This window comes from Tauraco erythrolophus, chromosome 13 (genome assembly GCF_009769465.1).
Source record: "Tauraco erythrolophus isolate bTauEry1 chromosome 13, bTauEry1.pri, whole genome shotgun sequence".
Classification (NCBI taxonomy): Eukaryota; Metazoa; Chordata; class Aves; order Musophagiformes; family Musophagidae; genus Tauraco; species Tauraco erythrolophus.
The window spans coordinates 649,438-717,856 of record NC_141477.1 but is presented as its reverse complement, the minus strand read 5'-3'; the positions used below and the strand labels follow the sequence as shown (position 1 = coordinate 717,856).

The 68,419-nt window shown below is 59.4% G+C and overlaps 2 protein-coding genes across 3 annotated transcripts; one reads left to right on the top strand and one right to left on the bottom strand.

Annotated features, from left to right (window-relative positions):
* Positions 1–30,235: 30,235 nt before the first annotated feature.
* Positions 30,236–46,521, top strand: LOC147527897 (relaxin receptor 1-like). Its single transcript, XM_086619897.1, has 18 exons — positions 30,236–30,284; positions 35,097–35,243; positions 35,694–35,783; positions 35,868–35,973; positions 36,566–36,637; positions 37,147–37,218; positions 37,585–37,656; positions 38,800–38,871; positions 40,550–40,624; positions 40,815–40,886; positions 42,259–42,330; positions 42,508–42,579; positions 42,713–42,784; positions 42,894–42,965; positions 44,373–44,602; positions 44,947–45,357; positions 45,805–46,020; positions 46,334–46,521. The coding sequence occupies exons 1-18, from the start codon at positions 30,236–30,238 to the stop codon at positions 46,519–46,521; spliced, it is 2,160 nt and encodes a 719-aa protein (XP_086476023.1).
* Positions 46,522–48,108: 1,587 nt separating this feature from the next.
* STARD8 (StAR related lipid transfer domain containing 8) lies at positions 48,109–60,636 on the bottom strand. 2 transcript variants are annotated; one of them, XM_086619947.1, is made up of 13 exons: positions 60,595–60,636; positions 58,214–58,295; positions 55,865–55,928; positions 53,622–54,997; positions 52,216–52,389; positions 51,532–51,691; positions 51,025–51,223; positions 50,654–50,864; positions 50,351–50,528; positions 49,799–50,014; positions 49,127–49,344; positions 48,754–48,930; positions 48,109–48,226 (listed from the first exon to the last, which is right to left on the bottom strand). In XM_086619947.1, the coding sequence occupies exons 3-13, from the start codon at positions 55,919–55,921 to the stop codon at positions 48,109–48,111; spliced, it is 3,084 nt and encodes a 1,027-aa protein (XP_086476073.1). In that variant the 5' UTR covers positions 55,922–55,928; positions 58,214–58,295; positions 60,595–60,636. The 2 variants fall into 2 exon arrangements, with proteins under 2 accessions (XP_086476073.1, XP_086476074.1); XM_086619948.1 differs by having other exon boundaries at positions 50,351–50,465.
* Between the last annotated feature and the right edge of the window lie 7,783 nt (positions 60,637–68,419).

Below are 68,419 nucleotides of genomic sequence, written 5' to 3'. Positions count from 1 at the left end.
CGGGAGGAGGAAACACGGAGCGACCCTCGGGCTGGGCAGGGGCAGGAGGTGGCTGGGCCCACCAGCGGGTGGAAGAGGCTGCGAACAAAACCGGCTGTGTGCTCCGACCGCAGGTCGTTACAGACCAGTGGGATCCTTTATAAATAATGAACCGATATCGATCGCCTTTGCCGGTAAACACAGAGTGACCTTTATTAAAAATACAAGAAAAGCTCACTTAGGGAAACTCGCTAGCTTCTCGCTGCAGACAGATTTATGCAAAAAGCTGATTTGTCCCACAATAGTCAGAGATGTGGCAGATGAGGTAGGCAAGGGGAGCAAACCACCAGCGCAGTGGGTGCTGCATCCCCCTGCCTGCTGCCCCCTGCCCGCTGTCCGCTGCCCGCTCCTGTCCTGCAGCTGCAGCCCAGGACCCACTGCAGCATCACCCAGCAGAGTTGCCAGCCTGGGGACCCACTGCCCCGCACCGGGCACCCCAGAGGAGAGGATGCCAGTCCCTGTTGCAGGGGATGCTGCAGGGCACGAGATAGTGGGGCCCTGATGCAGTTATTGGGGATGGGAGAGAGCTCAGCAGAGGAGGGGGAAAGATGAGACGTTAAACTCCACTTCAGGGCATATTTCCCAATAACCACCCCAGCACTTTCAGTGCATGGCTTGGAGCTGGCCCTTGGACTCTGCAATTTGCTTTAAATCGCCCACCCAGCACCCAGCACTCAGCACCCAGCACCGCGCTCGCTGAACGCCAGGGGCTGGACACGGCTCCCTCAGCCAGGGGCGGTGGAAGCGGCTCAGGGCACTGTGTAAATCTGGGAATTTGCCTGGGAGCTGCTCTCCACTTCTCTGATCTCTCCGGGGATTTGCAACAATTAATTATCTGCTATAGAATAGCAAGATCATTCCTCCTGGCCAAGGTTAAACATCCCAGTGCTGCAAAACAGCATTCGTGTCAGCTCGAAATGACTCTCCCCTATTCCCCAGGCGATGCTGCTGCTGCTGGTTCTGCGTCCATAGATCAGAGAAACGGGAAACAGTGCCGGCTCCGGACCCTGCGAGGGAGATGAGGAGCTACTCACCCCTCGGCCGCTGCTCAAGCTCGTGACCCCACGGCCGTTTTTGCCCGCGGTGACTCGGTCCGCAGTTGTTCCGAAATGCCGGGTGCTGGGCGTTGGGGCAACGCGGCCGGGGATGCGGGTGCTGCCGTGGGGGGGTGCGGAGAAGCTGCCAACGCAGAGGGGCAGCAGCTCATGGAGCCCTGAATGGCTCAGCTGACCCTCAACAGCAGGGAGCGATCCTGGCTCCCAGGTGGAATAAGCCTCTGAGGTCTGGAGGAGGCACAAAGCAAAACGAGCAGAAATGGTTCCGGGCATTCAGCTCCCCGGGCTTGGAAGCGTCTGGTTCTCTTCCCGAAGGAGAGGGGCCATCAGAGCCTTTGCTCCCTTCCGGACGTCCATCCCGTTTGCCCTCACGCCTGCGTTCGCAGGGTGGCTGGCAGACGTTTCTCTCTTTGACAGTCACTCACACGCAGCACTTTTCCGCACGGGAATGTGCCCGTGTGTGCACGAGCACAGGCGTTTCCATGAATTACAGCGTTTTGAGCCGAACCCCTGTTTGCAGAAGCGCCTGTGGGGCTGCGCGGGGCCAGGGAAAGCCCATCCCAGTTTGGACGCGGGAAGCAGGACTGGCCCAGCCCTGCTCACAGGGGTCCCACCAGCTGGACCAGGGGCACACACCAGCCTCCGCCGCCCCTTCCCACGCTGCCACATGAGGGAACCACAGACCCCCCTGTGTGAGGGGGGAGCCGTGGGGACCGCGCTGTCGGTGCTGAGCACCCGCTCCGTCTCTGGCAGGATGGGGATGTGGGTTGCTGCCCCCCACTTCTCACGCCTTCCCACCCCACAAGCCAACACACCAGGCTGCCAGCCCCGTGGTGGACGAGTCAGTTCCATTAACCCTCTCTGGACTTGGCCAGGCAGCCTTTTTGGGTGCTCTTCCACTGGAGCACCCTGTGTCTGGAGATATGTGGTCCCCTGGGGCCAAGCAAGGGTAGGAGAAGGTCCCTGCGCATCCCCTCTGATCCCAGCGAGGGTCTGCAACGCGTGCGGGCTGCTCTGGCACAGGCTCCCAGGGGATGGTCCGGGCTGCACCAGGGCTAAAAAGCCAGCGTGGCCCAGGGCCAAGCAAGCGAAGGTTTTATTAATTGGAGTGCATGTGGGTAAGTAGCATTGATCACTAACGTCAAGGGAAGTCCATTACTTATGGCTTTGGAACAAATGCTCCTGGAGCAAATGTGTCTGGCTGCTTAATTGATTTGGGATTTTATTTTATTTAGTTTTTCCCTCCACTGGTTTTGGAGAGGCACGGCTAGGTGCTGAGCGTCCAGCATCTGCACCATGTGCCTTACAGGCTTCTCATATCATATCCGATAGATAATTCCTGCTCAGCGGATGCTGAGGACACGGGTGTGGAGAGGGACCCTGCTTCCTATCTCATGCTCCAGGCAGCCTTCAAGAAGCTCCTTCTCGTAATCTGGTCACCAAAAAGCTGCGTTAGCTAAAGGCTGGTGTTGACTCCAGTTCTAAACTGGGTTTTTTCCCTAGACACACTCCCATGTTGCTGAGGGTCAGGGGCTGGATGTTCCCAACCAGCCAGTGCCTCAGGACATCTTCCCTGGAGAGGTGGCGAGTGCACAAAATCCCCAAGTGGATCTAATATGAGATGTAATTAATTTATAAATGGAAACACACGGCACCACGGCCCCAGGGAGCAGAGGTCTGCAGCTGATCCAGGCAGCCCAGGCTCCTGCCCCGTGGCGTCCTCGGAACATCCCAGCATCCTGGCTCGGGATCCAGGCTGGGGAGCAGGGATCAGTCCCACAAACAGACCTGCAAGTTTCCCTCGCCTTTTTTTTGGTTCATTTCCTAGACATCAGAGAGAAGATGGTTTTAAGGGCTTGCAGAGTTTTTTCATATGTAAAAATACAAAACGACAGGTAAGTGGGCACATGGATTTACTGGTCAATCATTCCTTCAATTTGCACCTGGTGTTCTTCCCAGCACGCTAAGGAGAGACGGTCTTAATAAATACGGAACCAAACGATCAGTCTCTTCCCAAAACAGCTCAGGTGTTTGGGGAGGTGCAGACATATGGGGCCGGGTTCACCTCTTCCCCTCGGAGCCCGGCACTGCGTCGGGATTTAGAACTGGGATGACAGAGGGACGATATTTGTGTTTTGAGAAAATTTCCCAACTTCACAAGTTGATTGTCCTCAGCTTCCTGCAGAAGTCTCTTGACAGAATGGCACTGATGGAAGAAAAAAACAACCCTTTTCTCTAGAACCCTCCAAATGTTCCATTTTGGAGCAGTCGAAGCAGATTATGAAAGAAAACAGACTCTCCAATCACAGCCCAGGCAGGAAGGCTGGAAACGAGCAGATGCAAGCATGAAATGTGATGTGCAGTGGGATGAGATAAACTCCCTATCTTGTTTTGGCCCATTATGGCATATTATTCATCAAAACACTTTGTTGAAACCAGCCAGCTCCGGGTTTTGTTAATTTTCTCGGTTTCAAAAAAAATCAGACTTTGGGGAAAAAAAGTGCCCGAAATAGATGTTTAACTAGCTGCAGCCAAACGGTCCTTGAGTTTAGCCGCTCGTCCCGGGTTATTGCTTCCCTTATATCCCCGTGATAATTTGGGAGCGATTTCTCTGAGCCGAGAGGGGAGCGAGGGAGGGGGCGGATAACGCGCTGCCTTGTTAAAATATTCAGGACATTTTCCTGGATGGCAAGAAGCAGCCGGGATCAAGCCCTGATCCTGGGAGGAGTGTTAGTACAACACATCCGGGCGAATTCTTTGCAGGGACCGCGATGCTCTGCGTGTCCCACAGGAGACGGGTCCCTTGTCCCACCCCGGAGCTGCCGGGGAGGGAGAAATAAGCAAACCTGAAGGAGCAAACCTCGGTGCCCACCACGCCGGGTGTTCTGCCCTTGGGGAAGCAGAGGTGCCTTCCTGGAGAAACCTGCCCATGGAGGGAGGGCAGGGAGCAGGCTGGGGTCCCGTGGGTCCCCTCCTGCATGCCCACAGCCTCTCCCAGACATTTCAGGGTGCAACCAGGGACGGAGGAACGAGAGACACGTTTGAAGGCACCTTTGATTTTCAAGTCTCGGCCGCAGCCGTGTTTTGTTTGGGTAAGTTGGGTGCTCGCTCGGGTTTCTTAGCAACCTGTCGGGCTGATGCTCCCCATTCCCTGGAATTGCACACGGCAAATTAAGCCCCATGTTTCTGTAAGACCGTCCTTCGCACACCTGCCTGGGCAGGAGAGCGGGGCAGCTCTGTGTGGTGGGGGGCAGGAGGCGGGTCCCCCCCCCGCATGGTGTGGGACCCCCCTCTTGTCCCTGCGCTGGGTCCAGAAACATCGACGTTCCTCAGCAGTGTCTTGGAATGTCCCACTGCAATCCCCTTGGTCCATATCTTCTCCTCCTACTCCTCCTCTTCCTCCTCCTCCGTCCAAGCTTGGCCTCTCTGGAGCAAGGACAACCAGGCAGCAATGTGCTTTATTTCTCACATTTCTGTATTTTTATTTTATAGATCAGTCCAAGCCACATTTGCTGCTGTTCATATTTCTTTGGATCAGCCTCAGGGTGAGGAAGGGCAGCCCAGCCGTCCCCTACAGCAGCTTAGTGATTTTTACACCACGGTGTAAAAGGACCATCAGCGAAGGGTTGTAAATTGAGCCAATTAAAGGAGTCATTGAGATCATAAAGGACATAAAGGACAGGCCGTGCTCGTCTGGGTGCAGCTCTGGACTTCAGAGGGTTTATACGACGTCACATATTGCCTTTGTCTGATTTAACACCCTTTCAGTTACATTACGAAACCGAAGCACCACCCTGTAAGTAATATTTCGAAATAAAAGCATATACACTCTGACATCTCAGCCGCCTGCGGTGTCGCTCTTCTCCTCTCTAGGACAGGGACTCCAGGCCAGCTGGTTTCATGTTCCATCTTTTATTATTTTTATTGTCCGTTTCTCCCCTCTACTAAGGTCAGTCAAATCTCTGCAAAACGAGCACCAAGGGATGATCTTCAAAGCGAGAGGGAACTCGCTCCCCACCAGTCTGCTCCGTGCCCTGTGCCAGGCATTAAAGGGGCGTCTGTCAGTGCTGGATGGTTTTATCCAGTTCTCCATCCGCCTCCGTCCCTGGGGACAGAGGAGCCACCTCGAGGACTCAGCAAAGCCCTCTGGACCCCCCCACCCCTCACCGAGCTCCTCAAGGCTCAGTCCCAAGGCCAAATTTGGGAAGCTTCACTTTTCCATTAAGACTTTCCAGTGACACCACCAAGTGCTGCAAGATGTGCGATCTGGGGAAAGCCATTAAGGCTCCGTGATGAACCGCTAATGTCCTTCATTAGGTGCTTAGTCGTGCCACTGACTTCAAAGGGTCCAAAATCTCGGAGCTTTGCAGCATCAAATAGAAATTTGTTTCCACCTCTCTGCTTTGTGCTCTCAGCCCAGGGAGGCTGCAGTGCCAACCTGGTCCCCAGGTGCCACCACAATGGAGATAAGCATCTCCAGGCTTAAAACAGCAGGTTTGGTTCCTTTTGTTCATGAACTCCTTGCGGATCCGTTTCAGTTGTGACCTTCGGGATAAACTTGGGCTTCCACAGAGGACGAGAGCTGCGGCTGTGCTGTGATGGTGACGATTTTGACTGATTTGCTGTGACCCTCAGCAGTTCCTGGTTACAAGAACCACAGCTGCAAGCAAAGTCTGGCCTTGGGGCAGATCAGGACTTTCAGGCTGAAGCCTGGATCGGGGGAGCTGGACTAGTGCCCGCTGGCGCGGGGGCATCGGGCTGGGGCTGAGCCCTGGGCATCCTGGCGTTTCTCTGCACCTCACACCTCCAGGAAAAGGTGATGCCGGCCCCGTTCTCTGCAAATAAGGCATCTGGAGAGGTATAAGAGGAAAGGACCAACTGGAATATTGCCAGGAACAGGACAAGCCAAAGGGTAAAAGTGGTGGGCAGGACTTCACGGGAGCAGAGTGGGCTCTAAGCCAGCCCCTCCAGATCTTGGCAATGCCTTGATCCACCTTTTTTGGAAACACATGTGTACGTGCTGTGAGTGTGGGCAAGGCGGTGGCGGGGGAGCTCGGCCAGCCTGCATCTTCTCTGTCATCTTCTCCTGCTCCCCTCGCAGCACTGGGCAGCTCCCGGGGGCCGCTGGACGTGACGAACCGTCTGAAGCAGCGACCGCGGGATGAAGCCAGTGGTCTGGTTTCAATAAAATCAGCAGATTGTTTCACGGCTGGATGGGAAAGTTGTGAGGCTCCAGGATTTGCTCCTCTGGCAGCTGGATCCTGTTTGTCCATCTCTGCCTCCCCGGGCTGCAGCTCCCACCCCACGTCTCTGCAACAGGCTTCCTGGAGAGGTGGTCGATGCCCCGTGGCTGTCAGTGTTTAAGAGACATTTGGACAATGCCCTTAGTAACGTGACATGCTTTAACTTTTGGTCAGCCCTGCAGCAGTCAGGCAGTTGGAATAGATGATTGTTGTAGGTCACTTCCAACTGAAAAATTCTCCTCTCCTCTCCTGTGGCTGCTGTGCTGGTCAGAGCACGGCACCTGCCACAGGACCCAGAGTGCCCGTGGCATCAACCTCCTGGTGTGGACACAAGGCAAGAGCATAAAGCAGAAGATACCAGTGTGGTCTGAGAGATGAATGTTTCTGCTCATTAGAAGCTTTCTAAGTCTTTGGAAACACAAGCCAGTTGGATGGATGAGAGGGTTTCCAGGGAGACCTGGGCTTCTTGGGCTGCAGAGAGCCCCTGGCTCGTGGGGCATCACCCTCCCAGGGCACACAGCTGACCCAGCGAGAGCGCTGGCACGTCCCCTGTCCCTGCCTGATTCCCAGGAGGGCACATCCACCAGCGCTGGAGCTACGGACCGTGGAGAGGGCTGGGCTTCGGGATGAACTCGGCTGCAGTCTCCGACAGACGTAGCTGCCCCCGAGCTCGGGGGTGCGTGGGGAATGGCCGGCAGAGACCCAGGAGCGGCTCCCGGCTCCCACTCGGCAAAGCGCTTCGGTGCGCGGCTTCGATGGGGCCGTTGGGCGGATGCGCGGAGCCGAGCCCGCGCTCCCAGGCGCCGCTCAGCCGGGACTGGGGCCGCTTCGGAGGCAGCTGAGAGCTTTGAAATACGGAGCAGTTTACTTGGTTACGTTTAGCCTTTCTCTGTACCTTTAAATTCCAAAAGCAATGTGACTTCTAAGGAAAAAAGCAAGCCCTTAAAGCAGTAAACAGCTGTTTTCCCTCTTTCTATGTAAGAGCAATCTTAAAAAACACTAAAAACTTTAACAGCCTTATTTTTTCCCACAGTTTTTGTGTGAAGCAGGGCCATTTAGGGGTCTGTCAAGCGTACGCGGTAACAGCGTGACATACCCAGTACCAGCATCGCCCATAGCCAGCCCGGCCTTCCTCCCTCGCTTGGCTTTACTGCCGGCCCTGAACTGGCCCAGCAGGAATTGCTGCTCGGTGTTTAAATGCACTGGCAGGCAGTAAAGGAGCAGGAGTATAAAGAAAGGGGTGAGTATTATGTCAGTTTTGTGTATTGTAACCCCTTCACTGACAGCCCCTACATCTTCTAAACTCTGGCAGGGGCAGAAGCACTAACTTATTCACTCCCACTGTCTCCATCCCCAAAGTGTGCCGTTAATCCCAAATCCGAGGCTGCAATATCAGCTTTCTGTTCCAGCCAGGACAGAAAAAAAACAGAGCAGGACAGACCAGCTGCGTTTACCGCCCCATCAGCTAAATTTCAATGAAATCATTTTGATGAATTGTTTAGGAAGGGAAAAAAGCCCCATTAACTGTACATTTGCTGTTAATTAATAGTCTGGTTTTTCTCTCCTCTTCAGCACAGCACTTCCGAGCTGTCTCACGCTCCGCTGTGGGCGCAGCATCTTTGGTAGGCACGGCAGCAGCGGGTGCCGGGGATGGGTGATCCAGACAGGGATGCAACGAGGGAGCAAGCTGCATCGGGACAACCCCAGGGAGGACAACTTCTCCCAGCTCCATGCCCAGCTCTGGAGGGAGGATGTTGCAGCCATGTCAATGCATGAGGAGTGGTAAAAGCTAATGGTTCTGTTCTGCTCCCGAAATCTCTGCAGGGCTGCTCCAGCTCCAGCCCAGCGTCGGTCCATTGGCAGCACCCAGTGCACAGTGTCAGCGGGGCAGGCGAGGCGTTCCTCAGGTCCTCCGTTTTATTATTTTTAATAAATTCTCTTTTCATGTATTTATTTTCTGTACATATCTTGTAAATATCTCTGGAATGTTATTTCAGAGGAACATTGGCCAATATCCCCTGGAAAACAGATGCTGGAGCTGCTGCGGGGGACCCTGATGGGAGCAGGGCGGTCCTGTGGGCTCGGGGGTGGTGGGTGCCCGCAGGCCCTGGCCAAGGCTTAAAACCAGGAGCACATACACAGGAGGCAACTGCAACAAAAGAAAAGTCTTGGTAAATCATTTTATTTCATAATTACTATGCCAACATGCCCACAGGACATTTCAGAAGCTGAAATACAGGTGAGAGGAGGGAGCGGTTCTATGGCAGAGGTTCTGCCTGGCTCCCACCCCACCCCCTTGCAGCAAGGCACAGGGGTGGCCACAGTGTCCACATCCTCAGCACTCATCAGCACAGGCAGCCCTTGGGCAAAGAGCTTCATCGTCTGTTTTAGAGAGTTAAGACATCCTTCTCCTGTTGAGACCTTCCAGGATAAGTCACTCTGGGAAGAAAACATAAAATATCCGAATGGTGCATGCCTTTTGGTGGCACCCTCCATCTCAGAGGGTTGACTCTTGGTGGACCATTGCTTCTCAGATGCATCTACACATCACCTTGGCCCAGGACTGGGAGACTGCGGGATGCAGGACTGTGGGTGCAGGATGTTCGGAGTCAGCTGCCTCTGTAGGTGCTGCCCAGGCCAGCACAGCCCCCGGCCTCCAGCAAAACCCAAGAGATGCAGTCAAGAGCAAAAGCCAAGGCGGGGCCAGCGCTGTGCTCTGCTCTCGGGGCAGGTACGAAGGCAATCGGTGCTCCCTGGATCCCGTCTTCCAGAGCTTTAGCAAAACGGAGAGGGAGGGAGTGGTGCGCGGGCAGGGGAAGGCAGATCGCTCACCTTCGGCGGTGACTTTCCATTCTTTCAAGTGTTTGGGTTTCCTGCAAATAAGCTCTGGATTTCCTGGGGCTTTTTTATTCTTCTCAAACTACCGTGGCCTCCAGCTTGCGCTGGCAGATCCCTGTGCCTGCACAAAATACCGCTGCCGTCAGCCAGATCTCCAAGCCTGTGCAGGAATCGTTACGGGTTTGGGTCTGAAAGATTCCTTGGGGGATTTCTTGCCCTTAATTTTTGACGTGCACTCTCAGCGTAGGCTTCAGGAGCATTTTCTCCAGGTACCCCATAGCAGCAGCGAGCCTTTGCCCTGGCATGCAAGAGGGGGTCCACCACCCTGCTTTTGGCGTCTGGGGTACAGACATCGGGCCCCTGAGGCACCAGTGCAACGAGCTGCTGCGGAACCCGGGCTCTGCGTCCCTCTGAGTCACCCCCTCAGCCCGGAGGAGGAAGCTCAGCTGGGTCTTTGTACGAAGACGGAGCCATTCGCCGCGTGCCACATGCTCAATTATCCTGACTAGAAAGAAGAGCCCCAGTAACATTTGGTCCAAATTAACGAGGGTTTGTTTTGAAATGCAAATAGTTCCTAATCAGAGGGGGAAAGGTGGAAATAGACACTACTTAGTTTCTACATTCTAATTTTTTTTAATGAAGCCATGCATCTGTGGGGTTTTTTAAATATATATTTCTTTTAATATGGAGAATAACTTTTGTGTGGGCTGAATTAGCTCTAAATGAAAGCAAACAAGGCATCATTAGAAACCAGTTCACTTTCTTCCTTCTGTTTCTTTTCCTCTGTAATGGCAGCGTTGTAACAAGGTGTGCATCTGGGAGGGGAGGGAAGGTGCCCGGCCAGAGCGTGCCCGTCTGCAGGGGACTGGCTGGGAGGCTGGCACAGAGCAGGGTGCAGAGATGCTGCAGAACACGAGAAGGGGAGCTGGGCACACGCCGAGACTCACCCCAGCTGCTTTGAGGCTCTCGGAGGAGCAGGATATGGCCCCTCTCCCCACTTCCAGCCCTGCCAGCAGCTTGTCGCTGCCAGCCCCAGTCCCTGCACCGCGGCACTGCTGCCCGCTGGGAGCTGCTTCTGCCGAGTGGAAGGCGAGGGGCCGATTTCCAAAGGCACCTCCACGTGTGAATCTGGGAAGCTCCCATTTGGGAACGGCATGAGTTTCTCATTTAAAATGGTACCACGCTGCATTCTTTCTCTATAAAGAGACCTCATTTAACTTTAGGCGTGTTTATACATCTAATTAAAAATTGGTCGTGTTTAATTGATTGCATATATCACTGCCGCCGCCTCACTGCACCCACGAGCACGGTCTGGCAGCAGGCACGGAGCTGCTTCCCGCGCCGCGGCGCAGGCACAGGAGCACGGCTGCGTCCCGGCCGCGTTCCCTCTGCCGTATCCTGGGTCGGACAGCAGTGCCCGCGGGCGGTCCGGCCGTGCCTCCCGCTCCAGCTCCCACCGCCCAGCTGCTGCCACGGCCGCGGTGCCACAGCCGCTGTCGGGGAGCAGCGGGGCGGAGTGGGGAGCACAGCGCGTCGCTGGGCACCCTGCGGCTTCCCTCCAGCACCACAGTGCCCACAAAACACCACTCTGGGCTGGTGGTTTCCAAATCCCTTGGGGCTGGGGAGGAGAAAGATGTTTTGAAGTTGAGGGAGAAGCTAGAGAGCCATCTTCCACGTCCTTACTTCCAGCGCATCTGTGCTGAGCAGGGTGCTGGGTCAAGGCTGGGGCTCTCTGGAAGCTGCCCGCGCTCCCCATCACCCCGTGCTTGATGCCCCGCACGGTCCCTTCCTCCTGCAAACCCCACGGCGAGAAACACGTGGGCAAGTCAGGGTGGGAGTCTGTCTTGCTGCAGGAACAGGAGGGAGCAGGGGTGGATGGAGCAGAGCATCAGTGGGGCACAGCCACCACCCCAGTGCTGACAGCAAGCGTGAGCCTCATGTGGCACGTGCGCAGCCATCCCTGCCCGCCCTGCCCCGCCATCCTCGTACCCCTGGCACCAGCAGCACGGCTGCCCAGTTTGCTGCCCCGGCAGCGGGCAGCTGCTGCAGCAGCGACGGGGCACCACTCGTCCTCCTCCCATCACACCTCTCCCGGGTAATTGAATCAAATTGTCAGCAAAGAGGGGATGATGATTCAGCTCCCACCGAAGGCTAGACTATTACCTAGCAGCTTAATAATGAAAACTGTCATCATTCCTGCAATAAGGAAAGATAAATAAGTTATTAAATGCAAGAGCCCGCCACCCTCCCCGGGCAGGGCACCACGCCAGAGGAATATTAACTTCTGGCCACAGCCTATCTGCTCGGGGAGCGGGGAGGAATGCCCGGAGCACTCGGAGAAAGAGCTCTTTCTCCTCCAGCCGGCTTTGGAAGGGCTTCTCCCTGCTTCGTGCTGCTGCCGTGCGCTCGGCAAACCAAGAGCCGCTGCTGCTCCGTGCTCCTCCTCGAGGGCTGAAAGATAAACACAGTCCAGAAAGGGAAACAAGTGGGGAAGGGGCTGGAGCAGCGGGGGCTGAACGTGCATCATCCACGTGGGTGTGATGAGCCCCAGTGGGGGGCGGTGGGTGCATCGCCCAGAGCTCGACGGAGCACCTTCGGTGGGACCCTCGGCTGCGAGACGAGGGAGGGTCACCCCTGGGCAGCTGCTGTGGCTGGTGCCGCACAGCAAAGGAGCCGGTTCAGCATCCGCCCGTGCCGGATCCAGCCCGGCCCCACAGCCGGAATCTCTGCCCTCTCCCCGACGGCCTCCCCAAAGCTCACCCAGTTGCAGCTCAACTTTAGCGCCTGTTGATGTGTTACGAGATGAAAGGGACGTCTGATGTGGAGAGAAAAGGTGAGAAACAGGAAAGAAAGAAGGAAAGAAGGAGTGACCTTTTTCTCCCAGCAGTGTTTTACTGGGAGAAATCCACGAGCTGTTACATTCCCGCTGGGAATCAGAGGGAGCAAGCCCTGGTGCTGCTGCGGCTGCACGCCGTGGACACCCGTAGGTGCTGTTCTGCAGAGCCAGCCGTAAGAAATGACCTTCATAACACCTTCCCTCTAAAATTCTCCAACTTTCCCACTAACAAACAATGTGGTTGTCTCAGCAGTCCTATCTGTTTATCTCAAATTGCTCCTTCCTTCCCTGCTCAACAGTCAGAGCATCTTCCACTGATCCCACAGCCATGGGTTCTCCTCTCCAGCCTTCTTCTGGGGGCGAGTCCTCCCTGGCCTTCGCTGCCTCCCACTCCCGAGCTCTGGCCCCTTCCCCATTGCCATTAGCTCTTAGGGGATTAAAAAGAAAAATATTTGCTGATGTGGCACCTCTCTCTCTCTCTGGGCTACCTCAGTGCCATTTTTAGCCCCAACACAGCCTCTGGAAGGATTTTTTTTAATCACTGTGTTTACATGTGCCTTCTGGAGGCTGCTAAAGTGTCCTGACAAGCCTCTGAAATCAAAGGCTCAGAGCTGCCCCGGGGGCAGGGACCAAAGAGAACCCATCACCTGGGCTCCCGCCGGGATGGCCCGGGAAGGGCTGCAGGAACACGCCTGGCGCGGGCGGGCGGGCTCTCGGCCATGCAACCCGCAGCTACCGCCCTCCCAGCCAGCCACCCACGGCGGCACAGGTCCCGGCACGCCGCGCTCCGCTCCCGCCCCGGCAGCCCGAGCCCGCAGACGCCATCACAGACCACAGGCAAGTTTCCACGCTTGGCCAGAAAAGAATCCGTAAAGTTAGCGAACATCTTAAAAATTAAGTGCCTAATGAGCCCCATCCCGAAGCCAAGGGCTCGGCTCCAGCTCGACGCTGGCTCCGCACCGTGCCCTTCCCATAACGGCAGATGGCTCTGCTCGGCTTCTCCGCCGAGTCCCAGACCTCCCCCTTGGTGCCTTCTCCGAGGTAGCGGGGCCGTGAGGATGGAGCAGGTCCCTGAGGACAGAGCAGGTCCCAGGACAAGGACAGTGCAGATCCCGGGACTCTGCCAGCCGTTGGGTGGCAAACGAAGGCTCGAGGACATGGAAGGAGCGGGGAAGACGTGACCTGAGTCCTCGTGCTCTGGGTTAGTTCAGCAGATCCCCTTGCTCCTTGACTCCCAGGAACATTTTACTCCCCAAATACCCATTTTCAGATCTCGTGCTCTCGATGGCTGATGTTCCCTCACCCCGGCGCTTGCGAGAAGGGGCATCTCTCTGGGCAAGGTGGTTCACCAGCTCCCTCAGGCTGAAGCTGAGGGCTTGTCCGTGTTCCAAGCACCTCGGTGTGCCGCAGGGCCAGGCCAGCCCCTTTCACCAACCCAGCCACAGCGAGACCCGTGGGCAGCTCAGAGGGGACCCAAGAGCCGGGTCGGAGACGTTTGTTAGAACGCGTCATCCCTCCGCGCTTTCCTTGCTATTAACAGCGCAGCATCCAGCGAGCGGGCGACACAGACCTCGGATGCGGTTGGTTTGCAGCAGGAGGGGACGGCCGTGTCCCAGCCCGTGGTGCAGGGATGCCCCTTGCATGTGCCCCCCAGGCAAAGCCAAGTGGGGCATTTCTCGGCTCCCACCTCCCCTCCCTCCCCTCCGCCTGCCTTCGCCGCGCTGCGCCCTGGCTCAGCCCTCCTGCAGGCATCGGGGCACCTCACCCCACTGCTCACCCACTCCTGCCCCGCCCCATGCGGGACCAGACCCCACTCCCAGGGTACCTGCCCACCTCGGGCTGCTCCTCTGGAGACTCCTTTCCTACAGCCTTCCTTCTGCTGGCCAGCCTTCTGCCATTCCCTGCCCTCTACTGCTCTCCTGCCGGCCATAAAAATATATAGAATATAGAACATTATTTTATGATGTACTATTAAAAAAAAATATCCTGGAACTACAAGACACGTGCCAAACCTCCACTGCACATGCAGGAATGCCTTTGTTCCAGCTGTTGCTGGGTTGCCTGAGCACTTCCTAGCATAGTTTGAAGGCTTTTTGGGACAGAAACCTTGTTTTCTTGATTTATTTATTTTTTCTGGCATCGGGCAGCAGCAGCGGTCATGGCTGTACATAGTCGGTGATACCATCCATCCTTTGCATACAGCCCGTGTCCCATCTCCTGAACTGCTGCCAGGGGCTCCCCAGGTCATAGGCACACGTGGGGTTTGGAGTGTGGGTGCAGACTGAGCCCCAGTGCGTGAGGAGGGGCATGGGGCAGGGACCTCCCGCTTCCCACCGAATCTGCTGTTTTGTTTGTAGCTCCTTAGGTCTTGCCCCTTCCTCCCATAAGAGCCCTCTCCCTCCTTCCCCAGGGCTGAGCCTCCCTGTGCCCACCGAGCACTGGCAGCGTGGAACCCCCCAGTGTGTCACACCCCTCGGCCCCTTCTGGGGTCTCCTGGGGCACTGGCACCTGCGCGGCTGCTTTGGGGAACGGGTGAGCAGGGGACCCGCTGTGTTTCTTATCAGGGCTCATACCAGATCCGTAAATCACCAGGGGCTGCCATCCCACACCAGCACCCATGCCCTGAGGTGCCAGTCCCTGGTCCTCGTTTCCCTTCCCCTCCTGGGCTGGTGAAACTTTCTTGTAAAACCTGCAAACCAAGCTCCATAAAAGTCCCGATTCATTCTGCAGATATTTCCTGCGCTGGGGCTTTCAGCAGCATCTGCTGGTTTGAAGTACGCTTTTTATTCGTCCTGGGGGCACCATTACTTTCTGCTTTAGCAGTTTCGCCTGCTCTGTAGTCTCTGCCAGGCTCCATCCACGGAAGAGAAAATTGGTGAAAGAATAATAATTATGATTGTTATAAATATATATTTCATTGCGGTGGCCCTTTGTGCGTGTGTTCATCACTGATGAGGAGACCAGAGCGGAGAGCGGGTGACGCTCGGCTCGGAACAGGCTCCTGATAGCAGATGCCGCGTCCTCACCCAGCCCAGCTGGCCAGTGGGCAGCTTCCCTCCTCCTCCTCCTCATCCTCATCCTCTTCCTCCCAAGGCATCTGCCAGGGCACCCCCTGACCCTTCTCCCTAGAGGGTCTCTGGCAGGTCACAGGGGCCAGAAGAGCCAGACACCTCTGGAGGTGGGTTGCTGGGGATTACGTCCTGGGGCTGCCTGGAGCTGCTTCCAGGCTCGTCCATCCCAGGTGGGGAAGGAGAGAGCAGCCGAGTTGGGGACACTGGGGAAAAAGACTTGCAAATTGGGGCACAGGGATAAAGTGCCTAATAGGTCTTCTGGACTCTTCCTCGATTCCTTGGTGGATGTCTGCTCTCTGCCAGCTGAGTGAAAGCACAAAGGACTGATAATTCCACCTGTAAATGATTCATGTCGGCAACCAGCAGCAGATTCCTCCTCTTGTCAGGGAATTATCTGGACAGGGATTTTGTGAGTGAGTGTAGAGGATCTTTCCCCTTTTCTGGGAAGGAAATCTTTTTCCCTTCTTTCACCAGCCGTGGATGATCACCTTCTCTTCATGTCCTCAACCACGCAGCCCCGCAGACTGAGGATGCTCCCGGGTGAGTGTCCCAGCCCCTCGCTGCCACTCAACCTTCTCCGCTTTCATTTCCTCCTGCAGAAGGTTTCAGGTATTTCCTGTAGCCACTTTAAATCTCCTTGAGGGTTTCTTCATTTCATCCTCAGTGGGATGGCCTGAAAGCAGGACAGCAGGAGTGGCGCAGAACGGGCTACACGAGAAGACTTTGCACTAATCAGCACTTCTTGGCTAATTTTTCCACTGGCCTTTCCCCTCGGAGCCACCCTCCCCTCCTTGCAGGTCGGACTAGATAATTATACGTGGTCCCTCCTGGTTTTGAAAATCAGTGAATGCAATTGCATCTGTGAGCGAGTCTAATATTGCCACTGTCAGATCTTCTCCATTCCCAGACCTCCTGCCAGAGGCTGCCCGTGCCAGGCGCTGGTGAGGAGGGCAAGGGATGATGCCCAGGGTGAAGTGAGATGTCTGTCAGGTGCCAAAGCCAGTTTTGGAGACTGGCATGGCCACAGCTGGGACACGAAGGCAGAGGAGCCTGATTCCAGCAGGATACCCTGTAAAACACATACCCTTCGGTATCAATGCCTTGAGGAGAAGCCATGGACTTGGGTCCGCAGGCATTAGCAAAATTTTTAAGATGTATTTAAACTCCTGTGTTGGGACATTGTCCGGAGCTGGTGTCAGCCCGTCACACAATGCCCACCTGTCTCGCGCAAGCCCCACGCACAGCACCCCAGGGAGATGCCAGCCAGCTGCTCCTCCTGTGGCACAGGAGCGGGCACCCCTGGAGCTGCCGCTGCCCTGGACCCTGAGGTGCTCCCCGAAGGGCTCTTGTGAACACAGGCTGTGCTCTTCAGCCCCAGCTGCTGCCCTCTCCCATGTACGACCCCATCCCAGGCCCACGCTCGCTCGGCTCTTTGGCTCGCTCTGCACAGGTCGGGCAGCTCCTCTGAGTCACCTCTGAAGCTGGGCCAGATGTTCCTGCGAGCCCGGCAATGAGTCACCGAGCAGAAGCAGAACGGAGCTTCTTTCTGCCTCTCCAGCTCTACGTATTGCAGCCTGGGAAGGTGGGAGAAAGAGATGAAAACGCATCGGCAGCCAGAGCTTGTAAAAGCATAGCACTAGCTGCAAAGTCTAGGATTTTCCCCCCTTATCTTCTGTAAGATCGGTCATAATGTTTGCTGGGACTCTTCTCCCAGTTTGGTCAGGGGAGATGGATCTCTCCTGTCCCACCATGGGGTCACTGGCTCCTTCCCCGCCTCCCACGCCACTCTGGTCTGTGCATCCCAGAGAGGGGAGCCAGCTCCATCCCAGAGAGGAGAGCCAGCTCTCTGCAAAGCCAGAGCATCCTGCTGTGGCCATCTCCGCACCGCGCTTGCCAAAAGAGCCTTCCCAAACACCCTGATATCTGTCTCTGAATGTAAACAGACATTTCCATGGAAAACCCACAGCTCAGCCCAGACAGCAGGTCAGGGATGTTTGCTGAAAGCCTCGTTTCTGAGCCCAGAGAGGACTCAGCAGCCCAAAGGGTCTCAGTTTCCCTGTTTGCACACAAGGACGCTGCTTCTTATGGTAATTTGTGCTTCAATAAACGTGAAATAAAATTCATTCAGCTCTTTCCCAGCTGGCGTCATCACCATTTCCTTCTGTTCATCACATCATAACCATCACCCCGGCAACCACGGCGCGTCCCAGGCGGGGATGCTGGCTGCAGGTGGGGCTGGCTCCGCGCCCCCAAGACAAAGACCCCACTTTCAATGGGAGCCTTCGGTGGCACAGACGGGAGGGAGGGAGGGAGGGAGGGAGGGAGGGACGTGGGGAAACCAACGCGAGATGGGAGAGAAATGGCTGCTGGAGAGGATGCTCTGGGCAGCGTCAGGCACTGACCCCAGGCAGCACCGAAGAGCTGCAGCTCTGGAGGTGTCTGCCCTGGCCATCCTGCAGACATGGATGTCCCCAGTGCCTGGCTCCAGCTCCGGAAGGAGCCAACAGAAAGCCCATCTGGGACAGGAGGGAATTTGGGTGCAGTTTGGTGACCCAGTCCTGGTGCAGGCTCATCCCTGCACCCATTCCTGCTCTCCTGCCCTGGCGGGACCTGTCCTCCCTCTGTGCCTCCCCCCTGCCCTGTCAAGTTCTGAGTTCACCCCTTTGAAACCACAGTCAGGAGTCCGTCTTCAGAGGGATATTTTTCCCGTTCGTATCGATTCGGTTTCAGAACTCCCTGTACAAATGAGGCCGCACTCTCCGGGGAGCCCCCAAAGCCCCCTGGCCAAGGGGAGCGGCACAGCCCGCACATCCCGCCCTTCTCCATCCTCCTGCTGAGCAGCAGCAGGGCCGGGATGGCTGGGAGCAAGGATTCCCGGTGGGAACAGACCGGCCCGCGCTCCCGCGGTCTGCGCCTGCCCTCCCGCGGCAGCAGCCGGCACGGCCCGGCCCCACCGACGGATCCGCGCCCGGACCCACACCGGGACCCACGGCCGGACCCACACCGGGACCCACGGCCGCCCGGAGGGCTGGTGCCGCTGCAGCATCCCACGCAGCGCTGGGGTACAGCCCCCCATCCCCACGCTGCAAACGGGGGGACCGTGATGGGGACGGGCGCAGGTGAGGAGGGGGCTCATGAGCTCCTTCCCGTGGCTTGGCATCCGCTGCGTTTAACGCCATCAACCCTCAGGTGGGCCCGCGGTGCCCGGGCTCGGGCAGTTTTCCTGGGGGTTTCCTGAAGGTTTTGCCGCCGTAGAGTGGTAGAACAGGGCAAAATACCGGGACACGCTCTCCCGACAGCTCGTGAGCAGTGTGATGATGACAAGCCAAGGAAAGCCGTCGAGGTGGCATTCTCAGGAGCAAATCATGTCCAACCAATCCAGTATTCACTTTTCTGACAGAGCAACAGCCTTATGGAGAGAGAGAAGCAGGAGTTGTCCTGTGTCTTGTCTTTAGAGCCCTTTGATGCTGGCTCTTGGAACGCTTGTAGGCAAAGGTGAGGGAAACCGAAAGGGTGAGGACCTGGGTGCTCCCTGCCTGAAGCCTGCACTGCTGGAGAAGTTGCACAGCGTTCCCGCCTGGCTGCGAGCGTGCACGGAGCAGGGTTTCGGAAGGGTTGGCTCTGGGCTCATGCATTCATTAATGGCGTGGTTGATAGAATGAGAATCTGCCTATTTATTTTGCATAAGTGATGGAGCAAGAAGGACACAGGAATAAGATTTGAATTTGAAATGATCTTGAGAAATAGGAGAAACGGTCTTGGGGGAAAAGCGAAGCACAGTTCAACAGAAGTAGATGTGAAGTTCTGCCATCGGGAATAATCAAGCGTGAAGAAACAGCAGTGGGACTGCCTGGCAAGGCAGGCTCTGAGAATTGCCGTGGACCTCAAGCTGAGCATGAGTCCACCATGCCACCCCGAGAGAGACAGACAAATGTTGCCTGAGGTGCCCAGAGAGCAGCAGCATTTTTGAGACACGTGGAGTACAGGATCTCCTCCGCTTTGCCCTGGAGGTCTGTCAGGAAGAGCAGTTTGGGGCATAGTGGTTTGAGCAAAGTGGGGGAGAAGGCCAGAGAAGAACCATGAGAAGGATCGGAAGGAAATGCTGAACCACTGAGGGAGACTTACTCAAGAGAGAAGACTGGAGGGGACATAATCATCTTCAAAGACGTAAGCTTTGGTGCTCATACTGACCTGACAGCAGTCCAGCTCCTTTAACTTCAGCTATTCATGCCAACGTGGATGAGATGAGTCCTACCTGTGTTGAGACCGGGACCTTCTGGAGGCTCCAGAGCTGGGCTCAGCCAGGCCTGGCCCTGCAGGTGGTTGTCATCTCTCCCTGCCCCACACTCTGAGAAGCCCGTGGGTACCAGAGCCCTGCTGCCATGTGCCCAGGAAGGACACAAAGACTGGTCCAGCAGCCAAGGGAGGGGATTGAATGCCAGGGTTCCCAGGGGACCCTTGTGCAAGGCTCTCAGCTGGCACAGTCAGCAAGTGAAGATTAAATAGCCCAGTGGAGTTGCTTTGCCTCTTACCAAAGAGCTGTTGCTCTCCCCTCTGCTTGCAATGACTCACGCTCTGCTAGAGCACTTTCCCTGCCTCATCTGGCATATATTACAGCCTTGGACCCCGCTCTGCTTCCTTACAGATGTGCGTTCTCCTGGAATGTCTGTCCCCTCCTCTCTAGCTTTTCTGCTTCTCAGGTGTCCCCGTGCCCAGCTAACAAAGCAGTCCCCGGAGCAGGGCTCCCCTTGGCCTGTGCCCAGCTCCCCGCGCCCCCTGTAATGCGTGCCCTGGGGCCAGACCTGGCTCTGCTGCTTGCCCTGCTTGGGCTGCGCCCATCGTGTCCTTTCCCACCACATGTCCTCGTGGGCACTGAGCTCCCACACTGCGGGGAGGACGGTGGGTGGGAGGTGGCTGCGCCACGCTCTCAGCCCTCACAGGGGCTACTCCTGCAAGGAGGGGGGGTCCTGGCTGTGCCTGGGAGTGGGCGTTCATCCCATGCACAGCAGAGCTGGCATGGAAACCAAACTGCCCTGGCAAGAGTGAGAAGCAGCCAGGAAAGTCCGGGATGTGACAAGTCTCAGGCATCATATGCATGAAAAGAGAGAGAATTTTTGCCACCAGGTGTGATGCTCAGGTACATCAGAGGTGAGGGACCACCTGCAATCCCAGTGGGAGGTGAGCAGGAAACGAGCCCTCCCCACACTGAGCACCCACTGCCATCATTTCTGCTTTGACTGAGCAGCCCAACTGTCTGGAAAGAGGATGCTCCCAAAAGGCTCCCCGTTCTTCAGAAGCTGAAGAGGCCGGTCCATGCCCGTTCCTGCTCGCTGGCACCAGCTCTGCCTGCATGGGTTCTCCTGCGGGTTTTGGAGCTGTCCGAAACTGGGCCAGTTTAATTCTGACCTGCAGAAGGGCGGGAGGAAGACATTCAAATTCAAGGCAGTGAGCAGAGCTTCATCGGATCTTCATTACGAGCTGCCAGCTGACATTTCGGAGGAGGGCGATCACGTACCCCCCTGTTTAGGAAGGTTTAATTTAACTGTCTCGGAAGCCCATACGTCTTTCAGTGCCCGGGACAGCGGTGACTCAAGGAGGCAGCAGAGCTAAATCAGATGCCAAATACTGAGTCCTCTGCACGTCCCCAGGGGCTGACAACTGGAGTTACTCCCACCATCCGTCTTCCCTCATGCAGCCCCTGGAGAAGACGCACGCTCCTTCAGCTAACAGGGAAGACAGCAAAAGGACAAATGCTTTCATTTCCAAGCGTATGGATTTTCTGTTCAGGTATTTCGGGAATGTGCTGCATTAGGGGAATGTGTTTTGTTTGTCTCTGTAACGGGATGTAGCTGCTGCACTTTGCTGTCGTAGCAGGTGTTGCACCGTGCCCGTGCTCTGCTGCGCATCACGGGTGGCTGGACCGACTTCTCCACATTCCCTGCCCAGGGCATCTTTCAGGGAGGTGTGTTTGTGCTTTGAGATCCTCAGAGGAAAAACGTGCAAAAGATTGCATTTATTGTTCCTCTTGCTCTTGCACGTACAGCAGGGAAGCTTGGAGGCTGAATGTGTTGGCCATAAACTTGGGATATACGATAAAAGCATTTTCTTTCTAGATAGGACACTTCTTCATGGGAATGAATCCGGTATTAATAAACCATCAACTAGCAGCCAAGTTTGGTGTGTTAACTCAGAAGTAATGAGGGTGTTGTGAATCACTGGGAGTCTGGAACACAGGGGAAGAAACCAGCTTGGAAAAATACTAGATTAGACCAAAACCTGGAACTGAACCCTTTTTCTCTTTTTAGGGTTGAAACTATTTAACAGTTTATATTCTTCACATTAGTTTTTCATTTCAAGCTTCCAAGAGAATGGGAGGGGAAATCTCAGGTATCACAGAAACCATCCTAGCCCGGGGGGGATGCAGGAGCCAGCAGAGGTGGGGTGGCACTTGGCAGAGGTGGGGGGGCACTTGGGTAGGTCTGGCCTCGGCCCCTCCAGGCAAAGCCCCTCATGGTGCGGGGGTCAGCGCCCTGCCCCAGCCCTTCAGGGACCTGTCCCTGTCCCCGAATCACCACGGACGGGGCTGTTGGTGGTTGTGCTGGAGGACCTGAGCTGGGGAGGGGGGGCAGGTTGTGAGCTCTGCCTGACCTTGGCTGGATCTTGGACAGCAGCAGCAGGAGGAGGAGGAGGCAGGGGCTGAGGCCACCTTCCCAGTCTCCCCAGCTGCGCACATATAGTTGGGTCTACAGCAGCAGTTCCCAAAGGCTTTTTGTTCCCTGAGGGGCACTCGGTGGGCAGGGCACCCAGGAAATGTGGGAAAAACACCCATTTGCAAAAGTTTTTCCAGGCTACGGGTGTCTGGGGACTTTGAGGAAATAGCTTGGTGACGGGGTGACATCCGAGTCAGACGAGTTCTCACGGAGAAAGGGAGCTGTGGTGGGAAAAACCTTTCTCCCCAGCTTTGCATATTCATGTATTATGATCAACAGGCTAATCCAGTGCCCCTCCCTGCGCTCCGACAACCTCAATACCCATCTGCGCTTTGAATTACCTTTTTCCCTGCGAAGTCTGGCTCTTCAGACCACCCACAGTATCACCAAAAACTTCTTATCCCCCTGCCCGTGCTGTCTCCCTGGGAGCTCCCTCCCCTCGTGCATCACCCCGGGGTGCCAAATTCGGCTGGGAGAAAAACCCCAGCTCCAAACACTCCTGTGCTTTGGGGGAGCTCATCGCCAAACCCAGATCACCCAGCCTGAGCGTCTCTCTGCTTTTTTGTCTCCACACAGCTGTGCCCCTGCCACGCTCTTCCTCAGCACCTCTTCCCATGCTCCACCCAAGGCTCACTTTCTGGCTGGTTTTCCTCATCCAGCCACCCCGAACCTCTCTTCCTCACCACCCACAGATACGCACGAGCATCTCTGTTTGCATGGGCACGCTGGGCAGGGTGGCACCTCATCTTCCTCCCATCCTCCCTGTGCACCCACATCAAGCCCTGTTCCTGTGGAGAGCAAGTGCGGGTCCCTGGCGGGATCCCGGTGGCTCTGCTCCCCATGCCACCTTTGCCACAAGCTCTAAATACCAACCGCTTGTCTTACTTCAAACAGCTTGCCCTCCCCCAGCAGACCTTTATCCACACCCAAAGGGGTCTGAATACGCTTTCCCTGGGTGGTCACCCACCAAGACACCCCCTGCACCCCCGTGTTTTCAGCTGTGCCACCAGCGACAGCCACGAAGGGCCCAGGGCCAGCGCAGGGCCAGCAGGACCCTGCAGCAGGAGCACCCCGAGGTGCTGGGAAGGCATCGCCCCGCTGCCCTCCGACCTCAGGAACCCCCGTCTCTGCTGCAGAGATGCTCCCTGGTGATCCCAGAGCCGTGGAGGTTAATTCATCTTCTTGTGGGTGAAAACTGAAACGGGAGAAGGAATATATCAGCTCTTCCAAACTGCCAGACGCAGCAAACCCGTTGGATCAAGCGTTCAGAAATGCCCCATCCTGACCATCCATGTTTTATTCAGTGCTAATGTGCAAGTGTTTGCATTCGAGACGATACTGAAATCACTCTAGTTTCCAACAACGTAAAACCAGGGCTTACCCAGACCTGGAGGAAGCTCCTCTGCTTCCCCGGCAGCTCGGCTCCCACGGCGTTTCTCCGAAGATTGGCGAACAGTTCTGCAAAGAATGAGCTGAAAAGTGACATATTCACCTCCTTTGTTTTCGGCCCCCTCAGCTGAAACCTTCCTCTTCTCTAATTCCTGAAAGGCTCTCACTGTAATTAACTTCGCGGGAACATGTGAGCAAGACGGTGCTGCAAGTTCCTCAGCAGCGGAGGCTGCCAAGACGGCGAACCCGCGGGAAGCCGAGGCTGAGCCGTGGCAAGAGCTGTCCTCACCGCGCTCGCCTGCCTGGCACGGGCCCTGGCACGGGCCGTGGCACGGAGCTGTGCTGCTTTTCCCACCTCCCTGACGGCCACCTGCTTCGTGGAGCTGGTCTTGTCCAGCAGCACATGGATGGGCCGGCGGGAAGAGGGCAGGGGCTGGGCACACGCAGCCCCCGTGGCACCTGCCCACCCCAGAACCCGAAGGCTTCGTGCCCCTGGCAGCCCCAGCCAGGGCCTGTGGTTGCATCGTCTGCCACCGCTCCTCTGGTCCCATCTGCCCCCATCCCTGGAGGGCTGTTCATCGCAGGTACACTTTTTATTGGATTTTGTTAAATTAAACATATGATCCCGTTTTATCTGACCCAGCTCTGAAATCTCCCAGGCACGAGTAAGCTCTGCTGTCTCAGCTTTTCATTTACATGTTTATTTACTGCCGTTCAGCTCACCCGGTTTGCACTGTGCAGCCTCTGATGAATAAATAACCGGTGCCCTTGTAGGCCAGATTGATTAAATGTATTTAATTAATGAGCCCAGCTCCCCTTGAGGACTGTCCCAACTAAAATACTGAAACCAGCCTTTTGTATATGATGCCGCCAGGACCCATTGATTTGCAGCAATGTGAAAGAGAAATAATTTAGTGACTTCATCGATGCCGTAACAAGGACGTCCCCGAGGACGGGGAAAGGCTGCCCAGGGGCTGGGTCACACGTGGCTGGCTCCCCGTCACCACTCGGCCACACAACACGGTGGTGGCTGTCTGCCCGGGGCACGGCCGGGACCGCGCGGCTGCCGCGGCCGGGTGCTGGGGAGGCAGCGCTGCCGGATCGCTCCCAACGGGCATCAAGGGAGGGAAGAGGGCAGAGGCTGCCCTCCCTCCAGGGAGGGAAAAGCGGACAGGGAGGGGTTCTGGCACTGCACTGGCTCACTGGCAGTTGCCCGACCTGCAGAGGCTCACGAACAGCCTTTCCATAATCCACCCCTGACTCTTCTGCCCGAATTCTCCATTAGCAAACGCGATGACAGGCAGATGTTAGGAGCTCCCCCGGGCCACTCCTCACCAGGCAGGTTGCTGAGACATCACGATCCAGGGCTCAAAACCTGCTCTGAGCCGCTCTGCACAGACCCGCAGCGATTCGTACCCAGAGACAGGAGTTACGGAGCTGTCACTCCCGTGGGAGACTGTGCCCAGCTGCTGGGGACAGCGGGGCCACAGGGGATGCTGCAGCTGGCGGGGGGGGGCTGTGCTGGAGGGTGCATAACATCACCCCAAGAGGAGACAGCTGGGGCTGGTCCTCACTGAGGTCAAACTTGGAGGTTTCCAGGTGAGGGGAAGCAGGGGCAGAATCAAGGAGCCTGTGCCAGGCTGGGGCAGGGAGAGCTGCCCAGGGCCAGCCTGAGCAGCCGGGTGCTGAGGGCCACCCAACTAAAGGGGATAGATGGGCTTCTGCTCACAGACGGGCAGTCAGGGTGCCCAAGGAAGCTGATCCTCCACTCCCCTTGTTCGGTGGCAGCTGCCAGCCCCTGCCACCACCTCACCCTGCCAGGCTCTGCAGCGTCCTAGAGAAAATGCTGCGTGGGTTTATTAATTAGCCCATTAAATTATTGCTGAAGCTAATTGGGACCCACACGTTCCCCCTCCTGCTCCCTCCCCACCGGCCGGCAGCCGGGCCAGGAAGACGCAGCGTTCCGAAGGAGCGGCAGCGTGCGGCTAATGAGCTGCCGTCGGGAGCATCCATGGCCCAGCGTGCCGCGTGTCCTCCGCACCGCCTGGCACAGGCGTCTGCCAGGCTCGTCTCGGTGACGAGCATCAGGTTTTAATTAGCCTCGAACACGATTCCCTGTCACAAACGCTCTGCCGGGGGTTGTTTGTTTTAATTTGATCAGGGACAGGCGAAGAGAGGGGCAAGAAGGAAGGTAATTAAATTTGACTCAAAATCTTGGAATGCTATTAAAGCTGATGTCCTCATTTGCATAATCCTCTACCCGCAGTGTCCCGAACTTCCACCAGCTCGACTCACCCCCCCCCTCGAAACGGGGTCCTGCCGCCCGTAGGTGGCACTGCCCGCCCGCGGGAGCGCGGCCGGGATTCGGGGGGGAGACGGGATGAGACGGGATGGGATGAGACGGGATGGGACAGGGCGAGGGCAGGTGGGGAGGGGAAAAACAATCCTGGCTCGTTTTGAGCGGGTTGGGGGCTGCAGGTGAAGCGATTAAAATACCCACACCTGGGTCAAGCGGTTAAAACACCCACCTCTGGGTTAAGTGGCTAAAATATCCCCACCGGGGGAGGCGGTTCCTTTCCTCAAGCTGGGGCTTTGCCGGGGGAAGGTGCCTGAGCCCTGACCGAGGTGCCCGGCAAAGCCCCGGGCTGGGTGGGCACCGGCCGGGCTGTGAGCCCCGCTCCCCGGCTTCAGGCGGGCTGCGGTCCCGGAGCTGCGGTCCCGGTCCCGGTCCCGGTCCCCAGCACAAGGACAACCGAGCGGCAGGTGGGGGTGAGACCGGAGCGGGCGTTTCTCTCCTCAGCCACCCTTTGTGTGGCCCCAAACAGCTCCTTTGTCCTTTGATGCTTCTGTTTCCCTGTTTAGCATGGAGAAAATGCTGTTCCTAATCTCCCCGCTTGGCTGTCCATAAAGCAATTATCTGATAATTATTTCTGCTCATTGGCAAGATAGTTCTAATGATGTTTGCTAAACATTTTATTATTATTATTGCAAACACTACTTTTGCATGTGTAGTCAGGGCTGTGATTTCCAGAGACAGCTTCTGGGGGAAGCAGGTTTCCTGGGCAGGTGCTTTGTTTTATTGAGATGTCGCAGCCAGAGCTGGAATTTGTGATGCTGTTAGGTTTTTTGGTTATATAGATAAAATAATCAAGGTGATAAGATTACACTGAGTGACAAACAGGGCTTTGATGGTTGATAGAATTAGACAGTAAAAATCCTGGGCAGTTTGGGGAAAAAACATGGAGACAGAGAATAGGGGTGCTGGGGGATGTATGCTGCCTGTCCCTGGGATGTGCATTTACAGCCAAACAGAATCCTCTGGCTATTTAAAGCAGGAGTATCTGCCCCCGTCCCCCCAAACCCATCAGTGGTGGGTGCCAGGTAGCAGATGTTGGACACAAGCTAGGGTGATGCTCTGGAGCTGGCCCCTGCGAGCACCCAGTGCCCGCTGGCCTGGCCGGCCCCTCGCAGAGCACATCCCTCCGTCGTGCCCAGGAAGAGGAGACCATCATGAGACTCCTGGGGACGCCAGCAGCCAGGAGAGCTGGGCTCGGGACCCCGGCCATAGGAGGACAGTCCAGGGGGAGGATCGTGTACAAACGTGTGTGTTGTTAATTATTACTGTGGGTTTTTTATAGTTCAGCAGGGAAAGGTTTCTCCTGCTCATTTGTTTGTTACTTGGCAGGCTCTCAAACCAGTGACCTCCTTCCTTGTCCTCTTCTGCCAGCTAATAAATGAATTTTTTGGAGGAAGGTGTTTTCAAGTTCGCTGCCTCCAGCTCCTCTTCGCTGTTCATGTGGCTGATAACGGGACTGAACTTTGCCCAGGTTTCTTTTTGACCTTTCAAAGCACCAGTTAAAGCTGTCTTTTCTCCCATCTGCCCTCTTCTCTGTCTCCCTTCTGCCTGGAGGGTTAGATTGGAGGACAGAAGAGGAATGCAGAGACCCTCCGAGGTGCTGCCCTGTTGGGAGCTGCAGATGGATAATCTGTGTTTTCACGCAGGCTGATCCCTTGGGAGTCCTGCAGCCTGCTGGGACCACTCACTGGCTTAAGGGATGCCTGGCAACCCTTCCCTGAGCTGGGTGCGGGGACCCCAGCCCGAGAGGAGCTGTGCCCATCAAGGGGTGTCGATGCAGTGCTGGTAGGATGGGAGCACAGCACAAGTTTGCACTTTCTCCTATTTGTAACTGAAGACATTTGCCAAAAAACATGCTGCCACTGGGGTCAGGTGGTAAAGATGTATGGATTTCCTTCTTGTCCTTGAACCAGATGACATCTGTTGAGCAGCGATGCTGAAACCATCATGCCTGTTGATGTGGCTGCCTCACCGGGCGGGCGGCACAGCCTTTGCCCGGAGAACTGCAGGGAGGGTTTAATCAGGACTGAGCGTGTGCTTCCAGCATCTCGCCTGCCTGCAGACGTCGTCCTGGTCTGACTAATCCTTTGTGTCTCACCAGCACTGCCCCGTTCCTGCAGGCTTTTCTGTCCATCTGAAGCCAGTTGTGCAGAAGGTCTCCTGGCACAGGATGCAGCTGCAGAGGGTTCCTCCTTCACCTCCTCCAAAGACAGGAGTGGAGCCTGTGCCTGGCTGGTGAGGCCCTGGTAGGAGAGGGGAGGGAGAGAGAGATGCTGGGCAGCACCAGAGACTGCAGCTGCAAGCCAGGGATGTTTCAAAGGCTGCTCCAAGTTTAGCTCTGAAGACTCAGAGCTTTGCCTGGAGCCACCTGCTGTTGGGCACGATGCTGCTGCTGGCCCCGGTGTGCTCGGGTTGGGATGGGAGGGGAAACCTGCCTGTCCCTTCGGCAGGAGGCTGAGGGTGGGCAGATGGAAGGGAAGAGGCTGCTGACTTAGGGAAAGACAGATCAGCTTCACATCTGCCTCAGCCCACTCCTCCGGAGGCAATTTCTCCAGCTGATGAGCATATTTCTGTATTATAACACTAAACCATGGCTGTTCTGCTGAGCTCAGCATCCCGCTTCCCAGGCTGGGAGCAAGGCAGCAGGCTGTGACTGTTGTTAGATGGATGAACAAACCCAATAATGGCCCCAGACTAACAATTTCATCCAAGAGATCATGTCCCACAGCAGCCGAATCAACTGCCCGTGTTGGGGCCTGTGGGATGTTGCACACGCAGCTGACCCCAACCCGCCCAGCGCCCATGGGAGTAAAAGGGAAAAGCTGGCTTGATTTACTGGGAAGTAACATGATCCAGGGAGATGGCAAAGACAGCTCTGGCAGGGAAGGTGCTGTGCCGGAGCGAAGGCTGCCCGGCAGATGACTGCGGAGCTCTGCGAGGCGGTTACGCTTTTAAAATCCCGGGATATAAATCTGCGCCGTGCGATTGCACAAGCCCTCTCGGGGCTCTGTATCGTACCGCGTTGCTGGCCTTCCCAGCCCGGAGATTTAGTGTGTGTAGGGAAGTCTCCAGCGCCCTACATCATCTGGGTCATGGGTGGGAGGCGCGTCCCCACCAGCCGGACGGAGATCGCTGCCAAAGGGCGTCAGGCGGAATGTTTTGGCCCGTTAACAAAGCTCGCGTTGAGAAATACAAACTGGGTGTAAAGATGCTGACAGCCTGCGGGGACGTGGGGGAAGGAAGCCGAAAGGCAGCGAGAGCTCTGAGGTTGTAGGGAAGCACGGCGGGAGGGTGGCATGCAGGAGGCACCGCTGCTTTGGCTGGTCACGAGCCGGGCAAAGAGCGGGCGGTGGAGATGACTGGAGAGGTGCCAGGACAGCCGGCTGGATGGAGTGAAGAGCAATGAAGTGTGGGGTGTATGTAAGAAGATGGGCTCCTGCTGGGCTTCCAGAGGGGAGCAGGCTCCGTTGTTGGGTCAGAAGCAGTACGGGATGCGAAGCGGGACACCTTCCCGCACCAGGTATAACCTGGCACGGCACTTCCTCACTCTCATTCCTGATGAGGCATCTCCAGCCAGGTCCAGCTTCAAAGCAAGTCCTGACCCGGCACCTGCACACCTCTGTAGAAGTTCCCTCCCCAGATCATGGGAGAGAGATTCCTCATGGGATGTGTGACAGGGGCTCCTGGCAAGTCTGCAGAAGAAATGTTGTCAGTCCCTCAAACAGGCTTCAATTTTAAAGCTTTGATTTGTTTTTTTTCCCCTGGCTGCAGGTCCGAAAGCTCTGCGGTCGCTGGCACCCGGCATCCAGCAACAAACACCCGGAGAGCAGGAGGATGGAGACAGGGGACCACAGCATCAGTGGGGAGAGAGGGAGGCCCCAGCCCCTGCCTGCAGCCCACCAGGACCCCAGCCCACCACGGGTGAGTACCCTGAAGTGTGCTGGGATGAAGGCTCGGAGTGGGAGGGGGTCTGCCTTGTCCCCATTGGGGCTGCATCCCTGCACCGGGATGGCTGACTGGGGCATGTGGCATCCCTGCAATGGGGCAGAGATCCCTGCGGATGCCACCGCTGGGTCCAGCCCATCGGGACACGGGGGGGTGCAGGTATTGACAGCAAACCCAGCAGAGGGCCCTCTCGGGGAAGAAGCATCTTTCGTCCTCCTCCCTCTCCTCCTCCTTCCCCTCCTTCTTTTCTTCTCCTCCTCCTTCTTCTTCTCCTCTTCCTCCTCCTCCCTAGGCTGGCCCTGGGCTCTCCTGGGCCGTGTACCCCAGGGTGCCCCGCAGGCAGGTGAGACAGCACAGCCCCCCACTGCCCCCAGGGTGGGGAGCGCAGGCGAAGGGCTGCACCTTCCCAGTCAAAGGGCTGGATTCGTTTCCTTCTCTTCTCCTTTCCTCACCATACAGGTCCCCTCGCTGGATTTTCCATGCCGAGTCCTACGCAGGCCACAACGCTGCAAATGTGCCCGACTGCTGCAGCTCCAGCACCTTCCCAGGGACGGTGATGGCCACACAGCACGTGGCTTCCCGGGGACCGGTGACAGCCCGTAGCATCCCTGGTGCGTGCCCTCCCGGGACACGTCGGCACGTTTGTGCACGTTAGCTAGGGAGGACCCCCAGCATCTCCCCATCCCTCCTCCCTCCGCCCGGACGGTTTTGGAGCGTTCCGGGGCTGGGGCCACCCCGCCAGCAGCTGCTGACATGAGGCTGCTCCTCGTCGTTCTGCCATCGCTCTTCTACGCTGCTGCAAGTAAGTGGCTGTCCTCGCAGGTCACCTCCGAAGCGGGGAGGGAATCGGGCTGTTCGACGGGGGTGTTGGGGAGGCGGGGGGGTGTTGGGGAGAATTTTGCAGTGGGATTTCAGTACAGATCCCGGCAGGTGCCACGGGGATGCCGGCTGCCTGAAAACAGCCGTGCTCCGCCGAGAAAAAGCGCTGTCCTGCGAGGAGAGTTTGCGTGGCTGGCACCGCTGCCCTCCGCGCCGCCGACCGCTCGCTTTGCCGGGCACCCAGTGCTGCAGACTGGGGCTCTCCCTTTATCCGGGAGCAGAAGAGCGAGCAGGGGAGGGGGAGCAGGTCAGCCCCTGCTCTGATGTTACGGTCCAAAAGGGGAGGGAGCAGTGGACAAAAACCAGATTGAAAAGCGCCACTTTTTGCTGGAAGCTGGGAAGGGGCCGGTGGAAAGGCAGGAGCGCCGCGCTGTTTCCGTTTTGGTCTGATTTGTTGTGGGCGACTTTTGCGGATGGCAACGTGAACTGTTCCTTCCCTGCCTGCCCAGCGCGTGGGGGGTTAAACCTTTCTCTCCGACCAAAGGGTTAATCCCATCTCTGTTGGAGTGGTTGGGTTTAGGTGCAGCTCAGCCCGACTCGGTACAGGAACGTGCGGCCGTCGTGTGCCGTGCGATGTGGGAAGGGGGTCGCGGTCCCGGGCGGGGGACGGTGGGGACGCACGGCGGTGTGGGGACCCTGGGTGCTGGGGACAAACGGGACGGGCGATCCTGCAGCTCCGGGACTTTGCCGGCAGCACTCGCGTGGCAACGCGGGCCGCAGGCGTGCGGCGTTGGGCTCCTTCCTTTGGCCAGAAGGTGGTTGTGGCTGTTTTCTGGGCGATGCGTGGGCTTCGTTTACAATCCTGGGTGGCCCTCGTAAAAAGTTAAGGCAGATGCTGAGATTAATCCCGGCTACTTTTGGCCGCTTCCTCCGGCTGCGCTTCCATCTGTGGCCCTGTAGAGCCGAGGCAGGTCCCCACGGTGGCACGGTGCCCATGCCCACCCTGTTACACCTCTGCCAGGGAAGGTCAGTTTATCTAATAGGCAGCATCATCCAAAAATCATCTGTTTTCTCAGCGTTTTACCTTGCCTGAAACACACACATTTCCTCTGTTGTTTTGTTTGGTTTGGTTTTTTATTTATTTTATTTCACCTTCTCCTCTCCTGTCTCAGGTGGTCTCTGATTCTGCCCTGCACAGTCCCTGGTTTCTCTAGCCCTGATGGGGGCTAATGCAGAACCAGGTCCTACTGGGGGGGCTGGAAAGTGTCAGTTTGGCTGGGAATCTGTGGCTTGAACACCGTTCCTGAAAAAAAGTAGAAGCTATCTGTGTTTATAGGTATAAATATATATATGTAAACTCCTCTCTCTTAGTATTTATGTAGCTCCGTATGTGGATACACGCTCTGCAGTAGGGACCTGGAGGCCCTGGAAAGGTTCCCGTTGCCTCTGCGGGTCCTACATAAATTCAGACTAAGAAAACTTGCATGACATGAGAGTATGCAACAGAGAGCGTCCCTGGATAAACCAGAAACAGAATTGAGACAGGAAAAAACCTCTGGAAGGACTGGAGCTCGGGTCTGAGGGCTTGCAGAGGGCTCGGGACACGATTCCCCCCATGGGGCTGCACGGGTGCAAAGACCCGGGGTCCCGCACCACCCTCCCCCCCGGTTTGTGATTTCTTAGCCTTTCATCACCCAAAACACTGCCCCACGGAGCCCCCTTTTTCCATGGAAGCTCAGCCCCTCGCCAGCTGCTGCCTCCAAGGGCAGGACCCGACAGCACCGCCGGAATCTCGTTTCTCCTGCCGCTGCTCCAGCCTCTTTTACGAGGTTTCCCATTTGGCAGGTTTGCAGTGAGACTCTCTCAATGGCCCCTCCGTCTTTGCCCACGTTGTAACTCACTGGTGAGGTGTTTATCTTGCCGGGACCGTGCGGAGCTGTGCCAAAGCGCGGCTCCCAGCTGGCGCGGGCGGGACGGGCCGGCTGAGACAGCCACGCAGGGACGGGGGCCGGGACCACCCTGGGCGAGCTCCGAACACACGTGAAAGCACATGAAACGGGTTGCAAGCTCGCTCCTCGGCGTGGTCACCCGGGCAGACCGAGGGCATCCTCAGGGGCGCCCAGGGGGTCTCCTTGCACGAGCTGCAGCGCAGCAGGAGCTGCCTCTGCGCCTTCTGCACACCATTACCAGCGCGTTCTGCGTGCAGGATGCTCACGGGGGTCCTGAGCAAACACCAGCTCCCCTGCACCAGCAGGAGCCCCCCTGGCGCTGCATCCATGGGCTGGGCAGGGTGCTGTGCAGCTCCTGTGCCGTTCACAGCGAGCACCCAGGGCAGGTCCCGTGGTGAGGAGCAGCTTCCAGCCTCTCACGGGTACGTCACGCTGACACGCAGCGCAGGCTTGAACTGTTTCGGCTCAAACGTCCTTCTATTTAGTTTTTTGCATGTGCTTTTATTATTGGATGTGATCTGCCAGCACAAAGTATTTTTAGTAAACATGATTAAACTCTCTTATAGAAGCATTAACACTCAACGGTTCTATTAGAAATAAACTTACGCTTCAACTTGGCTCAGATTTTTATTGTATTTGCTGCCCCAGAGAAACAGAAAGCCAAGAGGAGCAGGCACACAGGATGAGTTTGCATTTCTCTGTCTTGCAGCATGTGAATTTAAGAGCAATTGCTTGTGCATGCCATCTATGAGAATCCACTTGCCAGAGCTTCCCACTGGTCTTTATTCCCTCCTCGGATTGTTGTCCTTGCTCAGCTGCTGATTCCCACCCCCCCGAGCCCCCGGTGATCGATCTCAACTCGTGGCAGAGGGCAGCTCCACGGGCACCAGTCCTTCTCCTTGTAAAGTGCTTTCCGTGCAGTGCTGGGTTTAGTGTATAAAACCAAATCTTGCAAAATCAACTCCCCTTCCAGCTCAGTTAGAACCACCAGGTAGAAGTAAAAGATGGATTTTCCCTTTTCCCCACAGCCCGCCGGTTTTCGGCTGCAGCAGCCCAGCCCCACTCAGTCTGACCGCCTGGGAAGAGGCGGCGTGGGTCATGCCACCGCTGGAGTGAGGTCTGGGAGAGATTTTGGCTTCGTAAAGCACAACGTGCCTGGAAGTATTTAAAGCCACTGAGACTCTGCACTAGCGAGAGGTCTTGGATGAGGCTGCCCCTGGGCAAAGGCCCCAGGAAATGCCACCGGAGCAGGAGCTGCCTGCACCGCGCACCACACAGCCACATGCCAGCTCGTGTCTTCCTGCTTTTAGGCACGTGTGAGGTTGCCATGGCATTTGCAGGCTGGGAAGGGAAGACCTCCGGCACCCGCAGCAGCCCTCACCCGCATCCCCCGCGATTGTCACAGCCTCGACCAGTGCTTGTTGTGGTACCAGAAGAAAAGAGATGTTCTTGCTCCCAGCTAAAGGAACAAAAGATCATGCATAAATGAATTTTCAGTGATAAATTTTTGCAGTGTTTAATAGCAGATGTGCTACTAGCAGGGATTTGTTTGGCAGTCGTTACGTGTGTCCGTGTTCTGCAGTAGCACGTGTGATACCCCCGGGTTTAGACGCGTCTCGCACAGAACTGTAGCCACAAGCATTTACAAAAATCTAAAATTACCTCTTGGTTTGCAAAAAGACTGGTCAAAGGCAGGCGCTTCCCAAACAGAGATCTCCGGGAGCCCAATGTGCTACACGAGCTGTACCAGGCTTCATCCCAGATTTTTTGCTTTGGGGCACAGGGGACATGGTCCTTGCTGACAGCGCGGAGCCCCCGGCACGGGAGCTGCCGGAGGGTCGGGTCAGCAGCGGAGCCCCCCACAGCTCCCAGGCGCTGGCAGGTGGTTAAAATACTTAGAATCGTGTTGATTAAATCCATTGGGTTTTGCCTCCATCGGTAAATCCTGGGACAGGGCTGTGGGACCCCGGCCGGTCCGAGGTGCCCGGGCAGGGGTCCGGGCAGTGCAGTAGCTCAGGCAGCTATGGTGGGAAGTGGGGATATTTCTAGTCTAATGGAAAACTTCCTCAGGTCCAGAAACAACCTGTCTGCAGGACGCTGGTGTGGACGGGGTGCCCACGGTTCGGCTGCCCGCCCAGCCTGGGGGGAACACATTGTGCCATGCTGCCCGTCAGAGGCAGAGCCCCCTAAATCCCATCCGTTCCCGCATCATGCCACGGTGCTGGCTGCTGGGATGGTTAATGGGGAGGGTGTGTGAGTGAGGCAAAGTGCTTTTAATTATAGCATGCACCATTAGCTGTTAATAGCCGGGCAGCTGGAGAAACCCTGAGCACCGAGCTGGGCCCCCCCAGCCGCGCTCCCCCAGTGCCCGATGGCTGCCGCCTCCCGGGGCCCTCGTCAACACGGGCTGCGGAGGCGTTTAACTGGATCTGAAGAGTGTCTCTGCCGTCGATAATTGCAGGATATTAATGAATAGGGCCCTGGAGCTGGCTGTGTTTGACAGCTCTGATGGAAAGGGCTCAGGACAAAGGGTGCTGAAGCTGCCCAGACAGCTTTGCATCCAGGGACAGGGCTCTGCCTCGGGGACAGGGGTGGTCTGGGGGGCTGGGGAGGAGGGGTGGGGCGCCCAGTTTGTTGGGCTAGGCACCGGTGTGGCAACACTGGTCCTTGGCAGCAGAGCAGGCACCCTTCAGCCCCACTCTGCCACAAAAGCCCCCAGAGCTGGGCACAGAGCAGGATGTGGCCCCTGGAGCTCAGCACCCCAAAGGTGATAGCGCAACATCTGCGAGGGGTCCAGGGGCGGGAGGTGCTGCCCCAGCCCCAAGCATCTCCTCTTCCTTGGGCAGAGCATCCTCTGATGCACTCCTGGCAGGATGGGCACACGTGTCCCTTGGGGCAGTTTCCCTGCGGGAATCTCTCCGTCTGCCTGCCCCAGGCCCTGCACTGCAACGGCGAGGAGGACTGCGGCAACGGAGCCGACGAGGAGGACTGCGGTAAGCTGCGAGGCCCTCAGGGGCGAATGACCCAGGAACACCAGGATCTGGGACCACAAGTGTGTTAGAGCAGAGCTTGCTCTTCCCCTGGGAAGCGTGAGGAATCCTGGATCTGCTCCGTTATCCAACCACTTGCCCAGCTCTGGCGTTTGCATGCCCAGCACAGGGGCCGTGTGTGCCCCGGGGAGGAGCTCATCCATCAGGGATTCTCCCAGGCTGGGGTGCAGGAAACCCCCCATTGCTGCAAGGGTGGGTGGGGTGGCAGAAACAGAGGAAAGAAAATTGCTGATGGTCCCTTTCTGCCCCGGTGCAGCTGTGGGGCTGGAGCCAGATGCCAGGCTTTGTGCCATCCAGCACCCTCTCCCACGGCTGCCGGGGTTTTGCTCGGCACCGATGTCCGTGCGCGGCGGCCAGTGCCCCTGACGGTGCTCCCCGCTCTCTGCCCTGCAGTGGACGACAGCGGCTGGCTGCAGGTCCTGGGCAACATGCTGGCTGCCAGGAGCAGCAGGAGGGTGCTGGAAGACGAGGGCGATGCCTGCCGTAAGCCGTCCTTCCCCACCCGACGGGTCTCCCCAGACCCCCACGCCCCCCCCCCCTCAGCACGTCCCCTCTGCTTTCCCACAGGGCTGGAGCTCTTCCCAGAGCGGTGCCGGTGCTGGGGATGGACTGTCGACTGCACGGAGCAGGACCTCGCCACCGTCCCCTGGGTCTCCTCCAACGTGACCAGGATGTGAGTAGCTGTGGGTGCGTGCAGCCGCTCCGCCAGGAGAGGCACGAGTGGGGCACGCACGGCCACCCGGCAGGAAACAAGCTTAGGGGGAAGGAAATAAAATCTCTGGCTGGTACTTGTTATCCCTGGATCCAAAGAAGCAGAGAGACCTTTCGTTGCAGACAGAGCCCTCTCCGCTGAGCTTCAGCTGCTCGTGGCGACGCTCCCACAGCGGCACCGAGCTGGGAGCAGGGAATGGCCGGATCCTGCCCGGGGCGAGGGCTGGGGACCCTGCCCTCCCTGCCAGCTGCCTCCAAGGCACATGGGGTCGAAGACTGTGGGCAAGGTTGAGGCCTGGGGTGCCTTTGCAGGCACGAAGCAGGGCTAGGAAGGGGGGAGAGCCTGGAAAAACTCATCTGCAGCAAATAATGCTTGCAGATTGGGAGGGCAATTAGCAAAGTAGCATTAATGACCAGCAGCTGCCTTGCATTGTTCGTGTGGCACAGGGAGAGGAGGGTCTGGTCTTCACCGTTCTCCTTTGATAAAGGTCTCTCCTCTGTCGTGGTCTGCTGGTCCTGGGTCTGATACTTTTTTCCTTCTGTTTTCCTGCTAGGGACCTGAAGAAAAATAAAATCCGTTCTCTGCTGGACCATCAGTTTGCCAGGTACAGGAGCCTGAAGAAGCTGTGAGTATCACCAGTCTTCTGTTTGTGACGAAAGGGGAGAGCAGTGGGTGTGCAGGTCAGCGTCGCTGGGACCGCGTGTAGAGGGACAAGTGCGTGAGCTTGTCACAACAGCTTTGCTGGGGACAACACACTGATGGGGCACTGCCGCTGTCCAGACAGTGGGTTTTTTCAGCTCCTGGGGCCCATGGTGCCCACCAAAGTCAGCAGGTACCTGCTACGGGCATTGCGAGCTCCTGGCACACTGTCCCCCACTGTGCTGCTCCCACGGGTGGGTGAGCTGGTCATGGAGCAGCATCCATCCGGGCCGATATCCGCCCTGGATGCACAGCAGTGTGAGGGGTCCTGCAAGCTGCCCTGCTCTGCAGAGCTGGGATCCCCAGTCGCTCAGCCCGTCACTGCTCTGGGCTGCTGCACCAGGGTGTCCTGCTGACGTGGGCACATGCCACGCGCCTTGAGAATCCCTCAGAAAACATACTGCCATCTCTTTTCTGTTCTGTTTCTTTAAACAGCTTTTTGCAAAACAACAAGATCCGGTTGATCTCACCCAAAGCCTTCGCTGGACTTTCTCAGCTTAAAATGTTGTGAGCAAAGGTTTCTGTGTTTGGGGTCCCTGGGAGGGGAGCCCTGGGACGGGGACAGTCCTCAGCTCCTGTTGGTGTGAAGGCTCGAGGCTGTGCTCCGAGCCCTTTTTCTTGCTCCTGCAAGAGTCTGCACGGAGCTGGAGTTGCAGGTATTTCGGGTGAACGTGGGGCAGAGCGGAGGCAATTCCCCTCCTACAGACATGGCTGGTCCCAACTCCAGATTACCCAGCCTGAGCTGGGATCCTTCTCCATGAGGGAGATGGTGCCGTGGGGGCATGAGGATGGGGGCTGGGGCAGCTGTAGCGGAGGTGGGTGTGATGGGCAGCGGTGTCGGAGCATCACTCTCCCCCTCGGCGCTGGTTCCAGGTTCCTCAGCCACAACAGGATCGCGCAGCTGAAGCCCCGGGTTTTTGAGGACCTGCGTCACCTGGAGTGGCTGTGAGTTCCTCCGTCAGCCCCAGACGATGCGACCGATCCCGACTCTTCCTCGCCTTTACCATAATTCCCTTTCCTTTGGGGAGCGGGGGAGGTGGGCACAATGATTTCAGGATGTCTGTAGTAAGACATTGATACTGGCGGCTGTGGTGGCAGTGGCTGCGATGCCCGGCTGGGTCTCCACCTCCCGCCTTCCCCACCATGCCCAGAGCCACATGTGGCCTCTGCTGCGGCTCTTTTACGAACCTCCTATTTGAGTTTCCCTCCCCATTACCACGGCTGGGTTTGGCACGGACTGGATGCGCTCTTGTCCAGAGTGGCCGGTCCCAACGGGGGCTCGCCGTGCCACGCTCCCCGTGCCAGTCCGGAGCGGCGGCGGCAGGACGCAGTGATGGGCTTCGTGCAGAGACGGCCGCAGCTCCCAGGCTGCAGCACCGGAGGTTTGTGGATCAAAGGCTTTAAGTGTGCTATGAAACACGGCGACTTGCAGCTCCATCGCCTGGAAGAGCGCCCGGCTCAACTGGAAGTACAGCTCACGTCCCTCCTGTTCGTTCGCAACGGCTCTGCGGGAGCTGGGCCCACGCCGTGTGGGGTTTCACACACAGCTTACAAAAGTGTCGCTACAGCAAAGAAACCATAAAGGTCCCCTTAGGAGGTGGTTCTGTCTCCTCCTGCGCGTGCAGGAGCCGCCCCGGCCAGCCTGGAAGCCCCCGGCTTCCCTCCTACTTGCCATGGGACCCGCTCCGTCATTCCTTAAATCAAAGAGGGAAAACAGAGGATGAGCATCTCACAGAGGGTGGTCTGTGGTGCGAACCAGCCGGAGGACTTCCGAGAAGCCAAGCACAGCCCTGAATTCCCTGAATAGTTTCTGATTTATCTTTATTTCACAGCAGAAGAGAGGAAAAATCCAACAGACCCTGACTATGAAGGAATCCAGGCTCTGCAGCTGGATCCAATGCTTCAGCCTGGGCAGCGTTCACAGGGGGGGGGTATCCGTGGAAGCTCGGGGGGAGAAGGGATGGAGCCACCCCCGGCCCGGGCAGGACGTGGTGCTGAATGCGGCGGGCTTGCCCTTGACTGGAGAGCCCCACTGCCTCCTTGTCCTCTCCGGGTCCCCCTGTCTCACTTCTCCCCTTCTCCTTCCAGGATGCTGGACAACAACAGGATTGCCCAGATCGTCCCCGCCACGTTTGCAGGGCTGAAGTCGCTGTATTTCCTGTAAGTGGGGGGGGGCAGCTCTCCCGTGGGGTTCAGGGAGACCTGAACGTGTCCGCCTGGTCCCTCCTGCACCCCTTCCCCAGGCAGCTTCTAGGGTTTTCCGGGGCAAGCCAAGGATGCTGCGGCTTCCTCGCCCTGCCAGGGGCATGGGGGGTGACGGGAGGAGGGAGGTGTCCGTCTCGCTCCCATTGCAGGAGCTGGCGGGGCAATCTGCAGGCTTTACTGGTGCTGCTGCTTCTCTGTGCCACCTCCTGCTCTCGGCACCCTCCGCTTCAATCCAGTGTGTTAGCTGCCCTGCTGGGGGCAGGGACAGGAGGGTCCCGGCCAGTTTGGCCTGAGCAGAGCCCCGGCGCTCGCTGGTGAGCAGGACGAGCAGCGGTGCCTGCGGTTTGGGTCCCTGGTTGCTTCTCTTGAGCCAGTGACTGCAGGCAGGATCTGATGCTTTCCCAAGCTGCTGCCCCTCTGCTGGGGGACCCACCGGGTCATCTCAAGCCAAGGGGTTTTTAAGGTCCAGCCACGTCCAAGATGGATGTACAGGATAACAAACTTCCTTTAACCACCGTAAAAACAGTTTCGCAATCGCTGTACGATGACTTTAACACCTTCTCTGTAGTCCAGGATACAGACTGGAAACCTTGGCCTGGAGTCAGTGTTAGGGGAGAAATTTTGGCTGTTACAGTGGAAAAAACACGTGTGTGTGCGAGTGCACGGACACACATACACACTCACATACATCTGACCACGGTTTAAGCTGTATCCCCCCCGCAAGGAGAGCGCTGCTGCTGCGCTGGGCTGGCACCAGCTCTGCTGGAGGCACCTGTAGAAGCTGACGCTTGGTTTTGGGGTGTGCAGGACTCGGGGACGGAGGAGCCATCAGCACAGGGGCACAGAGCGCAGCCGGGGCGGGCAGCGGGCAGCGAGAGGCTGTGACCGTGGAGCTTCGCTCCTCTGCAGAACCCCGGCAGCGCTCGGTGCCCGGGGTCCCGTCCCCGCTCTGTCCCCCAAGGAGCGGGCTGGGGGTCTGGAGCTGCCCCCGGCCCCACGTTCCCATGTCGCAGGCAGCAGCGCCGCTCGGCTTGGTGACGTGCTCTGTTTATCCTTCTGCATTTTTGTTAGCAAATCAAATAAACTGAAACTGCGGTCACAAAACGGGCGGCGAGGAACAGGCATCTGCAGCAGCGCTGGGAAAAACACCAGCGGGAGTTCAGGCTGTAAATTTGCCTGTACTGGCTGTCACTCCAGGGCTGCTGCCTTCGTGCTCTTGTCTCCTGGTGAAGTGCCCATCAGCTTACTGGGAGCATCTCCCATGGCCGCTGAACGTGCCCCATGTCGTTACCTTTACATCTTCCCCAAGGAAGGCGACTGAAGCTTGGTGCTGCCCTTGGCAGTCGTGTGTGCCAGGCCTTTGCCCGGGGCGGTGGCAGCTGAACTCACTCTGTGCTTTGGGGTGGCCGTGGCCACGCCGCTCTGGGCTGGCTGCTGGCAGCACTGCTGGCCTGAGCCCCCTGGGGTATCGGTGTGAGCAGCAGGTGCCCCCCAAGGTGAGGACCAGCAGAAAGCCCCAGTGAAATGCCACGTGGTCCAGGAGCAGCAGCAGGACCACATCCATGCCCAGGATTGTGTCCCAGGCAGACGTATGGTGCCGTGACCTCGTGTGTCCTCGTTGCCTCCCGAGCAGGTACATGCTGAACAACTCTCTGACTCAGATACCCAACGCCTCCCTCTGCGCCGAGATGCCGAAGCTCAGCTGGCTGTGAGTACCAGGGCTGCCCGCGGCAGCATTTCATTGCTCCGGGAGCAGAAGTGGGTGGAAAGGGCTGGGAGCATCCCACAGGGGATGGGGGCAAGCAGGAGGTGAGGGATCATGTTGGGCAGCCCCCAAGGACAGCGGGGATGAAGGGGGAGAGCCCAGGGAGGCGGCAGCCACGATTGTCCTTCTGCAGGGAGCTGGAAGGGAACAGGATCCGGGCGGTGCGGAGGGCTGTCTTCCAGGAGTGCCACGACTTCACGGTGCTGTGAGTACCTCGGGGGTCCGGCTGTGTTACGGTTACACGGGCACTGGGAATGCGCTGCAGGACCCAGTGCCAATGCTGCCAGAGCAACTAAATCCAGGGCTTGTCTGGGCAGTGGCTGATACGGGGCTGGGACAGGATCATCCCTGGCAGGAGCTGCTCCCCCCTCTCCTTCCACAGCCATCACCGTCGTGCCAGGGCAGCAGCACCCGGTGCTCGGCATTGCCCATGCAGGAGCGGGGCCGTTGGGTGCTCTGGTCTCACAGCCACTCCCTTCTCTCCCATGGAGTTCTCCAAAATGCTCTTTGACTCCCAGCAACCCCCAGCGAGGTCCCAGCAGGGAATGGAGATGCTGAGCAGCGTATCTGGGAGTTGGGCTGCTCCGCGGGGCAGCATCACGGAGGAGCAGCTGTCCCGGGCTGGGCCATGGAGAGGCGGAGATGCGGATGGGGTGAAGATGCCCTTTGCAGTTGACCGGCAGTCCCTGGGGACCGATCCTGGTCCTCCTCCGGCCACCGCCCCCACGCAGTGTCTCTGAAGACGAGTGCTTTGGAAAGCTCTGCTGTGACTTTCCAGCCAAAGATCACAAAGACCTGGGTCCTTCATCCTGCCTTTCCTGGAGAAGACCCAAGAGGCAATTAATCCCCAAAATATGCATCCCTACATTTTTTCCCTCCAGTGAGAGCTGGGGCAGCCCCCCATGCTGGGGGTGAGCTGCCGCCCCATCGTCCGTCCGTCCATCCTTCCTCCCACAGCCGAGCTTTGATCAGCAGCGTGTTTCCCGGGGTGTTATGGCAGTGCCATGGAAACGTCCGTACGGGCAAGATGGATGGAGTAAACACGCCCTGATGGTGACACCAGCACAGGAGACAACGTCATGGGCAGAGGCGGCGGATGAGACACGGGCTCTGTGGGATGAGCCGTCCTGGCTGGACTCCCCCATCTCTCCCCATCCTGCCCAGCTGTGCCACGAGCCACGTTAGAGCAGGCTGCCCTGCTCGGTGTCCGAGCCCAGCAGAGCCCGGCTGCTCGGTGTGAGCATCCACCAAGGAGCACCATCCCGGGCACTCACTGAGTCTCTCAGTGCCTTCAAGCGTGTACCATCCCGCAGGACTCTGCTCCTGCTGCTCTGGAACCCTTTGTGTTTCCTGGTGCACCATTCTGGGTTTGCTTCTGAGCACTTTACCCAAGCTCTGCTCATCTTCTGCAATTCTGATGGGCTCATCTCCCAGCTGTGGGCTTGTGCAAGACATAGAGCCCCGTGCAGCGCCAGCACACCCAGCTGCTCGTGGCCAGTCCGGAGTTGGACGATGCTCCCGAAGGGTGTGCGGGGCTGTGCCATATGTACACATCTCTCCCCTTCCTTCTCCTCCAGGATCCTGCGCAGAAACAAACTCAGGTGGATCCAGGATGGGACGTTCTCCAGGCTGAACAGGCTGGTGGAGCTGTAAGTTCCCATCCCTCACCTGCCCCGACCCCCTGTGCTCCTGCGGGCAGAGGCTGTGCTGGGGCAGGGGTGGGGGGCTGCCTCGGGCCCCTGCTCTGCCCCCTGCCCAGGGCACGTCTCTGCTCGGCACCCCTGGTGCCCTCCATGGCCTCTCGAACGCTGCTCCCCTCCGCACAGCGACCTGTCGTCCAACAGCCTGGACCAGCTCCCCTCCTCCCTGTTTAATGGCCTGGCTGAGCTCCAGCAGCTGTGAGTACTGGGGGGGCTGCAGACCCGTCCCAGGGGAACGGGAGCGCTGGGAAAGGCACCCCTTTGCTCTTGCTTCTAGCTACTCTGATAGCTTCCAGGTGGGAAAAACACCGAAGCCTCATCTCTTTTTCAGGAATATTTCCTACAACCCCTTGAAGGAGATCCCCGCCAGCCAGTTCGAGAGCCTGCCCCAGCTGCGCTCGCTGTGAGCCCCCCAGCATCCCCACCCTACAGCGCTGCCTCCGCCTGCGGAGCCTCAACACATCCCGGGGCCGCTCCCAGCGCCCCCCTGCACTGGTTTCCTTTTGCTGCAGGAGCTTGGAAGGGCTGGAGATCCCCAACATCCACAACCTGACCTTCCAGAAGCTGAGCAACCTCTCCCACATGTGAGTGGGGGGGAGCGGGTGGCTGCTGCCCCGGCACCCGTGCTGAGGGGTGCTGGGTGCAGGGAGGGAAACTGGCCCACTCCTTACACAGGGGAGCAAGTTGCATCAGCCCACGGGGAGCCCCGAGCGTGATGCTACTGCTTAAATCCCCCTGGGGATCCCCAAGCAGGGGTCTCCTGGCTGGGGCTTCCTTAGAGCGAGGGGAGCGTTTCGCCCGTGGGAAGGGGGCAGTTTGCAGGGCCACGGGTGCCCCATCTGGGTGTACGTGCGGCACGAGGAGCGATCTGCACTTCTGAAGGTGCACGTTGCGTAGGCTCAGGCAGCCAAGGCGTGCGCTGGCGCTACGCGGGGTGCGGAACACCGCGGGTGATCCCGTTGGAGCCCCAACTGCTCCAGGAACCCCCGAGATGTGCAACCAGACGGGCTGGGCTGGCATCACACATGGGGTGGCAACGGGCTGGCGCAGCGGCTGTGAGCGCTTCAGCTTCTCTTTGGAAGGAGAAAAAGAATCATTAATTCTCTCCAGATGCATGTTTTTAAGTGTCTGTAATGAAAGACAACTGCACCTCCTTCCTTTGCCTCACCGGTCTGTTTGCGATATAAATGTGGTAGGTTTGCTACCTGCGTTGCTAATCAGCAATCATCTCCTCTGCTTTTATCTATAATTAAGCAGAAATGAGCCTCGCAGCGCAGTTTTGTAGTCATTTTCTAATGCAGAGTTTTGCTAAGCTTATATGGGTTGGCTTTTATTAGGCTTGAAAAGATTAATGTGGAATAATATGCAGGGGAAAAACTGCGAATCCCCGTTAATGGAACTTGAAAGATTTGAATGAGGGGTTGATTTTCGACTGTGAGTTTGCGAGAACCATGGGTTGGAGGAAAACACTCCGGTATTTACCAGCTGACAGTGCTGAACAGTGGCAGATCTAAGAGCGTGGCGGTGGTACGTGATCCAGGAAGGCTGGGGGTGCCTCCAGCCGGTTTTGCAAAAGCTTCGGGGGGTGTTTATGTGGTGTCTGAAACCAGCTGCGACGCTGTGCAAACCCAGACCCCCCCTCCTCGCTCAGCTCCACCAGGCTCTGCCCCCCACACAGCCCCCAGGCTGGCACAAGGAGGGCTCCGCGCTGGCATCGCCCTGTCCCCGCTCCCACCCTGTGCCGCTGCTGCCTCCTTCCTCCCCATAGCGCCCTGGCTCCCCTCCCTGGTCTATGTGAGCCCCCAGGCTTGTGGCTGGTGATGGGGAGGGGGGTGTTGTCCTCTTCTCCACCAAGATGGGGTAAAATGTGGCCAAGGGGCTGGAGGGGAGCAGTGTGGGCAGAGCCTGGGGTGTGGGGCAGGGGGCTGCGCACACCGGACCACCCCTGCTCCTGCTCCTGGTAGGGAACCTTGCTCCCCTCCACCCCACAGCTACTTCAAGAAGTTCCAGTACTGCAGCTACGCGCCCCACGTGCGCAGCTGCAAGCCCAACACCGATGGCATCTCCTCCCTGGAGAACCTCCTGGCCAACATCATCCTGCGCGTCTTCGTCTGGGTCATCGCCTGCCTCACCTGCTTCGGCAACCTCTTCGTCATCTGCATGCGGTCCCTCATCGGCACCGAGAACAGCCAGCACGCCATGGCCATCAAGTCCCTGTGCTGTGAGCTGGGGGTGCAGGGACTGGGGTGCGGGGTGCGGAGGGGACTGGGGTGGGTGAGCTGCCCCCTAGCATCTCCCCAGGGAGATGCCAGCCCTCCCCAGCCCAGTGCTCACGTCAGCCGGGGTCCTGGGCATCCCTCTGTGACGGGGGCATCTCGGGCCCCACCTGCAGGTCTGTGCTCCAGCCACCACCAGCCGCCTCCTTGATTTTTATTTTTTTATATATATATATACCTAAAGCCAAAGGCTGTGCAGCTCCATGATGGCTTTATGGCCGTGGTGTTCACGCAAAGGGCTACATTTGCCCACTGGTGCTTTTTTCTCACCGTACCTTGTTCCCCCCAGGCGCGGATGGCCTGATGGGCATCTACCTCTTCGTCATCGGAGCCTTCGACCTCAAGTACTCGGGCGAATACAACAAGCACGCCCAGGGCTGGATGGGCAGCCTTCAGTGCCAGCTGGTGGGCAGCCTGGCCATGCTGTCCTCTGAGGTGTCTGTCCTGCTGCTGACCTACATGACCCTGGAAAAATACTTCTGCATCGTTTTCCCGTTCAGCCACCACAGAGCTGGCAAGAAGCAGACCATCTCGGCGCTAGCAGCCATCTGGCTCCTGGGCTTCTCCCTCAGCATCATCCCCCTGTGGTGTAAGGAGACCTTTGGGAACTACTACGGGAGGAACGGCGTGTGCTTCCCACTGCAGTCCGACCTGGGCGAGCGGCCCAGTGCCCGGGGCTACTCCGCCACCATCTACTTGGGTAAGGCCACCTTGGGACCCAGGGATGGGCACAATGAAGGGCAAGATGAGCTTCTCTGGTGGGAGTGGGGCTGCTCAGCCCAGCCCTCCCTTCTTGGGTGCCACGAGAGCCCACGCTGCCTCTGTTAGTGGGGTGTCTGATTTATGGGACACTGCCATCCTGATGGGACCTCCTGAGACAGGGGTGACGGCTCTGCCCTCCGTCCTGGGCTGGGGAGGATCCCTGCTCCAGCCTGGTGCTGTGCACAGCTTCCCCCGGGAGCTGGCCAAGGCCACGGGCATCGCTGGGCTGAGGCTGGACTCAGGACTAACTGTCACTGCCGAGATGCCTCTGTCCCCTCTACTGATAAGAGCAGGAGTGGTCCTGCTGCCGCCGGCCACACCACTGATCCCAGCTGGAGCAGTGTGTGCTTTGGCTACACTCAGAGTGAGGTTTCTTCCTCTCCAGGCTTGAATCTCGCAGCCTTCATCACCATCGTCTTCGCTTACTCCGGCATGTTCTACTCCATCCACATCACTGCGTCCAAAACAGCGGAGAGAGGCGTCTGCTCCCGGGAAGTCGCCATCGCAAAGCGGTTCTTCTTCATCGTCTTCACTGATGCTCTCTGCTGGATACCCATCTTCCTCCTCAAGCTGCTCTCCCTGCTGCAGGTGGAAACACCAGGTGACCCCCCCTTACCCCAAGGCAGATCCCGCTGCTGGCGCTGCCCACCACGGGTCCCTGGGTCGGGGATCCCTCGATGTAGGTGCTGCTGAGTTTGGAGCTCCCTCTGCCCACGCACGGGCTGTGAGGGCAGACGGGCAGCATTCCCGCTTTCCCTGGGTCCCTCCCTCTCCCCAGCAGTCACGATCCCCCACCAGGGCTGCCCTTCCAGCCACGGGCCCATGAATGGCATCGCCCCTCTTTGCTGCGTGAGCTGGAGTGGCCCCCCCACCCCCAACCCCAGCTGCCTAACATTGTGTCCCTGCTGGAACAGGCACCATCACCTCCTGGGTGGTCATCTTCATCCTGCCCATCAACAGCGCCCTGAACCCCATCCTCTACACCGTCACCACCGCCTCCTTCCAGGAGCAGGTGCAGGGCTGCCTGCGGACCAGGCAGCTCCAGCCGCACCGCTCCCGCAGGAGCTTCACGCTGGTGACGCTGCAGCCCAGCACCGCCTGACCCTTCCTGGTGGCACCGGGATGCCGGCGGCTCCCCGGGCACCACCTCCAGCTCCACAGCTCCGCACGGACGCGCACGGCTCCGCTCTGGGATGCTCCTGCGTCGGAGGATCGCTAAGCACGGAGGTTCTCCTCGTCAGCCAGCAGATCTCGTTAGTACTTTATTAATTACACGGACGGGAAGAGCAGCCCCCATCCAAGTCACACAATCCGCCGCAGCTGCGCACGATACAGAACAAAAGTCCCTTAAATATAAAATAGGCGTCTCTTCGGTGAACGTCCCCGCGTGGCGCTGGGCTCTGCCACCAGAGTTATATATTAATATTCCAACTGTACAAGTATTATAGATAGAAAAAAAGAAAACGTTTTAAAAAAATATTAGGAGAAAAATCCCTCCCCCAAATGTTAGTTATATTTTTATATATATATAAAATATATATATAAAAACACAGAATACGGGCTGGGTTGCTTTTTTTTTTCCCCCATCAAAAGAGAGACAGACAGGATCTGTTACGGCAAAACTGACACCGGGAATCGCTCCCGTGCGTGGGTCGTGTTGCCTTCCAGTCGGAACGATGTCCGGTAACTTGGGCCCCTGCCGGAACGGAGAAACCAGGTCGGGTCCCGGGTGCTGTGAGCTACGGCGGACGGTCGCTCCGTGGAGGACAGGGGACGGGTGGGAAGGGGAAGGCAGCGTGAACCCCGGCACCAGCGAGGGAGCGGGAGCTGCCGTGCTGGCCACATCCAGTGCCTCCCCATGACCCGCCCCGTGGGGCATTGCCCCTTCCCAGCTCGTAGCCAACGACAGCAGCAGCTGCTCTGGGGCTCTAGACGTGTCCTGCCCCCCCCAGATGATGGCAGGCTGGTTCCAAGGGACGGGCTTGGCTTGGCACATCGTCCATCCAGCCCCCACTGAAACCCAGGGCACCAGAGAGGGCTTTCAGCCGAGTGAGAGCAAGGCATGGGATGGGAGGGCTGCTGCTTCTCCTGGGAAATTCAGCACCACAGGTAAGGCAGTAAGTTCCGTCTGCCACTCGCCAAGGACTGGCGCTGGAGGCACACCTAGACATCTAGATGTTCCCCACCCCATCAGAACAGCCTCTTCCACTACCGAACAGCTCTCGGTGACTCCCCAGCTGCCCGCGGGGACACCGCACACACAACCCCCCCCTCGCTGCCCACTCTTCACTTCCCAACACAGCACTGCGACCTACGGACACAGCCCCATCCTCCCCGTGCCCTCCTGCTTCGCTCCACATGCCTTTGTCCCGTGGCCACAGGCTGCATCCTGGGGTCACCCCCGCAGCCCCTCTCCTTCCCTCTGCTCACCAACCCTGCTGCGGAGAGTACGGGCCATGCCACCGCGCACAACCTGCTGCTCCGCGCGCCCGAGCGAGGGGCAGCTGCAGCGGGGCGAGTGGGACCCCTGGGTGCCCAGCCCAGGGCAAACGGGTGCTCATAAACATGTGCCTGCGAGTGCGTCTGCCGCCGCCTTGCCCGCTGCCTGCACCACGCTTCTCTCCGAGAGCCCCAGCCCGGATCCACCGGCAAGTCCACGTCAGCCAGGACAGAGCATCTTCCCGGCGCCTCAGATCTTCGTCTCGGGGCCATTGGGACTCAGGGCTGGGAAGGAGTCTCGGATCCTCGCCAGCTCCATGGCGCAGAGGTGGCCAAAGACCTTGTTGTACCACTCGGGAGACCGGCCCCTGGAGAAGGGAAGCGGCAGGAGGTGGGTAAGTGGGCAGAGGGGACCCTGGCCGATGCCCACGAGCAGCACCTCGCTCTGGGACAGGCACACGGCGCAGCTCCGGCTGCCATGGACTGGGACGCTGAACGAGCACTGCCAGACAGACATGGGAAGGTGCCTCCCCTGCTCCCCACCGCAGAAACGTGGCAAAATGAGGGAATATTTGTGACCCAGCCAGGCTTGCACCAGCTCAGAGCGATGCCCAGCATGCCCTTGCATCAGCCCACCCTTAGACCACTACCCCTAGCAGGATGGCCACCAAGGAGCGCACCGCTGCCCTGCTGCACGTCTGCAGGAGCTCTAAGGGACTTGCTGCTGCACTCAGAGTCACCGGCAGAACCGCCGGCACTGCAGGACCGAGCTGGCGCCTCCTTGCCCAGTAGCCACCAGGCAGCTAAAACCTGGCCCCAGCCCAGCACCCTGGTTCCCCTGGGCAGGCAGGCACCTGCCACCCTCCCCGGCGGCGGCACCGCAGGGTCCCCTCACCTGAGGTCAGCTCTGCAGATGTGGGTCACTCTGGAGCGGCCGATGGCGCCGGGCTCGACGAGGTACTGGGAGGTCAGCACGACGGCCTTGACGCCTCCCTCCGCCGGCAGCGTGTCGTGCTCCACCGAGACGGAGGCGAGCAGGCAGGCGCCCCGCGGCAGGTCCGTGCGCCAGCGCCTGCGGGACGGAGCGGCCCCGCTCAGCTCCCAGCCACGCGTGCCCTGCAGCGGGCAGCCCCTGCCCGGACCCGGGGGTCTGCAGTGGGGAGCTGGGGGAGCCTGTACAGCCCGGGGAGGAGCAGCCAGGGTGGGATCTGACGGGATCCACCACCCCGAGCCCAAATCCTCCCACCTGCATCCCCCCCTGCCCTCACCGGAGCACCACGCAGTCCCTGCGCGGGTGCGGTGCCATGCTGTCCGTCACGTAGTGATAGATCTCCATGTTCTTGTCCAGGGCCTCCACCACTTTGCTCTGCAGCAGGTCCTCGTCCCAGAGGTGACGCTCCCGAAGCACCCGGTGCAGCACTGCGGCGGGAGGGGCCTCGACGTCCGTGGAGACCTTCCACAAGCGCAGAGGGTGCCCGTCCCCAACCTGACGGGCCAAGGGACGGGTCAGGCAGGGGCACGCTGTCCTGCAGCACCCCGCAGTGCTAAACCCTGCATGGCTTTACCGATGGCTCCCGCTGTCATGGAGCAGCACTGCTGCATCTGTGTGCTAGTGAAGGGATGGGAAGGGATGGGAGCGGAGCTGCTCTGGCTGTTGGAGAGGGGCTGGATGAAGGCAACCAGCTCCTCTGCTAACAGCAGCATGGTGGGCTCTCTGCCGGGACTGCTGGGCACACAGCACCCTCCATCTCAGAGCCATCCATCTCTCAGCCCCATCTCTGGCCAAGGGAAGGGGTTGCTGACCCCTGCTTGACAAAGTGGAGGAGCACCAAGGCTGCTGGCAGGTTGACAGGTGCCTGCAGGACCCGTGGCACCCAGTGGTCACCCTATACACATTTCCCTATGTGACCCCAAGGCCTTCTCCACACAGTGACATTTACCTTTTTGCAGGAGAGCTCTGTGTTCAGGGGCCCTGGGGTGCTCAGCCACCCTTTGAATTTCTCTGATGACTCTTTGAGCAGGTTCTGGACACTCTGCTCGAAGTAGGAGTGTAAATCCTTGCTTTCCGCCTGACACACGAAGTCGGCCAGGGGATGGGGGTAAGCATCTGCTGCCATATAGGAGCTGCTCAGCTGCAGCAAGATGTCGTGGGAGACCTACAAGCCAAGAGCACACAGATCTTCAGAAAGCCAGAGAGACCCTACCCAGACTTTGTTGAGTGGTCCTGGGCAGCTAGAGAACCACAATTCCTCATCCCACCAAGGAGGGGGCAAGGATGGACACAGCCTCCCTGGACACATGTCCTGCAACCTGCACCACCGCAAGATGCAGCTGGGCTTCACTCTCGAGGCCGATCGACCAGCAGCAGCTGCCCCACTGAAGGACTGGTGCCCTTATCCAGCCCCATGCTGACTCCACGGGACCACCACCCCACCAGCGCTGTAGCATCTCCCACCAGCAGCGCCCGGGCTGGACACGCCGCAGCCACCCACCTGGAAGAGCTTCTTGCAGTCGGTGATCATGTGGGACAGCCCCTGCGTCGCAGCCATGTTCTCGTTGAGGTCCTTCTGGTCGGGCTTCCCCATGGTGCCCCTCTTGCGCATCACCCTGTGCGGGACGAGGCATCGCTGGGACCGCGGGGGCTTCCCACCCACCTCCAGCCCCACACTGCTCCGCGTGTGTGTTCCCACCGTGCCGTACACCAGTCCGCTGGGCTCCCCCAGAAGGGATGGGGGGGCTGCTGGGAGGCAGGGGCTGTGGGAAGGTGGGGAGGCCAGAGCCAGTCCAACCCTCACCTTGGTGAGGTGCTTTCCTTCTTGGAAACATTGAGGTGGAAGATGGAGGGGGCCAGGCACACGGCCAGGTTGCCGGCGGTCATCTGGTTCTCCTCGGCGGAGGCGATGTCGCTCAGGAAGTAGAGCAGGGTCTGCAGCACCTCCCGGTTCTCGTCCGGCATCAGGATGACGGCCGCCTGCACCGCCTGCAGCCGCTGCTCCTTCGACACGACTGCGAGTGCGGGGCAAAGCTGACGGTCAGCGGGTCCATCCCCGCGGGCCACCACCTGCCTCCACCAGCTCTGCCCAAAGGAACAGAGAGATGCCTCCTCCCCGGGAGCCCCGGCTCTCACCCCCAGCCCGAGGGCGCCCGGCCCCAGCCCAGCCCTTACACTGGTAGATCTGCAGGAAGGTGTCCGTCAGCTTGCTGGTGAAGATGGGCTCCGGCAGGTCACGGAAATACTGCTTGAGCAGGTCGGCCACGTCGTACGCCGACTGCCCGTCGTAGTTGACGTTGTCGGGGCTGGTTTCGTTCATGTGCCGGAGCGCCTGAATCCGGGACTTCACTCCTGATTTTCGGAAAATGCCAACCTGCCGGGGAAAAGCGGGTCAGTGCTGGAGGGCAGAGCAGGCACCGAGCTGGCAGGAGCCTGGGCGGGCTCCCATGGGACAGGTGAGGAAGCCCCTTCCCCAAAGGCCTCGCTCCCCTGCAACCTCGAGGGGACTCCTGCAGGACGGATGGCTGCGGAGCCTCCGGTGGGTGTGGAGTTCCCACGGACGATCTTGCCCTCCCGCTCCACCACAGCCAAGTGCTGCGAGAGCAGAACAAAAAGGAACCCTGAAAGCAAGGGGTTTTTTTCCCCAAATCAGAGGCTGGGAGCCGCCGGTCGCAGCATCACCTGGTCCAGGCACTGGCTGCGGATGTAGCGCATGGCCTGCTGGATGCTCTGCGGCAGCGGCTGCCCCGTCCGCTGCACGTTGACCACGGGTGGCACCCCGAAGACCATCTTGTCCCTGTAGTCGGGGACTTTACTCCGCTTCATGAACTTGGGCACAGTCCTGCGGGGTGGGACAGACAGACAGACAGACGTCAGCGCACGGAAGGGCTCCTTGGCACCGCCGTGCAGGCGACACACGCGTACACGCGCTCCTGCCATGTTTTGAGCATGAGCAAGGCAGCTTTCGAGCAGGAACTGCAGCACCTTTTATTAAGGCAAAATGCCCTAACGCTTGGCTAACAGGGAAACCACTGCCTGTCTCTCTTACGTTGCTGCAGCATTTTTAATGCCCCACCAAACGCGTTAACACCTCACAACGCCCCCATCTGCAGCCCTCCTGGATGCAGACGATGCCAGCAGCCCAGGTGCCAGCCCCCAGCTCACACTCGTGAGGATGCCCATGGCTGTGTGGAGCAAAGCCAGCTTTTGTTTCAGCTTTTCCCCCTCCCTCTCCACTGTCCTGGCACACCAAAGTTGTTCCAGGCTGCGGCACTTGGGCTGGGAGGCAGCGCCCGGCGCAGAGCAGAGCTGCAGCCTGTGCCTGCCACGGGGGCACCATCCCCGTCCCCCTCCCCATCAGCTTACCACGTCCAGGCTTGCTTGTGGGGCACAGAATACTTCTCCATGATGGCCGTGAGACGGAGCAGGGAGCACTTCTGGAGCAAGTTGAGCTGGGCAGAGGACTGGCGGTTGATCTCCAGGGAGGCAGAGTTCAGGCTGGGCCGGTGCGAGTTCTGGAAACTGTGCCAGCGCAGCTTTCTGCGGGGAAAGGCTGGTGGTGGTGGAGCTGGAGAGCCCGGCGAAGGGCCTTTCCCTCCCCGCAGCACCCACTGCTTTGGGAGAAGGTAGGGGCACAGCAGCAGCCAGGCTGAGCCCAGGAACCCCAGTGCCAGCCCCAGTGCTGCTTCCTTTCCCTGGGTGCTCACAAACCCAGTGCAAGAGGGTGCCAGGGAGAGCAAGAGACACTTCCCCCCCCCCACAGGACTGCTCTGTCCCCCAGGCTCCCCAAAACAACCAGCACCCTCTCCACTCGCACTCCGGGCTCACTGCACCTGCCCCAGCACCTACAGTCCTGCCAGGAGACCCGGGGAGAGCTCAGAGGCTCAGGGTGACATGCGCCCACAGCACCACCATGCAGAGGGGACACCCCCAACACCCGCTTTCTCAAGATGAAAAGACACCCCCAAGAGGTAGCGCTCTCTCTCAGGAGCCTGCTAAAACCCTTCCCGAATCCGTGCTGCTCCAGGAAGGCTCCTGCCTACCTGCTCCAGGGCATCCCCCAGCCCAGGAGGGCACGCGGGACATTCCATCTTAAGGAAAAACACCCCTCTATGTCCCCCCATGCCTGCCCGAAGGGGCATCACCCTCAGCGTCAGCCTGGCAGGGGCTTGAAAATCCACAGAATCCACAAGGGCTGGAGTTTTCTTGGGGGAAGCCCCAGGGAGCACCGGCGGGCAGCAAGTGCCTCCGTCAGCCAGCGCCGTTGTAGTAAATGAACAACCCTTTAATTACGGGGCCGCGCGGGCAGAGAGCTCGCAGCCCGTATGCCACAGGCAGCGGCAGCAGCAGCAGCAGCAGGGCTGGCAGTGGTGGCCTGCAGCCGCCAGAGCGCACCAGTGGCCCGCGCAGAACCGCGCAGCACTGCATCGCGCAGCACCGCACCGTGCAGCACCGTGGTACTGGGCCATCACCATCTCCCTCCCTCCACCCCGCTTCTGCCACGAGGGAAAGGGCGCCAGTGTCGAGGCAGGGCTTGCAGGGCACCGGCCAGCACCCCTCCAGGAACGGCGCCAGTGCTGCTCCCCACGAGCCAGGGGCTGCACACCCTGATGCAGAAGCGCCCAGGGGACAGGGTTGTGGTGGTCCCCTGGCTGGCAGCACGCTGGCAGCTCCAGGTCCGAGCCCTTCCCTGGCACAACAGAGGAGAGAAGGACACAGCCCCAGCCCCATTCCCAGCCCCAGCCCCATTCCCAGCCCCAGCCCGCGCTCACCTGCAGGGCCTGGTGAGCGATGCTCCCACCCCGGAGTCCCGGCGCTCCCGTGTCTCGATCTCTTCGGCCTCGTTGAGGGAGTTGCCCGTGCTGTCAAAGTCGCTGGCAGAGGTGCCGACATCCGACATGGACCGCTCTTCGAAGTGCAGGTTGGAGGGTTCCCCTCCTGAGTCCGACTCTTCCTCCTCCTCCTCCTCCTCGCCGCCCTCCTCCCCAGCCAGGTCGGGGGAGATGGCTTTATACCAGAGCTCCACCTTCTGCTGCAGCCCCCACATGTGCTGCAGTATGTCGTCGAGGTTCTCGTAGGTCACCTCCCCGTCCTCCTTGCAGAAATCCTCGCTGCTGCCGAACTCCGGCACGTTGTCGTAGACGCTGGCACGGCTGCCCAGGGAGCTGCAGGAGCCCCGGCGGCGGCGGCACGCGAAGCCCCGCGGGGAGGACGAGCCCTCCACGCTGCTGCTGCTGCCGCCCCCACCGCCTCCCACCAGCCCGACGGGCGTGTTCCCCGATTTCCAGTGGGTCAGGGAGCTGCCGCCCAAGGGACACAAGCTCTCGATGGAGAGGGATTTGGGGAAGGTGCCCGGCTTGTGGTCCCGGGGGATGGAGACCAAGCAGTCGCCCCGGCACATCTGCCGGGGCCGGCAGGCTCCAGCAGCCCAGTTGCCGCCGGCTGTCACGGCCGTTCTGTAGTCCTCCAGGTAGTCCCCGCTGCGTTTTGGGTCAGAGCTCACCTTGCTCCCGCCTGAGCCGAGCGAGCGGTTAGTCCTGTACGATACCGAGAAGAAGTGTTTTTTGCCGTGGAAAGAGGCGGATATCCCTCTTTTAGGGGAGCTGCCCTTGGTGGCCGCAAGGTCCCCGTTAGTCTTCAGGGAGCCCCATCCCGGTGTGGCTGTGACACTGCCATGGGGGGCCACCTTCTCGGCTGGGTCCGCCTTCTCTCTGTCCTTCCGTCGGAGGGACTCGATCCTCTTCAGGAAGCTGCGAGACCGTCGCTTCTTCAGCTTCTCCTTGGAGCCCTCGCCGCGGCTCGAGGGCGGCTCCGGCAAGGAGCGCTCGCTCAGGCTGCGGCTGCAGGCGGTGATGGCGGCGGCAGTGCGGATGGGAGATGGGGGGCCGGGCGACGTGGCCCCCACACCCAGCGTGCCGCCCGTGCTGCCGGTGCTGCCGCTGCTGTGCAGGGACACGACCTCCGGGTTGGTGCTGAGGTCCGTGAGGACGCTCTCGCGGCTGGACGCCAGCCGCATGCTGGAGCTCAGGACGTCGGAGCCCTGAGAGAGGACGTCGGCCGACCCCACCCGCGACCACCTCTTGCTGTCCCTCTGAAAAGCCCACCGGTCGCTGATGGCGCACAGGTCTTCCTCCTCGGAGTCTTCATTCTGCGGGTGGTCAACAACAGGGGACAATGGATCAGTCGGAGTCACAGAGGGTCCTCCCGCCCCACTCTCCTGGGACCAGCGCCCAGCAAAGGGCACAGACCACAGCACGGCGCCTTAAACCCGCCCGGGTCCCCTCTGGGGACAGAGGGCTCCAGGAGCCACCAGGCGCCGTTTTGCCGTTCCCGAGGGCCATATGGTGCTGGGGAAGGGAAGGTGCTGCTTCCAGGCTGCCTCTGGGTTAAGTCACAGGCAGTTGGGACATCACTGTGTCCCAGCACAGCGAGGGACACAGGGCAGCATCCCTTCCCGAGCCAAGCTAAGGGCAGTCAGAACAAGTCGGGATGTGCCCACGTAACGCTTTCCGTACGCCGAACACCGAGCTGGTGCGCCTTTCAGATGTGTTACTCATTAAGGGAAACATAAAAGGGCTTGTTATCAATATGCCAGTATGAACTTGTTTGTGACACATGGGCTGCTTTCACCCATCCCTCCGGGGTCAGGTTCCTCCTGCAGACGTGCTGCCAGGGGGTCCCTGTGCCCGGCTCAGCAGAGACCCCGAGGGTGACGCTGCGGGCTGTGGGCACACAGCGCCGTGCAGACCACCACGGCTCTCCCAGCCTGGGTGTGACGACTGCTGTGGTTCCACTGCCACTGCCAAGCCCCACAGAGGCACAGGGCGAACACCAGCACCCGCTAATTCCACCAGGCACCTCTGGGGCCGTGTCCATCCTGGGAGACCATGAACCAGCTAGACCAGTGCCCACAGGCAGTCCTGGAGCATGCCAGTGTTGTTACTGAACACACGGGATCGTGGCCCCACCAGCGGTCACATTGCCCCTCGCCTGACCTTGAACGCCCGGGACGTACCTGTTTACGCTGAAAGTGGACTTCCAGCTTCATGGAGGCACATGTGTTCAGGGTCATCAGCCTCCTGCAAGAAACCAAGAGAGGCTTTACCCCTGTCCCGTCCCGCCGGGGGCACAGCACTTGCTGCTTCTTTTTTTGCTCTTTTTTTTTTTTCTGTTTCTGTCTTAGAGCCCTTGTTCGCTGCCAGCTGTCACCCAGCAGCTGCAGCTCCCGGGCCCCAGGGCTGCAGGGGCATTCCTGCTGTTTGGGAGGGCAAGCACCCTGTGCCTGGGACACCCCTTCCCTGGAGTGGGACTTCCCTGGGGGCCACTCACCTTTCTCCAGCCTACAGCTTCATGCCCTGGTGTTTTCTTTACACAAGTGAACAAATCTCCAGTTAATTCACTTTAATTAGCACCTTCACGAACGCTACTACAAGCACTTTTGTTCCAGCGTGCAAACACCATGTCTGTACAGCCAAAAAACAAACCTCAGGGACATTTTACCAAAAATGCGACCAAAGCCCCTCTTGCAATCCCACCAACGCCCCCCGACCGAGCGTGCGGTCCTGCTGCGCACCCTGCAGCGGGATCACACACGTGACATCTGGCAGAGGGAGCGAGATGGGAGCAAGCGTGTGCTGGGGGAAGAGACCACGTCCAGGGGGTTCATTTTTTTGGAAGAGCTGCGTTTTCCAGTGTCCTTTTAGACCTTTTTGTCAGGCGAACGCCGCTCGGGGTCACCTCAGGGACCCCAAAGACAGCTCAGGGATGGTCGGGGACATTCCTGCCCTGCGTGGCCCGCCCAGCAGGGATGACCTGCTCCAGGTCATTAGAGCAAAACAAGCCCAGAAGCTCCTGCACTGGCCAGGTGGTGACAAAAGGCCCCCCCCCCCCGTCACCTCCCGCCCCGCTGGGACCACTGGGAGGGAAAACCCGGAGCTTGCCAGGCACCCGGGAAGCGGCGCAGGGGATCCCCTCCTGCCTGGCACAGCAGCCTCGCTGCTGGGAAAACAAACAAGGAACAGACCATTTCCCCGTCCCTGCTCCATTCTGCTGGGCAGCAGCGCGCACGGGAGGGACAGCGAGAGGCAGCGCTCGTTTCTCGGCAGGGGAACGGGCACGATGAGGTGGCCCAAAAGCCAAAGCAGGGCTGAGTCACCGCGTGCCAGCAGGACACACAGCCCCTCTGGACAGACAGACGCGGGGGCGGGAGGAGGGCTCCCTCCTTTTGGGTGCTTGCTCTTGCTCACGCTGGGAGAGTTCCCTCCCCGCAGCAACGCACCCGGCCGCATCTCCCGGAGCTACTTTCGGCCCTGCTGCTGAAGGAGTAGCGTGTCCCGGTGGAAAAGGGGGCGTTGCCAGGGCCGTGCTGCCAGGCGTCGGGATGACCAACGTCAGGCGAAGGCAGCGAGCGCTCGGGAGCGCAGAAATCCCTGGGCAGAGCAGCCGACGGAGCGGCCGCCCCCGGGAAGAGGAGGGATGCACCAGCGCAGACGTTGCACGAAGCAAACCGCAGCGTGAAGCGACAGCTCCGGAACCCCCACCGGGAGCACCCGCGGCTCCCCACGACCCGCACAGGCGCTAATTAGCAGCGTGGGATTTTCACATCTCAGCAAACCCCTCGCTGCGGGTTTTCTCTCTTTCACGTGCCTGACAACGGAACGAAATTCTGTCCATGGACACAACTTCATCCACAGGCGCTTTGGCCTGAATCTGCCTTACGCCAGCGACCACGCGAGAGCCCCTCACGCTGATGCAGGGACGTGGTTTCCAAACTCTGTTCTCTCCTCGGACACACTATGAAGCATCCTTGCGAAATGAAGCCACGTAAAAGGCACCCCGGGCAGACACGGCTTCCTGCCCGGGGACCGCAGCTGCCAGCGGACACCCGGGGCAGTGGCGGCGGAAGGGCAGAGCGTGGGCTGCGGGCAGCAGGACTGGGTCTCTCTGCACCTCTGCTGTTCTACAGTTCAGCTCTGATCAATCCAGCTCTAATGGATCCCTACAGGCTGGAGCTACCCAAGCTTGAAATTAAAGCACAGCCCAAAAGGCACACGAAGAAGAGAATTATTCCTGGGAAGTGGTTCTGTTCTCCAGGAGCTCTGTATGTTCAAACCAAAACCACTGTCGTTTCCCTGGCACTACCCAAAAGCCAGCGACGCTTCCCGATTCCAGAGACCAACGCACCCGAACTCCTCATTGCAGAGGGAGCAACAGTGCCCGAGCGGGCTCAGAGCCGCAGCTGGGGGGCAAGGCAGGCACCCCCCGGCGCCCACCACTCTGCCGGCCCCAGGCAGCTGCCCTGAGCCCTCGCCCGGGACACGTCCCGGCACTGATCCTGCAGCAAAGGGCTGCGAGGGAGCGTTACCTGCACAGGGATTTGAGGGAGTCCTGGTCCAGGAAGCTGTGGTCCTTCTTCACAGCGCCGATGTCGAGAGGGAACAACGAGTCTGGGGACGAAAGCGAGAGGAAGAATCAGCGGCCGTTTCCGAGCCAGCGGCTCCATCAGGCAGAAGGGCCAGCGGGAGCGTGGGAGGAGGGAGATGCCGCGAAGAGCAAGAGGACGAGAGATGCTGAGGATGGGGAGCTGGGGGAGCAGGAGAGCAGCGGGGGGGGATGATGCAGGAGGTGTCTGGGCCACGAGTCCAAGTCAGAAGAAGTCGGGAAGGGGGAAGGCTGGGACATCACATTGCCACCGGGAGCTGCCGCCCGTGGCTGCGGGAGGGGAGCCCACCAGGAGGGGTGGTCCCACGGAGCCGGCTGGGACGCAGCTGTCTGCGGGCAGGACTTGACCCGGGCTTCCAGCAGCGGCTCCTCCCACGGGACTACTTTGTGTCCCCGGCTCCAGGAGACGGCCAGCGAAGAGCAAGACACAGAGGGGGCTGGGGTGGGGGGCCGGGGATGCCCTGGGGCCGCAGCACAGAGAGCAAGTCAAGTGCAGAGGAGAGGGATGAGCTGGGCAGAGGAGAGGGATGAGCCAATTCAGAAATAAACACCAGCCCTTCGCAGCGCTTTCGCACGCCCACGCGGGTACCACCGCGCAGCTCTGCTCCCAGCTGAGCACATCTGGAGCCTGGGCTGCCCCTCCTCGGGGGTGCCAGCTGCATGTACGGCAGCGGGGACAGGGACCCCGTTGGCTTCTCTGGAAACTCACAGTGGTTTTTGGAGAGCAGCCACCTCCCACCAGCAGCCCAAGAGACATCCTGGTGTCCCGTAAGGCAATTCATTACACATGCATTAATTGCTCATCCATGACTCCTTTCTCCCCAGGGTAAAGAAAGCCTCTCAGCTCCCCTGGGGAGAGCTAGGAGCTGCTAAGAGGTCTCCCAGGGGCAAGAAAGCTGTACCAGTATGGTTGTACAGCAGATCTAGCATCTCATTCACCCCCCTCCATGCCTCAAAGCCCATGAGCTGGGTCTCCACAGGCAGATACCCAGCTGGGGGAGCACCCAGAGGTGGCACGTGCCCAGGGTCTTTGGGCAGAGCTCTTTCCAGGTAAGTCGGGCAAGGGTGGTGAGGTGCCCAAGGGCCTCCAGCCAGTTCCCTGCTCACCTCCGCGCACTCAGAGCCAGCAGCTATGTAGGACCTGGACCATCACCCACAACTGTCTAAGCCCAGCTGCTAATGAAGCTCCCGAGTGCAATTACCAAGGGGACGCTGAGCCCTGCCAGCTGGGGAGAAAAACAGAGTGAAACACTCAGAGGATGTGGAAAGTTTTGCTCAGAGAGGCTGAAAAAAGGGTTGGTTTATTCATAGGCTCCAGCACCCGCTCCTGGCCACCCCGGGCTGTAAGCACCGGTCGGGGCCGACACCTGGGGCTGGGTCTCCCCTGCAGGAACACGGCTGGTCCATGCACGTGGCCATGCCCGGAGCCTGCCCCCTAAAATAGAAACCAGGGGCGAGCAAGCAGCCTGTAAAACCATCACCGGGAGCAAGAACGTGTTGCGGGGGGCGGTGGAAGTGCCCGGTTGAACAATAGCCATCGCTGCAGCCCGCTGGAGAGCAGGCTTCCCGCTATTGTCCCGGCCAGCTGGGGCCAGTTGCAGCCGCTGCTCCTCGGCACTGGCCCCCCCGGCAGCGACCAGCGGTCCCACCATGGGTTCGACGTAAACACAGCTGAGCCGGAGGTGAGACCCACCACCTGAGTCACCCTGCAAACCACCCGTGGTGCGTGGCAGAGGTGGTGGGAGTGGGTCCATTGAGGAGTCTGCCCGTCCCTGGCAGCCGTGTGGCACAGGGACCCGGTGTGCTCCGGGCACGGCTCGCTGCGCTCAGACAGCGCAGACCTTGCTGCCAAGGAGTGTGTCAGGGCAGGGCAGGGGCACGCGGGACGTGGCAGCGGGGAGGGAGGAAACGCTCCCTCTCCGCCTTGCCCACACCGGCTGCCCCTGCGCTCCCACCCGCCGCAAACACTCACCCAAACACGGCGAGGGCTGGCGGCTCTCCAACGCTGCCCGCCCTCGGCCGGAGCAGCCGCCCCGGGGACCCCTGGCAGCCCTGCCTGCAGGGGAAAAGTTCAGGAACGCGGGAAGGGTAACGGCACGGCTGGATCTCCAGGCCACCGCCAAGTCCGAGGGCTTAAAGTTCTAACACGTGATCATACAAAAACAATCCTCTCCGTCCTCTCCTCTCCTCCACCCAGGGCTTTGTGAGCTCGCCCCGCAGCCACCGCGGGGCTTGGTGGGGATGCAGGAGCTGAGACCATGACCGGAGCCGGGACTGGGAGCAGCGGGAGGAGGCAGCTCTCACCTTCGTACAGCTGGGCATACTGGGGGAATCCCGCCGCCCGCAGCCACTCGCAAGCTTTCTTGGCTTCGATTTCTGAAAGAAAGCAGAGAATCGGCTGAGCATCCCGCCCGGCAGCAGCGACGCTCCCGGAGCAACAGCCCGCTCCCCCCCAGCTCCCCGAGCCCATGTCCTGTGTGCAAAATGCAGAGGGAACGATCGGCTGCAGAAACGGAGCCCAGGGATGCGCTGGTGGGAGCGATGCCCGCGCACGGAGCGGGGTCTCTGCCCAAGGGAACAGAAACTGCTTGGCTTTAGCCTCTCCGCTGGCGCCAGGCAAAGAGGAGCAGGTAACACAGGAGCAACAGGGCCACAAGACACAATTTTAACCTCCCAATGAAACATTTCGTTTCCGAACCCACCAAACAAAATACAGCACTTTGCCAAGCAAGAGAGGAAGACATTTATTTTTAACAATTAGTTCAGAGCTCATCAAAGCTTAGGGTCGGTCAGTTTTACAAACATCCTCCAGAAAAGCCTGCCAAAGAAACCTTCCCTCCTCCCTCCTCCTCCTCCCCACCACCCTGGACCACCCCTCCTCTTCTTTCAAGCCAGAGTCCATCCTGGCAGGCACTAGAACCCGGGTAGCCTTCTATGCCCCCTGCCCAGCCAGCTCCCACCCCTCACACATGGTTCAGCGACCGCCTGGATGAGCCCATCCAACAGCCAGCACGATTTTCTGTGAAATTTCTCAAATTTACAAAACTTGAGGGAAAACAGCCCACAGCTCATGCTGCCGAAGCAAGCTCCTGCCTGGTGTCGCAGCCCGCCGGTCTGCGGAGATTTATCCTTCTGAGGGTGACAAACGTTTGGCCTCAAGCGTAGAAAACGCGACGGCAGTTTCAGGGTCTCGCCCGTTCCCCCCGGAGGCACCACCCAGAGCGGATCGCAGCGAAACACCCCGATTTCATCACCATCCATCAACAGCCCCAGCCGAGAGCTCCGGCTGCATTTCCAGTCACAAAGCCACGGCAGGGGAGAAAAGAAAGTCCAAAACAAGAAGTTCAGTTAAGGACGGGACCAAGCCAAACCTCTGGACCCAAATACTTCAGAAATTTTGAGAAATTTTGGAACAAGCATCTGCATCTGGGTCCAAATGGTGTGGCTGTCCTTACCCATACCGTGAGCCCAGCCAAAACCCCAGAGCTGACCCCTCCTGCCCTCGACAGGGCTCAAAACCAGTAACTCCAGTACAGACCTCAACCCTGGAGCCCGACCATGCCAGCCCGGTCCCCGTGGAGCGCCGCATCCCTCCCAGCACCCCTACGGGGGAAGGCACCCTGCAGCTGCGACTGTCCAGCCGGGAGGGCTCCAAGACCACGGGAATGGCCTCTGGTCACGACAGCTCCAGAGAGCAGATCCCTCCTGCACCCACGGGGCAGGCAGGGTCCAAGGACGGGCACTGCACCCTGCCCGCCGCCCAGCGGACCTGCCAGACCCCCTCCTGCTCCTCCTTCGCTCACAGCGGAGTTGGTGGCCACGGGGCCACCATGGCCAGAGGCTGCAGCTCAGGTGCCCCCAGCCGAGAACAGAAACACCCACCTCCCACCCCACTACTGCCCCGTCACGTCCCGACCCCCCGCTGCCCCCAGGGAGGGATGGGTCTTGCGACCCCCCAGCGGGGAGAGGGGAGGGAAGGGCAGCCAGAAGCGGAGCCACGTGCCGAGCTTACCCCTGAGGACGGAGGGGCTGAACCCGTAGAAGAGCATTCCTGGGGTGCCAAGGGGCACCGTGCAGCCGGCCGGGGGACGCGCAGGAGCCCTGGGACACCCCGCGAGGCCACAGCCGCCCCACCGGGCCGGGCAGCTGCCGGGTCCGGGCTGCAGCCGGACGCTCCCGCGCAGGACTGAGCTCGGCCGCCCACGGCCCCGGTGGAAACGAGGAGTCAGAGCACGACATTTCCTTCCCGCCGCCTCCCAGCACCGGGGCTGGCGGGGGGCCGAGGGGGGGGGGCGCACCTCTCCTCACCACGCTTCGGAGCCACCTCCCAGGCTTCACCCGCTGCGGCGAGTCCCGCATCCCAGCCCGGAGCCCCCCGCGGCGGGAGCGAGCCCACCAAGGGCAGGGGGGCTCTGCCCATCCCAGGCAGGAGCCCCCCCTGCGTGGAAGCACTGGCACAGAAAAGGTTTCCAAGTGTCCCTGTCCCGGACGGAGCTGGCGGCCAGCTTCTTCCTCCCACCGCCCTTCCCACGGACGTGCTTTCCCAGGGAAGTGCAGGAAAGGTCGGGCAGGCAAACCCTCCTGCCGAACACCCGGGCGGGCGGTGAACCACGGGCACAGCGGTGGCAGCAGCACCAGGGCCACGCCGGACGCTGTGCACAGGGTCACCCATTGCAAGCCGTGCCCCCAGCCCTCCCCACCGCCTCCCGGGATTCACTGCCAGGGCACGGTGATGGGAGACCCAAACCCCGCACCGGACAGTCCGCAGCCTCTGCCGGAAACCCAGCCCGAGCCCCCGGGACGCTGCCCGGAGACCCTCCGCTGCCTCCAGCCAGGCAGACCCGCGCTGGGCAGAGGAGCTGCGAGCAGCAGCGATGGAGACAGGTTTCCAACAGGGCTGCGTCTCCAGGTGTCAGGATTCTCTGATGTCTAATAAAGGCTCATCGCGCACTACACTCCCCCCCCAGCAGGGCCAGGAAGGGGGTCTCGTTGCCTTCTCTGGTCAACAAACGATTTTCACAACCTCGTAGCAACTTATTATCTTTGAGATCTACAGTTTAAATGCGACGGAAATGATCCCATTCCAGTGGTATTGCGGGAGGAGCCGGCACGCAGACCTGGGCAGGCACAGGAACCGAGACGCAGCCCGCGCTTCCCTAAGAAACAAGAAGATCAATCCCACGAAGCCACTTTCCCACCACACATGGAGCCCAGACATGCCCCACACATGGACACCCGCTGCCGCAGAGCCGGTCTGCAACGGCGCAAGTTGTGTCCAGCCACGCGCCAGGGCGCACAGAACCCCCCTCTGACTGCTCCTCACCCAGAAACAAGTTGCTGCTGGAGGTGGGACACAAAAAGACGGGAGGTAACCAGCACCAATGCACTCGCTGGGAAAAGCTCCTGATGGTGCACAGCCCTTACGAGCCACCAGAGAATCCCCTCCCAGGAAAGCTTCTGCCCTTCCCTGGCAGCCCTGAGGCTGGATGGTGTTTCCCAAGGAAAAGGCATCCACAGCTGCTCTCCCCAGCTCTTGGAACCAACGAGGGGCACATGCTGTGGCTCAAGTGCCACCGTGGTTCATCAGAGATGCCTCGAGCAGGTCCGGAGGGTGCAGCTCCACCAGCCTGGCTGCTGGGACAGGGGACACTGCTGGGATGGGGGGCACTGCTGGGACGAGGGGGCCCTGCTGGGACGAGGGGGCACCGGTGGCAGGCGTCTGCCCAGGCAGACTGGGAACCCAGCTCCCCCCTAGCATGCCAGGGCGAGGGGCAGAAAGCAAAAACGGAGACAGAGAATAGTCTCTGATTTTGATAGTGAAAGTGGAAGAAAAGGATGAAAATCAACATGAAAGTGGAAAAAAAGCACGAAGTTCCCCTAATCGCCGCCTTGCAGGGTCACTGCACCGTGGCACTTCCCTGGACACAACCCGTCGGCGAGGGAGCACCGAGACCCACGGCGGGTCCGCGGTGGCTCCAACAGGAATGGCTCCTGGTGCGGGATGCCTGGAGCCCAACATCTCTCCCTCAGGAGCTTTTGGGGCTGCAGCCACCCCACCCCTGACGTGGAACCCGCGCGGATGGGGAGAACCTGGGGGCTGCAGTAAAAGCTCTAAACCCAGTGGGCTGGAACGGCGGAGGCGAACGTCATTACAGGCAGGAAAGCCGCTTCCCAGAACCCCGGCTCTGCGCTTCCGCTTTAAAAATCACGAATAAAAACCAAGAAGTCACACCCCAGGATCCCAGTTCCGCGCAGCAAGTTTCCAAATTCCCCACAAAAAGTCCCACACAGCCAATTCGAGTGCGAAGAGAAAACCACACCACGGAATTGCCGGCCGGTTACCGAACGGAAAGCCGTGACAGCAGCTGCTCCGCCGCCGCGGCGGGAGCTCCGAGCCACCGCTGCCACGCTCCAGCGCCAGCGGGGGAACGCTCTTTTCCCTTTTCTTTTTGGTGTGTTTTCCTTCCATCCCACCTTAAGACAAACTGCTGCCTACAGCGGTGACGACGCAGAAGCGGAGCTCCGCTTCCCTTCCCGGCGGGCACACAGAAGCACTTGCCTGCTTTTCACGGGAATGACACAAAATGCGGCCACATCTCCCAAACCAGGGCTACGCGCCTTTCCTGCTTGAAAAGTGAGGAGCTGAAACAAGTTTTCCATGGAAATACATATCCTACTGCTGCTGAAGGTACCGGGGCATTGCCAGGGAAAGAGGAACTAACTCTGCCCAGGCATGCCCATCCGTGGTCAGTTTGGTACTCAGCACCCACAAACACCAGCTGCTTCCAGCCCAGTCAGCTCCCAGCACCATCCAGCCAACGGCAGAGATTTCCCAGCCGCCGGCACGGACAGGGCAGGCAGACGGGAGTGAGAAACGCGGCTGAACGCTCTCCCAGATGCAGCGGGTTTCCATAATTCACCTTCACGCAGCAAACAGGTCTCTCAAGTTTGGGGAACTGCTCCTTGCTACGTCGCCGACACGGGATTGTTCAAATGCCTCTGCCACCTCCAGCCCCGAAATGCCGGGTCTGCTCCCAAGGGCACTGCTGCCCTGGGGATGGCACCATGCAGTGGGGGCGGCACCACCCGCCCCGGCGGGTACCAGAGCCCACCGCCGCCCCGGTCACGTCTGCGACAGCCGCTGCATGGTGCAGATGAACATGGGGGAAATCTGGGGGTAAAAGTGCTCCCAGAGGCGACGCAGGAATTGCCCGCTGGTGCCTGCATAGGTGGCAGTACCCGAGCACCGGCTGGCACACCCTGGGCAAGAAGCCCTCTGGCCATCTGCCGGCCCCATGGCGAGGAGACCGAAGTTGCTGGGTTTCTGGATGACCTCCTGCACCACCATCAAGCATCACCCCAAGCTCCTCCACTCCCAGCTGCCCTCCAGCCACTGGCCGGGGACCCTCCCTCCCTTCCCCATCACCCCCGGGCAGTACCTGGCTCGGGCAGACACTGATGGCTCTCCTGCCCAGCGCCCCGTGCCCCGGACAGCATCAGGGCTGGAAGCGCCAGCTAGGCAGCAGCTCCTCGGCTAGGGCAGCGGAGAGGAAGGAAGGGCCCCGAGAAGCCGGACAAACCACTGCTCTATCGTCAAAGCAAAGCTTCCAGGTAACCAAACAGGCTCTGCTGGGGCGGGGGTCCCCCTGCCCGGAGCAGAGGGGTGTGTGGGGAGCCTGCCCCAGCAGCACCCCGGGGACCGCTGCCCCCTGCCTTATCTCTGCCCCACTCGTGCCTCGGCTCAGTGCCAGGGCTGCACGTAACCACCTTATCAACGGCGTAAGACGGCTTTGGTTTCCTCTCCTGCAAACGAGCCCAACAGCAGCCTCGTGCCTGTTTTACCCTGTTCTGAAGGAGGTCAAAACACGGCCCTTTGCACCCAAAGCGTGGGTAACCCTGTGCTGCACTCCATGGGCATCTCCACTCCTCAGAGCCTTGTAGCACCTTTGGCCACCTCAGGACACCTTCTCCTGGCCCTTGGCTTCCCATTGTCCCGGGGAGCGCGAGCACTGCAGTAGCTCAGGGGTTAATGTCCTGCGTTTGAGCATTGCAGCTGCAGAGCAGATGCCTGGTGGGAACAAGGGGATGGGAGAGGGCACCAATAGGAACAGAAACAAAGGGCCAGGAAGGTGAAGCCCCTGATCCATCCTCCTTGCCTCTCCACCTGCGTTTCTGCAGCTGCTCTGAGCCCAGAGGGACACCAGACGAGGCAGATCCGTCCTCTCCCGCGCGGGCAGCATGGCAGCAGCAGGAGGGAGCCCACCAGGAACAACCATGCTGGTTAAGAGTCACGGTCTGGAGGCAGCATCTGTCTGCAGGTCACTGCCCTGAAGAACACCAAGACACCCCCGTACCACCCCAAACACCGAGACACCCCAGTACCACCCCAAACAGCTGGAAGAAAAAGACAGCGCCCAACTATGGGACAAAAAGGTGGAGCTTTGTGGGTCCAGCCGCGCTCCCCCTGCACACAGCCGTGCTCCACCAGCCCCACGTCTGCAGCCCGCGAGCCACCGCTGATGGGAAGAGGGCATCCTGCCCCGTCCGGACACAATGACTGTGCACACAAAGAGCGCTGCGCACACGCTGGCATGCCTACGGGCACTTCTGCTGCCCAGGTGGCCGTGGCGGCTGGGCGCTCCCACTTCTGCTGCTGGAGACCCAGACAAGAAGCAAGATGCAACAGCTACTCAGATGCCGGACAGAATTTATCCCTCTTGCCCATCCTGTATCCCACCCTTTCTAAAATTGCCCTGTTGTTTTCCTGTTGATCGTCCCTCGAGTCTCCGCACTTTGTCTGGGCTAAGGGACACCATCCCTCCGAGCTCCCCACCTGACTGCTTCGGCAGCGCCGGGCATGGCGCCCGCCTGGCTGCAGGCACTGCCCGAGAGCAGCTCCCCGACACGGAGGGGTCACATCCTGCCTTCCTTTACATTGACAACAACGCGAGTCCCTTCTCCCGCTGCCTGGGAGAGCGCTGGGCGCAGCACCGACGAGCCGATGCACCGCAGCCCCCCGCCCCCCGCGCGCTCCGAGGTCCAAGCCCAGATTGCCGCATCCCGCTGCGGCGCTCGCCCCAGCACTGACACCGCGCGGGGCCAGACCCAACACGAGCCACTGCCAAAGGCCACGGCAAAAAGAAAGGACAACAGCTTTGCTGGAAAGCCAGAACGAGCAGCAGCTCTCTCCTCCGCAGAGAGCCCTCCGCTCCGGAACGCCGCGGCTGCAGCCGACGCACATCTGCGTCTCCGGCCAACGCAACCTCCTGCGGTTTCTCTGCCGCACCGCCTGCTTAGGAGCGATCCTCAGCTCCTGCTTTTAAACCCAGGCATTAAAAAATAATTCCTTGCTTAAGACGCGAGGGAATTTCCTCCCACTTTTGTGCACTTATTTAGAAAGAACACCAGCGCGCGTTGCCAGAGGAGCCCCACGGAGCAGCACTTCCCCATGGTCTTTCTGCAGCTTTTTCCGTGTTGCGCAGAATTATAAACCCATCCAGTTCCCAGCGGAGGGACGCACAGGCTCCCACAGCCTTCGGCCCCTGCAAGCCCCGAGCCAGAGCTGTCGCACCCATCCCAGCAGCTGCCCACGCCGACAGCCCGGCACTGCCACGGCCCCAGTGTGGAAACGTGTCCTGGCAGGAAGAAGTGGGCACTAACTTCTCAGCAGAGGCACAAAGGGTGACTTTAAGGCTCTTTTATTCCCTTTTTAAAGGCTGCAATACAAAAATAAGCCAGCATCAGGTATTCCTCCAGCTCTGTGCAATAATCCACCTCCTTTTTCTGCTTCACCAATGCTCTATTGCAGGCTCTGAAGTGGTACTCCGAAGCCATCTCCCTTCCGAAGCCATCCCTCCTCCCAAGCCATCCCTCCTCCCAAGCCGTCCCCCCTCCTGCCTGCAGTGAGCCCCGCTGTCCTCTGCTTGGCCCACCAGCATTGCCCGGGCACTGCTCGCACAACCGCTGCCAGCGGCTCTGGGGGGCATTTCCCTGCCCACCCCGCAGCTCGCCCTTGGCAGCCCCGAAGCCCTCTCCATCCCACCCCCCTTCCCACACTCCTTTCCCCTAACAGAAAACAGCATTTCAGTAAATCAGCGCTGGCAGGCGATGCCACATCCCGCAGCATGGC

Coding starts and splice junctions, on each gene's coding strand:
- LOC147527897 (XM_086619897.1), top strand. CDS start 30,236: ATGAGGCTGCTCCTCGTCGTTCTGCCATCGCTCTTCTACGCTGCTGCA. Junction 35,784..35,867: donor AGACGAGGGCGATGCCTGCC/GTAAGCCGTCCT, acceptor GCTTTCCCACAG/GGCTGGAGCTCTTCCCAGAG. Junction 42,966..44,372: donor CTGAGCAACCTCTCCCACAT/GTGAGTGGGGGG, acceptor TCCACCCCACAG/CTACTTCAAGAAGTTCCAGT.
- STARD8 (XM_086619947.1), bottom strand. CDS start 55,921: ATGACCCTGAACACATGTGCCTCCATGAAGCTGGAAGTCCACTTTCAG. Junction 51,224..51,531: donor GCAGCCAGTGCCTGGACCAG/GTGATGCTGCGA, acceptor TTTCCCCGGCAG/GTTGGCATTTTCCGAAAATC. Junction 50,865..51,024: donor CTTCCTGCAGATCTACCAGT/GTAAGGGCTGGG, acceptor CCGCACTCGCAG/TCGTGTCGAAGGAGCAGCGG.